Here is a 72,089-nt window from a genome sequence, read left to right as displayed (position 1 = left end):
TGAACAACAGGCTCCTAGAGGACATAGGCTCATTTTTGTCTTATGGTAACTCTCTCTTAGACAGAATAACATAGAAAGGCAAATTCATAACACAATGTATACCAGATTCACTACAGCCTCAGACTAGTGTCATAAATCCATTTTCCCACTAATCGAAACCTTGCAGAGGAGACAATCAGTAATTTTTACCATTCACTCAACTGGCTTGCACACAGAGAGAGAGTGGGAGGGAGAGAGAGGTCAAAAGCCCAGCTGGTAAGAAATTATTATCCTTTTGCTGGCTTGCCAGATTTCTGGGTTCCCTTTCTCTGCAGCTTCCAGAAGAGCAAAGCTGCTTTTGATAACTCTGTGTACTGCACCATAGCTGTGGGATCCAAACCACGTTACAAAAAATGGTTCTTTTTCTTTTTTATGGAACCATAGGCAAAAACATTCCAATTTTGCAAGATGCAGCCCAACAGCCTGCCTGAGAGAACTGAGTTATCATTTCCCATCCCTGCCAGAGTGACATACACGTGACAAAACACAGACACAAATCACCCTGCTCAGTGCCCAAGTATCAACGTAGCAAGGCTCGAACTTGTCCTTGTTGGTCCTTGGCGTCTTTGATCTATTCAAGGTTTGGAGGGATGACCTCCAACCAGGAGTTTAAATGGGTGGTTTGTGGGCAAAGTGGAAAAGCTGAAGGTCACTCTGAGCTAGCTTCTGCTAACGGTTCCTTCAGGGCTCACCAAATGTGACTGATCAGACAAGCAGGAGAGCCTGCTGGATGTCCATCAGCAATTTCTTCAGAGATCTCCTTTGTACGTATAAGCTCACACACAACAAAGTAAAAACAAGCAAAAGGCCTTCCAAACCAAGATCCCAGACCAGATTCCAATCCAGAAGAGTGTTCTTCCAAACGGGCCCCTTTTTCCACTCTAGGTGGGGAGAAATCTCCCGAAACTTAGATTCTTGCTGCAGTCCATGGAGAGGTGAACAGTCCCCATGATGGGTTTACAGTCCACCAGAGAGGCCAACAGATCAGAAAAAGGAAGGTGGCATTGATTGTGCCTAGTATATTCACCAGACTGGTTTAAAGACATTTTCCAGGAACTTTCTTTCCACTGAAATGAGGCCTAGGAACCATGGGTTGACAGTGCCTCATCGGTATGGACAGAGACAGAGGTGACTCATCAGCTCGTCAAAAGTAATCGACTGCCAGAGTTCACTTCCAGGTCTGTTATTCTGTGCTGGCTGACAAAGTGTTGGCAGGTACCCACAAGGGGTGACTCCAGATGAGCCCTCAAATTAATCTCTAAAATATTTCTCACTGTCCACTGCAGAGACAAAACCAATCTACCTGGACTCTGGTATTGCATTAAAAAAATGTAATTCACACTAGGCTAGTTATGTGAAAGATAGCATAATATTGTTCAAATCAATCTCACCAAAGGTTTGGAGGGTTGTTCAATAATAGTTTGGTGGGCAGATGACTAGGGAATTAGTGGGGAATGTTGATTGGTTGGAAATGAGATCATAGAGGTATGGAAAATAGTCCTCGTGCACTGAGTCAGCCTCTGGGTGGGGGTCCTAGGGCCAGCTGGGTCATGGGTGGTGGTTCTGGGTAGAGTCAGTCGGTGATCAGAAATGTGAAAGTCTGAAAGTCATCTCAAAAGGCCAATCTTAGTTTCTACAGTAGTGGTGTTTATCTACAGGATTAGCTGGGGAAGTTGCAAACCTTTTGACCTTCAGAAGAATGACTGGTTATCATTTAAGCATGTATCTTAGCAGAATTCAGGCCCCTCTTATAATTCTACCTTGTAGCCTTTCATTCGTTTTACAAAGGTAGTTTAGTTTTGAGAAGGGTTACTATAATTTTGCTTTGAAGTTAAACTGTAAACTAAGTTCCTCCCATTGTTAGGTTGGCCCAAACCCAGGAATAAGTGAAAATAGCCAGCCTGAGGCTAGAAGTGAGACAGAGTCAGTCATGTTAACTTTCTCTCACTGTCATAACCTTTGCAAAGGTGGTTTTACTTTTTCTTCATTTTTCTTGGGCATTGCTATCTGAATTTCCAAGTTATGGAAATTTAAGTAACTATTATTTTTTTAAAGAAAAATATTATGTCTAAATGCAGCCTGTCATATTCACGTACTTAATTCAGACAGGAAGTATCTGGCCCAAATCTTTTGCATGTAATTGGTGGGTTGAATAAAATGTCTTCCTTGGTGTAATTTTTCTTTAACAGCAGGTAGCTGGGTTTTGGATTCTGTCCCATGTCTAGTTTTTACTTCTAGGCTGAAATTTTTTGAGCACGAAACTACCTTCCATTAGGTAAAATTATAGTTATTATGTAGCATTAGAAGAAAAAAATCCAAGTATGTTCAGCAAAAATTTACATCAATTGCTAATAGTTCTTGTATCCTTAAAAAATATACATATACCACCACTTTCCATTTTAGGATTTTTATTTCTAGTATGAAAACCCAAATACCAGATTAATTCAAAGAACTGTAGCCCCAAAAGGACCTAGCTTCTCTCAGTGAGGAGGAACAAATTCTGATTAGTTTTGATTACATTACAAGTACCACATTGTTTTCCTGAGACATACTAAAGGACACATTTTATAGGTAGTGAGACACTTAACTTCACCCTTAACCAGCTGCTGGGCATGACTAATTCTGATGGAATTTAGCCGTCTTTGGAAATTAACAGAACTGGCTGAAATTAAAGACATTTTCTATTTTATTTTTTTTTTCTGATCTAAAGCTTTTTTTTTTTTTTTTTTTTAATTATACTTTAAGTTCTAGGGTACATGTGCACAACATGTAGGTTTGTTACATATGTATACATGTGCCATGTTGGTGTGCTGCACCCATTAACTCCTCATTTACATTAGGTATATGTTCTAATGCTATCCCTCCCCGCTCCCCCTACAACAGGCCCCAGTGTGTGATGTTTCCTACCCTGTGTCCAAGTATTCTCATTGTTCAATTCCCACCTATGAGTGAGAACATGCAGTGTTTGGTTTTCTGTACTTGCGATAGTTTGCTCAGAATGATGGTTTCCAGCTGCATCCATGTCCCTACAAAGGACATGAACTCATCCTTTTTCATGGCTGCATAGTATTCCATGGTGTATATGTGCCACATTTTCTTAATCCAGTCTGTCATTGATGGACATTTGGGTTGGTTTCAAGTCTTTGCTACTGTGAATAGTGCCTCAATAAATGTACGTGTGCATGTGTCTTTATAGCAGCATGATTTATAATCCTTTGGGTATATACCCAGTAATGGGATGGCTGGGTCAAATGGTATTTCTAGTTCTAGATCCTTGAGGAATCGCCACACTGTCTTCCACAATGGTTGAACTAGTTTACAGTCCCAGCAACAGTGTAAAAGCTTTCCTATTTTTCCACATCCTCTCCAGTACCTGTTGTTTCCTGACTTTTTAATGATCGCCATTCTAACTGGTGTGAGACGGTATCTCATTATGGTTTTGATTTGCATTTCTTTGATGGCCAGTGATGATGAGCATTTTTTCATGTGTCTGTTGGCTGCATAAATATCTTCTTTTGAGAAGTGTCTGTTCAGATCCTTCATCCACTTTTTGATGGGGTCGTTTGATTTTTTTCTTGTAAATTTGTTTAAGTTCTTGGTAGATTCTGGATATTGGCCCTTTGTCAGATGGGTAGATTGTCAAAATTTTCTCCCATTCTATAGATTTCCCATTCACTCTGATGGTAGTTTCTTTTGCTGTGCTGAAGCTCTTTAGTTTAATTAGACCCCATTTGTCAATTTTGTCTTTTGTTGCCATTGCTTTTGGTGTTTTAGTTATGAAGTCCTTGCTCATGCCTATGTCCTGAATGGTATTGCCTAGGTTTTCTTCTAGGGTTTTTATGGTTTTAGGTCTAGCATTGAAGTCTTTAATCCATCTTGAATTAATTTTTGTATAAGGTGTAAGGAAGGGATCCAGTTTCAGCTTTCTACACATGGCTAGCCAGTTTTCCTAGCACCATTTTTTAAATAGGGAATCCCTTCCCTCTTGCTTGTTTTTGTCAGGTTTGTCAAAGATTACATGGTTGTAGATGTGTGGTATTGTTTCTGAGGGTTCTGTTCTGTTCCATTGGTCTATATCTCTGTTTTGGTATCAGTACCATGCTGTTTTGGTTACTGTAGCCTTGTAGTATAGTTTGAAGTCAGGTAGCATGATGCCTCCAGCTTTGTTGTTTTGGCTTAGGATTGTCTTGGCAATGCGGACTCTTTTTTGGTTCCATGTTAACTTTAAAGTAGTTTTTTTCAATTCTGTGGAGAAAGTCATTCGTAGCTTGATGGGAATGGCATTGAATCTATAACTTACCTTGGGCAGTATGGCCATTTTCACAGTATTGATTCTTCCTATCCATGAGTATGGAATGTTCTTCCATTTGTTTGTGTCCTCTTTTATTTCATCGAGCAGTGGTTTGTAGTTCTCCTTGAAGACTTCCTTCACATCCCTTGTAAGTTGGATTGCTAGGTATTTTATTCTCTTTGAAGCAATTGTGAATGGGAGTTCACTCATGATTTGGCTCTCTATCTGTTATTGGTGTGTAGCAATGCTTGTGATTTTTGCACATTGATTTTGTATCCTGAGACTTTGCTGCAGTTGCTTATCAACTTAAGGAGATTTTGGACTGAGACAATGGGGTTTTCTAAATGTAAGATCATGTCATCTGCAAACAGGGACAATTTGACTTCCTCTTTTCCTAATTGAATACCCTTTATTTCTTTCTTCTGCCTGATTGCCCTGGCCAGAACTTCCAATACTATGTTGAATACGAGTGGTGAGAGAGGGCATCCCTGCCTTGTGCCAGTTTTCAAAGGGAATGCTTCCAGTTTTTGCCCATTCAGTATGATATTGGCTATGGGTTTGTCATAAATAGCTCTTATTATTTTGAGATATGTCCCATCAATACTTAGTTTATTGACAGTTTTTAGCACGAAGGGCTGTTGATCATGGTGGACAAGTTTTTTGATATGCTGCTGGATTTGGTTTGCCAGTATTTTATTGAGGATTTTTGCATCGATGTTCATCAGGGATATTGGTCTAAAATTCACTTTTTTTGTTGTGTCTCTGCCCGGCTTTGGTATCAGGATGATGCTGGCCTCATATAATAAGTTAGGGAGGATTCCCTCTTTTTCTGTTGATTGGACTAGTTTTGGAAGGAATGGTACCAGCTCTTCTTTGTATGTCTGGTACTTTATTCATTTTGGCCAACCCTAAGTTCTTTATTCTGCCCTGCTCTGTCTTTCCTGAAAAAACTCCAATACAGGCTCTGCCCTAGGTTTCTCCCTCACTCTTACTTCTTGTCTTGAGAAAAGCCAGATGCTTCTCCTGTGGCCCTGCATAGCACAGTATGCCCCCTCTTTAGGGAGATATAAGTAGTAAAAATATTTTATAATGATTAGCCTTCCCATGGTATCAATCAGTCACCTTTATAAATGAAGATCTAGGCACAAAACATTTGGACAAGAAAGAAAAATAGAAGGAAGGATGTTATAGGAATAGAGAACAATTAGTTCCGCTACCTCATGCAACCGATAGGACATCCGATGACATAAAATCTAATTCCAAGAAGGCTACATTCAGACACTCCAAGTTCCAGTCTCATGGATTTGAGGAAGTGTATTACTTTACAATTTTTCCCCTCAGATAAATTCCAGAACAAAGATATCATGCTTATGTATTTGACATCTTGATCGTGTGGTCATTATTTTGTCAGCTGAATCGTCTTGTAAAATTTCATAACTTATTCTTGGTAGACTATTGTATTAGTCCGTTTTCATGCTGCTGATGAAGACATATCCAAGAGTGCGTAATTTACAAAAGAAAGAGGTTTAATTGAACTCATAGTTGTTCCACGTGGCTGGGGAGGCCTCACAATCATGGCAGAAGGCAAGGGAGGAGCAAGTCACATCTTACATGGATGGCAGCAGGCAAAGAGAGTTTGTGCAGGGGAGCTCCTCTTTTTAAAACAATCAGATCTTGTTAGGCTCATTCACTATCATGAGAACAGCACAGGAAAGACCTGCCCCCATAATTCAATCACCTCCCACCAGGTTCCTCCCATGACATGTGGGAATTGTGGGAGTTACAATTCAAGATGAGATTTGATTGGCAACACAGCCAAACCATATCATCTATCTTTCTTCAGCCCATATGTGTCCGTATCTTCTTCTCCTAATGTAGCCTGTTTGAACATAATATGAAGAACTCTGTAAGTGAAAAGCATGGTATAAGATGCATTATATAAATATATAGTAATACTAAAATACTAATACTCTTTTTACTAAGGTATACATTGACCTGAAATTTGTCCTTTGATGTTCTCTTTTACATACTGGTACCGAGACTGGAAACATTTTTCAAAATCATTTGGTAAGTATAAGGAAAAAAAGGGTCTTCTTCCTAAAAGATTTGAATCAAGAAGGATCTTCGGCCGGGTGCAGTGGTTCATGCCTATAATCCTAGCACTTTGGGAGGCCGAGGTGGGTGGATCACAAGGTCAGGAGATCGAGACCATCCTGGCTAACACGGTGACACCCCGTCTCTACTAAAAATACAAAAAATTAGCCGGGCGTGGTGGTGGGTGCCTGTGGTCCCAGCTACTCGGGAGGCTGAGGCAGGAGAATGGCATGAACCCAGGAGGCAGGGCTTGCAGTGAGCCGAGATGGTGCCACTGTACTGCAGCCTGGGCGACAGAGCGAGACTCTGTCTAAAAAAAAAAAAAATGAAGGATCTTCACCCACTTTTCTTGTTTCTTGGCTAAACACATCAAACCCAGAGCTGCACAGGTTCCTGGTGACTAAACTTCTACTTTGTGCTAATTGCTGTGCCTGGATGGTGTCTCAGTAGTGACAGTGGGAAGGCTGGCCTGTGGGGTGCCAGGGGTGCTGAAATGCCTTGCTGTAGTATATAGACATTCCTGTCTTCAAAGGATAGCTGTTGGAGAGAACAGTGTCTGAAAGCGTTAAGAGAATATGCTAAGAGAAAATGCTCATTTAAGAATTAGTTATCCTGATAAAACGTTACCGAGGCACGGGGAAATAGCAGATTGCTGACTTGAGGCTTGTTACAAGAATCTGCTGTAGAGATGCAGAAGATCACGGCCCCCGACTAATGAATATTGTAGCAGGGAAATGGCATGACAGGTTCCTTCTTGTTCCAATTGAGCCTGCTTCTGCAAGAACAAAAGGTCAGTTGTGCTAAAGATATTGAGAGAAGCTTAGTTTGGACATGCCTTTCAGTGCACCAGAGTTCGATGGCTGCTGTGGAATTGATTTCTTACACCAAGGCCAGATGGTTGAAGAAAAAAAAAAAGTTAGAATATGACACTCTATGCACCAAGGAAAATTTAGAACAAAATCACTCTCAAGAGAAGATGTGAATCTTCAATGGGCCACAGAGGTAGCCTTTTATTTAAGAATAAAATTGGCTCAGTGAAATGCCAATCAACCTATTGCATCAAACAGAGCTTTTTAATAATAAATAAATCATTATTGAAGTCAAGGATTTTTGAAAATAATAAAATGAAGCATTCTTCATATCCAGCTGCTTTTTGGCATTCTGAACAGAAATTTTTCCTTTTTTTTGAGTGTTGCGTGTGGATATATATGTAATTGTATACATTTTTAAAATAGCATTGCTTCATTAAGAAAATTTCAAAAACCCAAATAAACAAAATAAAAGAAAATACAGTTTACCCCTGCATCTCAAAACAGACACTATCCTTTCCCCATGCAGCACTCTTTTATTTTTCTCTTATGTTAATTCATATAGATTTTCTTTAGTTCCTCTCTTTCATGTTGGTGAGGGGAAGGAAATAGATTTTTTAATGTATATGCTATTTAAAATAGTTCATATTTTTCTGATGCTTATAGAACTCTAGGAAACTAATCTCCCTGTGTTCATGTCCTAAATTTAAAAGATTGTCTTATAGAAGTTACATTGTACCACCACTGTGTGTTTACATATACAGAAGTATATGTGTTTACAGCAGGTCCTCAAATAACATTGTTTCATTCAAGGTCATTTTGTTAGGCCTTTAGGGGGAAAAATCAGCTTTAATTTTTCCCCTGATCAAGGGGGAAAAAAGTTGCTTCCTGGTTGGGCCACTGTCCAGGTAGAGTTGATAAGTTCTCCCCATGTTCAGGTGGGTTTTCTCTGGGCACTCAGATTTCCTCCCACATCCCCAAGAGGTGCATTTCAGGTTAACTGGCATGACTAAATAGTCCCAGGGTGAGTGTGGGTGCCCCTTTCAACGGAATGGCAGTCTGTCCATGGAGGTCTGCCTGGAGCCCTAGGCTGCAAGGGATAGGATCTGACCATCCATGATCCTGAACTGAAATAAGCGGATAAATAATTATCTTACTAATCATTAGTCTTTCTTAAATGTATGTATAGTTCACATTCATTTTAATGTTTAATATTAGGAGTATTTTGATCTTTATGTACAAGTTTGGTGATGTTTTCCTGACCAGAAATGTGCTGTAAGAGTGTAAGTCTTATTTCTATCAATTAAACTGTAGGAAAATTAGTTTCGTTATACATTCTTTTGATAAAAGTCACAATTTTCAAGAACCTGTGGATGATACTAAGACTTATTCTATGTATGTGTGTGTATGTGTGTGTGTGTGCGCGTGCTCATATGCAGAATTTTAGTGCTCAACTGGGCCATTACAAATTGTTTATTGTTTAGTCGTAAACTCACAATTACAGAAAGAAAAGCCTACGTATGTTAAATAATTTTACATTAATGTTTCTAGTAAGTAAGGCTAGATATTCCTTTTCACTTGCTTCTTCATTTACCTTTCACAATCAGCTGAGAGCACGTACCTAAAATCAATATGTATTTCAGTACATGTGTAATGTAATGTTCCATTGTGTTAAATGTATTTTTAGAATATGGCAAGTGCCATGCTGAGGTAGAGATATTATAAAATTCACTTTGGGCTCAACATACATCATTATCTGCAAAATGTGTGATACCAGCAATATCACAAAGGGAAAAAGGTACAGACTGAGGCAACATTGCTTTATAGAATGTCATATACAGTATTTAGACATATAGTTTATAGATTTTTCAGATTGACTTCTTTCACTTAGCGGTGTTGACTTATGTTTCCTCTATGTCTTTTCCAATCAGCCATTTCTTTCTATCACTGACTTATATTTCTTTGCATGCATATACCATAATTTGTTTATCTGTTAACACACTGGAGGCCATCTTCCTTATGTCAAATTTTAGCAATCATTCATAGAACTCCTATAAACACCCATATACAAGTTTTGTATGGACACATATTTTCAACTCATTTGAAAGGAGTACAATTGCTGAATCTCGTGATAAAAGTATATTTAGTTTTGCAAGACACTGCCAAATCATCTTCCAAAGTGGTCATACCATTTACATTTCCATCAACAATGAATGAGAGATCCTGTTGCTTCATGTCCTCCCTAGAATTTGATTTTGTGTTTTGGATTTTAGGCATTTTAATAGGTGTATGGTGGTATCTCATTTTTACTTGCAGTTCCCTAATAAAGCATGAGGTTTTCATTAGGGAGCTGTAAATAAAAGTTGGAGTTTTATTTGCATCTTTCATATGCGCGTCTGTTATCTATTTATCTTCTTTGATGAATTGTCTGTTTACAACTTTTGCCTATTTGTTAATTGGGTGTTTTTCTTATTGTTGATATTTCTGAGGGGCTTGGGGGCTAGAACTAAGTATTTCCCTTGCTCCAGATTGGTTATTCTTTGGTGCAACTCAAAACCATAAGGGTCTGGCAAAATAGTTTCTTTTGCAGGCTGGGTTTTGTTAAAGAGAACAGAATACTCAGAAGCATTTAAAAACTATTACTTTTCTTTTCCACCTGATAAATATGAGGGGATTTTTTTTCATCCTGCACACCAAGAACCTAGTAGGGTTCCTGGAGGTAAAACTCAAGAAAGTTTGGGGTTCCCTTTAGACTAGGCGCCTGGAGTTTTTAACTCTAAAGCTTGTTCGCACTAAGCCTCCAGTCTTTCACTTACTATGATTTAAGTTTTTCTACCCCAGTACTTGCCTCAGTGGCAGGTTGATGCAATTGGGCTTCTATAATGAGCAATGATTCACTGCATTTAGCCATTTCTACAATTTTCACGGTCCACACTTTTGTTTGGGACTTCAGTTCTCCCATGGACCCAAGAAAAGTTGTGGATTTTCAGTTTCTTCTGATTTTTTCTTGTTCTGTCCATGGAAGTGATAACTTACAAGCCCCTTACATCTTGAAATGGTAACCAAAACTTTACCATTTTACTTTTAATTTTTCTCCTGTCTTTTTTTTTTAATTTTATTTTATTTATTTATTTTTTTGAGACGGAGTCTTGCTCTGTTGCCCAGGCTGGAGTGCAGCGGTGCTATCTCCACTCACTGCAAGCTCTGCCCCATGGGTTCACACCGTTCTTCTGCCTCAGCCTCTCGACTAGCTGGGACTACAGGGGCCCGCCACCTCGCCCGGCTACTTTTTTGTAATTTTAGTAGAGACGGGGTTTCACTGTGTTCGCCAGGATGGTCTTGATCTCCTGACCTCGTGATCCGCCTGCCTCAGCCTCCCAAAGTGCTGGGATTACGGGTGTGAGCCACTGCGCCAAGCCTCAATTTTTCTCCTTTCTTATACATAGTTTGTGACTTTTAGAAATTTTTCTGTCTGAAAATATTTTTTTGTTGAAGCATTCATGTATTTATATTTAACATATTGACTTATTTTGGTTTAAGTCTATTATTTAAATTTTTATTTTCTCTTAGTTCAATCTTTCTTTTTTCTTCTAATCTTATTTTAATGAAATTTATATTTTAATTATTCAGTGTTTCTACTAGTTCCTAAATATGCATACTTTTATTCTAGTATTACTTGTGTTTTCTTTAAATGGCATTGAGTATTTTTGACTCTGTAGGGTCTAGTATAAATTAGTAGGTTTACCATTGACCAGAAAATGTAAGTATTTTGGATATTTAAGCTCCATTTAAAAGTTAATTTTCTGTTAATATTGCCATGTATTCTATTTCTACACATATTTTAAATTTCAAAGGATATTATAATTTTGTGTAAAATAGATAATGTATTTTTAAATTAGCAGCATATTTAACCCTTTGAGATGGCCTTTCTTTCTCTTCATTTCTGATTTTTTGTCTGGGATTTTCTTCTGCTTTAATGCTTGAAAAACATTTTTTTCTCACAATTTCTTTACCGTAAGTCTGCTTTGTTCCAATTCTCTAAGCTTTTGTTTGTCAAAATGTCTTTATTTTACTTTTATTTTTGAGGGATACTTTTACTGGTTCTGGAAATCAAACTTGCAGTTATTTTCCTTCAGCATTCCAAAGATACTATTTTTTTAAGGTCCGGTCTCCATCACTGTTGCTGAGATACTGCCTTTAAAACTTAAAATTGTTCTTTTTTTTTTGATAATGTATATTTTTCTTTTATCTGGTTTTAAAAATTTCTCTTGCTTTTGGCTTTTAGTACAGTTATATCCCTAGGGTTTTTATATTGTTGTTGTTGTTGTTAGGAGTTGATTTTGGTTATGGTTTTTTCTTTTCCTGCTTGGAGTTCCTAGAATACATTAAAACTACAGGTTGGTGGTATTTACCAATTTTGGAATATTCCAAGGAATTAGCTGCTGAAATACTGCATCTTCATCAATCTCTTTCCCTCTCTTTTGAGTTTCTAATTACATTTAGTTACTACCTGTAGCCATTATCTTTTTGTCTCTGACATTATTTTCTATGTGTTCTTTCACTTTCTGCTCTTTGTGATTCAATCTGGATGTTTTCTTTTGGCAGATTTTTAGATTCACTATTTTCTTTCTTTCCATTTTAATCTGCTATGTCTACTCTGTTGATAAATCTACAAACTTAAATTTTATTTTTCAGTTTTAAAATTTCTATTAATATTTAAATACATATTCCAATTTCTGTTCAAATTTTTCACCTTGTCATCTATTTCCTTAAAAGTATTTGTCACTTTTATATTAAGATCTGATCATTAAAGTGATCTAGGTCCCTGTTTTGGCTTATTCCCTACATTTCTTTACTCATTTGTATTTGATCCATGCAGAGTAGGAAGTTAAAAGAATAAAAAGGAATGTACCTCATAGAGGTTGAGAAGCTCAGCAAAGATTTTAGCAGTTACCTAGTGCTGGGAGAAATATAAATGGAATTCAGAGCCCATTATGGGTTGAGTCCTGATAAATTCCACAGACACTCAGGTGTGACGTTGAACTGTGCAAGTCAAAGTTAAGGGCAAGCATGGCTGGGCTAGATCTTTTAAACACTGGCTTTGAATTAGCTGGATATTCAATTCTAATAAGCATGTGAATATATCACCTTCCATTAAAAAAATCTTACAGAACCTCTTCGGTTTTTCATACATGATATTTGATAATATTTTAAGGTGAAGCAAAAGAGATTAAGAGGGGATGAAAAAAAAAAAAAAAAGCAACAGGTGAACAGGTGATCTAGATGCTCTGAAAATCTTCTCGATAAGCCAGTATGTGACTATGGCCAGAAGGCTCAGGTCATGTTTGTTCATGCAGGACTCCCTCTTTTACAAGAATATTTTTAAGAAACATGATTGATATACATAGTAAAGAGTTAGCAAACACTTGATAATTAGAAAATGAAATGCTTTCACTTCAAGGCAATAAAAGTCTTCAAAATGTTTACAAAATTATTTCTCAATTCTATTTGCTGTTGCAGAATATTTTGGTTTTATTTTCAATGCCCCTCATACTGATCTTGAGCCTCAAATGAGTGGAACAGTGACATATTAGTGATTTGTAGGCATTTCTTTGGACCAGACAAGCATATAGATTCTATACTAACAGGAAAGCAGATAAACTAGTTTTGCCAATAGATGAAGGACTCTACAGAGAAAGATTTAATCTGCGAATACTTTTTGGTTTATTTCCTGAATTGATAAAAATGAGTAAGAAAATATTCTTTTCTCTTGAACCTGAGAATAAAAACATGCCCAAACATGTATTCTCAGTCACATACCTTGGAAATGTGATTCCAATGTAGATTTTTTGCCTTGGTTCCAGTAACTTACGTACAATAATATCCTGCTTTGAAATAATCCTTTATTAAATAGGAATATGAAAATGAACTTCCTTTCGCTGTCTTTGCTTGCTACTCTATGTGCAGATTGAAGGCAGAAGAAACAAAATCTTGCCACATCATTTTTGTGAACTATTATTCCATTATGAGCAGAGGGATTCAGATCCTGTTAGAATAAATTCACCCAGAATTTTTTTTAAGCAAAGGAAATTAAAAGTATACTACTAGAAAATATGTTTATAATATATATCAAAAGTCTTATGTTTATGCTTTTTAGCTTAACAGTATTACAGTTAGGAAATAATCTCAAATGTGAACAATTTGAAGAAAAAGATGTTTTCTGCGGTCGTGTTTAGAATTGTTAAAATCTAAATCCACCTAAGTCATCAACAAGAAACTAATTATAATTCAGCCACGTGATGTCTTTTCATACAGTACAGTATCTGTATTAAGGAGGAATTCCTTTAAAAATGAAAGCCTATGTTTTAATTTTCATTGAACAAAGCAAAATAAATGATGATGTAATTTGTATAGTACATCAAAATTATCAAAATGATTTAATATTCAGTGATTGATGATAATATCACCAGTTGTTTCTTTAGTGTCTTTGTGCAAGAAATGTCATGTAGCTTTAGGAAAAAAAAGAGAAATCTAGTTGTAATTTGGAACCAAGAAGTAAATATTTCCAGAGAGATTTAAAATGGCTTCTACTTTTACAGTGGAGAACAGGTAGCTGTTAGATTTATGCATCATTACAATAAACATAGTTTTGGGTTGGAGACAGACCCTAAGTATCAGAGTCCTTAGGTATAGCTAGACCATTAACCCAAAGCCAGTGAACAGCCATGGATTAATGCAAATGTTCCAACATAGATTAAGTCTTCTAGGATAAAATTAAGTGAACTCTGGTCATGAGAACCATATCATTTTATACAAAAACCAGTAACAGATGTCCTCAGTTTGGACAGTAGTGCAGAGCCGCAAACATATCCATGCACATAGAAAGTGAAAAGTGGGGCAGGGCATGGTGGTTCACACCTGTAATCTCAGCATTTTGGGAAGCCGAGGCGGGCAGATCACGAGGTCAGGAATTCAAGACCAGCCTGACCAACATGGTAAAACCCCGTCTCTACTAAAAATCCAAAAATTAGCTGGGCATGGTGGTGTGCGCCTGTAATCCCAGCTAATCAGGAGGCTGAGGCAGGAGAATTGCTTGAACCTGGGAGGCGGAGGTTACAGTGAGCCAAGATTGCGCCATTGCACTATAGCCTGGGCAACAGAGCAAGACTCTGTATCAAAAAAAAAAAAAAAAAAAAAAAAAAACAAAAGTGAAAAGTGGTTTTAAAAGTCAGTTGGAAAAGTTGTGATTGTCTGTGATCTTCATAAAAATTGTCAAAATGATGAAAACTCTCTTGTTTTTGATCACCGATATATCTGGGAAATAAAAGGAAAGTAGTAAATTGAGATTTATTTTGTATACTCTAATTAAAACACTAGGGACTTATGCATTAAAATATTTTATTTCATGCTAAAAAATAAACTGCTCAGGTATAGTCTGAACTGTGCTTATTCTCTTCTTGTTGTATAATTTACCATACAGGGTATCTTTTCTAGTATTAATAAATTATGATAAACCTTTCTATATTTTAATCACTTCCCAACACTTTATTCTTCATACTTTATATGTTGTAAAATGCCTCTGAACTATACTTTTAAAGGAGCTATTCTTTTACACTGAAGTTTTTGTGAGTATCATTTCCTCTGGGTTAGTTTCATCTTTTTTTTTTTTTTTTTTGTCATAGCCACATTCCTCAGGTATGTGAGTAAATTTACCTTCACTAAGTTTCTCTGACTGCATACCCAGAATCTCTTAAACTGTGGCAGTGGCAGTGTTCCCACGGTCAGCTATTTATTCTACAACTCCATTTTATGTTCAGTGCAAACAAAGTACGGTAAACACTTCTGTCACCTTGTATACATATTGTTATTTCCTCCAGGGTGCTCATCACTTTGCTGTTGCCATTTTCAAATATTCTAATCAAATCCAGTTTCACTTTTGGTGTTACCACTTTTTGTTTCTTTTCTGCACATTCATTCTTGTTACCTAATTCTTTCTTTGGATTATCAAATTTTGTAAAATGTTACCATGGGTTCATCACTGGAAGATAAGGAGGTAATACAAGTACATAGCTTCTCTTTTATGCATGACCTGAAAAATAGATGTGCAGTGTCCAGTCACTGCCAAATGTGGAAAGAAGGAATGTGATTGATCAGTGGATCAGGATGCACATTTGCCATTCATGTAGTGTGATCTGTGGACTCAAGAGTTAACAGTGAAGTTTGTACTTTATGCAATTGCTCACAGTTAATAGACTGTGGTAACTGACATTTGAACTGTGTTGTTGAGGGACTGGTGTGTTATTTTAATAAGGCATTGCAACTGAAATATCCCTGTTGAAAACATATAAAGCAAGGACTGCTTTTGATTAGTTCTGAATGGTAGGATTTGGCTGATTATCATTTTCATGTTTATACATTAATGCATGTGCATATTTTTCAAATTAGGTACTGACTACTCACTTAAGAAGAAAGAAGTACATTATAAAACAAAATCCTTAAATCAACAACCAATTCCTGCTGTTATTTTTCTAATAACCTTGGATGGAGTTATTAGAAATAAGATGGTATAATCTTACTATTAGAATAGTAAAAGATCTCTTCTAGAAAAAGTCACCTGTAACTCAAAAATATGCACATTGGAATCTGTTCCATGTTATCCAAATCACTTAATTGGGTTGCTTTACTTTTCTGTAAAATTATAGTAATGTTACTTACTGTTTTATGGTTGGTATGAGGATGCAATGAAATAACAAATGGATAGTTACGGCACAGTACCTAGTTCATAGTGGGTATTTGATATATACCATTAGACATCCTAATAGTCTCTACAACAGAAATATCAAGAGACTTTGAATGACGTGCAGGATGAAAGTACAGGAAATCTCAGAGTCCACTTCCCCTCATAAAAAGTTCAACTAAGAACTATCCACAGACCAGAACATCCTTGAGAAATGTCAAGAGAAATTTGTCAATGTCTCATCTCCCCATTTTGTTGTGTAGTGGCCTCTACAAGGCAAAACTTAAAGGTCTTCTCTCACTAGACCATGTGTGAAATCACTGTATAATAAAAAGCCTTGGCTCTTATACAAAAATCCCTTTGGCAAGTCTTCTGACGGCCTGGAAAATTCAATAAAAAGGTCTTCCAAGGTATGTTAGTTTAGTCATCAAAAACAATCTAATGGAGCTCCAAAGCACCAGACAGAAATTAATCTGTGCGTGTATAACAGCAACGTAAAAAGGAGGCAGTACATTGCAGCCACTAGGCAGGCAAGCAATTCTGGAAGGATTTCACATGATGATAATACTCACAGAGATTTCTCCTTTACTTTCTGTGCTTAAAAGCTAATAAATGCCTCCGGTTAAATGTTACAATTACCACATTCTTTGACACATTCTGACACCTTTATGAACTGGGTATCTATTTACTTTATTGAGTAGTAGAAGTAACCTTATATATACTCTGTGTGGTTTAAAATGGGAAACAGTGCCAATAAGACTGTCTCTTCTTTGCTTCTCTATGAGTCCAAGATTAATGGGAGAATATAGTCATGAATCAGATACATTCTGAGAAATGCATCATTAGGCAATTTTGTCATTGTACAAACATCATAGAGTGTACTCACACAGACCTAGATACCATAGCCTACTACATACCTAGGCTATATGGTATAGCATGTTGCTCCTAGGTTACAAACATGTATAGCATGCTACTACTGTACTGCATACTGTAGGCAATCATAATACAATGACACATTTATGTATCTAAACGTACAACAAAAATACGGTACGGAAGATTTAAAATGGTACAGCTGTATAGGGCATTTACAATGAATGAAGCTTGCCTGACTGCAAGTTTCTCTGGGTGAATTAGTGAGTGAGTGAATGTGAAGACCTGGACATTATTATACAGTACTGTAGACTTTATAAATACTTTACACTTAAGCTACACTAAGTGCACTAAATGTATTTTTATATTTATTTATTTATTTATTTTTTGAGACGGAGTCTCACTCACTCGCCCAGGCTGGAGTGCAATAGTGCAATCTCGGCTCACTGCAATCTCCTCTTCCTGGGTTCAAGCGATTCTCCTGCCTCAGCCTCCTGAGTAGTTGAGACTGCAGATGCCTGCCACCATACCTAGCTAATTGTATTTTTAGTAGAGATGGGATTTCATCATGTTGGCCAGGCTGGCCTCGAACTCCTCACCTCAGGTGATCCACCCTCTGCTACCTCCCAAAGTGTTGGGATTACAGGCGTGAGCCACTGTGCCCAGCCCAATAAGTGTATTTTTAAAAATCTCTTTCTTCAATAATAAATTACCTGTACCTTACACTGTAACTTCAAACTTTGTAAACTTTTAATTTTTTTTTAACTTTGACTATTTGTAAGAATACTTAGCACATGCTGCTGTATAAAAATATTTTTCTTTATATTCTTGTTCTATAAACTTTTTTCTATTTTAAAAAGTTTTAATGTATTTTATTATACTTTTTAAACTTTCTGAAAAACTAATACACAAACATACACATGAGCTTAGGTCTACACAGGTCAGCATCATCTGTATCACTGTCTTCCACTTCCACCTCGTGTCTCACTGGAAGGTCTTCAGGGGCAATAACAGGCATGGAGCTGTCATCTCTTGTGATAACAATGCCTTCTTCAGAAATAGTTTCTGAAGGACCTGCCTGAAGCTGTTCTACAGTTAACATTTTTTCTAATAAGTAGAAGAGATAGACTCTGAAACAATAATAAAACATGTAGTATTGTAAACACATAAGCCAGTAACAGTTGTTCATTATCATTATCAAGTATTATGTACTCTATGCAAATGTGTTAGACTTTTATATGACTGGCAGTGCAGTAGGTTTATTTACCATAGCATTCACCACAAACACCTCAGTAATGCATTGTGCTATGACATCACTTGGCGATAGGAATTTTCCAGCTCCATTAAAATCTTTTGGGAACACCACTATATATGTGGTCCTTAGTCGACCAAAACATTATTGTGTGGCACGTGACTGTACTGTTAGATAAATAATACCCTAACATAAGGTCAGTATGAAAAATTCCTATGTTAACAAGAAGCAAGAATTTAAGAAAGATCTCTAGATTTCCTTTCTAAGAGTGAGAGAAGACAGAACAGAGGGAAGGTAGAATTAATTAAAATTAGATTTAAAAAGTTATTGGGAGAGAAAAGCAGAAAAAAACTAAGAGAATTGAATAGGTAAAGATTTTGAGGACATCAAGATGTAATGTTTGCTCCAGGACTTACATGTGGTTGGAATTGCAATGATACAGTGGACACAGGATATAACTGTTGTGAACCTAAAAAGAAATACTACTTTAGTCTCTAAACATTAAATATTTATGCATTAGTGTCAGATGTATTCAAGTGTCAGCACCAAATACATCACTAATAGTATAATGATTTCAAATGTTATACCAATATATATTCCAGAAATTCTACAATGGATGATTATAATTATTACATATACGTATGCTATGATTGATAATTAGAGTGTTATCAAGTTAATATGAATTTGCAATATTATTGCAACTAATAATAATTAGAGTGTTACCAAGTTAATATGAATTTGCAATATTATTTCAATGCCTAGCAAGTACTAGACACTCTTTAAAGCATTTTACAGGTATAATCTCATTTCATGCTTACAAAAACCTAAGAATTATGTATAATGGAAACCTTCATTTTACAGACAGAAAAGCTGAAACACTGAGCCATCAGAAAAAATACGCATGACTCACACAGTGGTAAAAATTAGAGTTTGGATTCAAATTCAAGGCATCATGAGTGTAAAACTTAAAGACAATGAAGCAAAGGAAAGGAGTAGAAACAAAATAAAATTATAACATATTACAAAGATCCCTGCTAGACATTAAGTATGATTATCTCTACTATTTAGGAGATCACTGTTTGTCTGGAGAAGCAACACAGATTCAAGAAAGACTCATAATACAAGAAAAATAGAACATGAATGTCAAGTTCAAAGGAGTCAGACATTGCTTTTAACGATGTGGCGAAAAAGAACTTGAGGAGGTCCAGTATGAGTAGAAAATTGGAGCATATGTACATTTATATTCCATTTCTTAGAAAATGGGAACAAAGTGTCAGAATAGAATAATGCTAAGATGTCAACTTTACCTATCTTTGGTTCTCTAATCACAGAGAAAACACTTTGAATCAGAAGAGCTGCAACAGTACCTGTCTTAACAATATCATTTACTTCATAGAGAACAATGAGACACTTGATAGGCACTCAGTTTTTTTGTTTGAAGGTGTAGATACCCTCAGTAAAAATTGACTTGTTCTTTCTGCAATATTATATTTGTCATTTTCTTAACTTTTGAAGATGTAAATCCTACCCAGAGGAGTTAACATGTGAACTACTACATATTAAACACCAAGTAGCAAATGTCACTCTTAGTATTTAATAATATTTGAAATCCTAAAATCCACCTAAAAGAGATTCCCTGATGAAGCAAATTGCAAGTTCCAATTTCACCTCTGACTTCTACCATGACCATGAAAAACTTTTCTTATCTACGAACAAGGAAAGTTAGACAAATTTTAGCTCCCGTTTTTGAAAGTCCAGATGCTTGAGTCTAGGTCCCAAATTGAATGCATATTTCCTGGCCTCTCACTTTAAAAGAACTCTTTAGTTGGGTTTTTTATTTAATGGTATGAACAATTCTGTACAACTTAGCATCCCTGCTGCGTCCATTGCAATTGCTTCCTATTTTCCTTCTGAAAGGAAGATTTAGCAAATTGGACTTTAGGCTTAATGTCCTTCAGAAGATATCCCCTCTATATTTTTTCTTGATAAACTATTTCAGAACTACTTAATACACCATGAACCAACAATGATTAGTATTCATTTTAGTGTTATACATTCCCTGAAAAATAAAATGGTTGCATGCATTTAGTTTGAAATGTTCTACTAGTTGCTTTAACAGCTTTTGAGTAGTTTCACAATGTAATTCCATTTAAGAGGACAGAAAATAATAGGCAATAGAGATAAACTGAAGTAGTAGCTCAGAGGAAATTAACACTTTAAGTGACAAAGTAACCTGGTGTAAACACATACTTAGTAATTATTCCCAAACTGGGGTGGCATCCAACTTTCTTCACTGGTTTTCTTAGCAAGACATTGTTAAGAGGCAACTTCTTGGTGATAAACTTTATATTGCAATGCCAGAGGATGAAGCTGCCCATTTCTTGTCTGGGTAAGAACAAGCTAGGGCAGGCAAGGCTTCTGAGCTCTCAGAAGCATTCAGGATTCAATTCACAAAGCCGCTTGCAGGTATTGCTCTGAATCTCTAACAGTAAATCCTTCATTTTACACTATTGCTAATTTATTTTTCTCTTGTTCTTTCCTTCTTTTGCTCTCTTTTAATATTACCTTTAGTAGTTATTTTAAAAATAGCCAATTGGAGGTGGAGCAAAATGGCTGAAAAGAAGGCTTCACTAATTACCCCACCCCCACAAAGACACCAATTTAACAACTATCTACACACTCCAAAAAAAAAAAAAAAAAAAAAAACTCATAAAAACAAAAAATCAAACGAGCATTCGTAGTACCTGGTTTTAACTGCATATTACTTTAAAAAAAAAAAAAAAAAAAAAAAAAAAAAAAAGCACTGAAGAAGTAGAACAAACAGTCCTGAATCACCAGTGCCACACCACCCCCACCCCCAACAACCCCAGCATGGTGTTGAGAGTGTTTTTGGGCAATGGGAAAGGGAGAGCACAGCAATTGTGAGGCATTGAATTTGGTGCCGTTCTGTTAGAGCAGAAAGAAAAACTGGAGGAAACTCAGCTGACGCCCACCCACAGAGGGAGCATTTAAACCAGCCATAGCCAGGGGGAATCACCGATCCCAGTGGTTAGAACTTGAGCTTGTACAATGCTCACCACCATGGGCTGAAGGGCTCTGGGTCTCTGAGTAAACTTGAAAAGCAGTCTAGACCATACAAACTGCAACTCTTGGTCAAGTCCTGGTGCTGAACTCGGTCTAGGACCAGTGAACTGTGGGGTCATACAGCCTACTGAGACACACACAAGGTGGCTAAGGAAAAATTGGCAACACCCCTCTTGTAAACTCAGGCTGGACAGTTCATGGCTCCAAAAGACAACTCCCCTTCTCTCCACTTGAGGAGAGGAGAGGGAAGACTGGGGAGAACTTTGTCTTGCATCTTGGATACCACCTCAGCCACAGCAAGATAGGCAGCATTCAGAGTTGTAAGGCCCTTATTCCAGACCCTAGCTGCTGAATGACATTTCTAGACACACCCTGGGCCAGAAGGGAACCCACTGCTTTGAAAGAAAGGACACAGTCCTGGCGGCATTCATCGTCTGCTAACCGAAGAGCCTTTGGACCCTGAATAACTAAGAGTAATACCCAGGTACTATGTGGAGGGCCTTGGGTGAGCCTCTGAGACTTGCTGGCTTTAGGGAAGACTCAGAACATTCCTAGCAGTGGTGTCTATGGAATGAAACTCCTTTTTCTTGAGAAAAGCAGAGGGAAGAGTAAAGGGAACTTTGTCTTGCTACTTAGGTACCAGCAAGGCCACAAGAGAGTACAGCACCAAGTGGAATCCCAGATTCCAGGACTTGACTCTTAGACAGCATTTCTGGACATACCCTGGGCCAGAGAGGAGCCTGCTGTCCTGAAAAGTGAGTCCCAGGCCATGCAACATTCACCACAAGCTGACTTGAAAGTCCTTGGGTCTTAAGGGAACGTGAGTGGTAGTCTGGGACTACTCCCCATAGCCTGTGGTGGCAGTGGCCATGGGGTGAGGATCCTCTGCCTTTGTAAAGAGGAGGGAAGAGTGGGAAGGACAAGTCTCAGCTCAGCCACAGTGCAATAGAACACCAGATATATTTCTAAGGTTTTTGACTCTAGTCTCTGATTCCCACACAACCCACAGCACCTCTGGACTCTTCCAGGGCCTGGGAGAACTCACCGTTCTGAAGGGAAGGACGCAAACCTTGTTGGCTTTGCCACCAGCTTACTGTAGAGCCTCAAGGCCTTGAGTGAACATAGGGAGCAGCCAGGGAGTGGTTACAGCAGGCCTTGGTTGACACCCAGTGCTGTGCTGGCTTCAGGTCTGACCTAGTGCAGTAATAGTGGTGGTGGCCACATGGGTACTTGTGTCACTTTACCCCCAGCTTTTGGTGACAGAGCAGAGAAAGAAGCTCCATTCGTTTGGGAGAAAGTAAGGAAAAGGAACGAGAGTCTCTGTCTGGTAATCCAAATAATTCTCTTGAATCTTGTCCAATATTATCAAGGCAGCAACTCAATGAGGCTGCAAGAACCCCAGTGTTACTGGGCTGGGGTGTCCCCTTAAGCAGATACAGCTTATATCACAATACCCAATTCCTTTATAATATCTGGAGAGATTTCCCAAGAAGAATGGGTACAAATAATCCCAGACAGTCAGACAGTAAAGACTCTAATAAATACCTAACTCTTCAATGCCCAGATACTGAAGAACATCTACAAGCATCAACACCATCCAGGAAAACATGACCCTATCAAATGAACTGAATAAGCCACCAATCCTGGAGAAACAGAAATATGTGACCTTTCAGACAAAGAATTTAAAATAGTTGTGTTGAAGAAATTCAATGAAGCTCAAGATAGCACAGAGAAGGAATTCGGAATTCTATCAGATAAATGTAACAAAGACATTAAAATAATTAAAAAGAATCAAGCAGAATTTCTGAAGCTGAAAAATGCAATTGGAATACTGAAGGATGGATCAGAGTCTTTTAATAGCAGAACTGATCAAGCAGGAGAAATCATTAGTGAGAGTGAAGAAGGCTATTTGAAAGTACACAGAGGAGATAAAATAAAAAGGAATAAAAAAACAATGAAGCATGCCTACAGAATCTAGAAAATAGCCTCAAAAGAGCAAATCTAAGACTTATTGGCTTTAAGGAGGAGGTAGAGAAAGAGATAGGAGGAGAAAGTTTATTCAAAGGGATAATCACGGAGAACTTTCCAAGTATAGAGAAAGATATTGATATCCAAGTACAGGAAGGTTATAGAACACCAAGCAGATTTAACCAAAGAAGACTATCTCAAGGCATTTAATAATCAAACTCCCAAAGATCAAGCATAAAGAAAGGATCCTAAAAGCAGCAAAGAGAAAAGAAATAAATAACATACTATTAAGCTCCAATATGTCTAGCAGCAGATTTTTCAGTGGAAATCTTACAGGTGAAAAGAGAGGGGTATGATGACATATTAAAGTGCTGAAGGAATAAAAAAACATAAACTTTTACCCTAGAATAGTATATCTGACAAAAATATCCTTCAAGCATAAATGAGAAATAAAGACCTTCCCAAAGAAAAGCTGAAGGATTTCATCAGCACCAGATCTGTTCTACAAGAAATGCTAAATAACTCCCAAGTAACTTACGTTTTAAGGTGGGTTGTGCTCAGCAATAGGTTATTGATACACCCTCCAATAAAGTTATTTCCAAACTTCGACCATAGTTCAATATATATGCCTGCCACTTGCAACCACATAGTCCTGACTTGAATATATTTACTTACCCAATTACTAGCTACATTACGTTGGGCAAGTGACTGTTAAGTTTTCTCACCTGTGACAAGGATAGCAATGTTGTTGTTTGGTGGGGAAGATGTGAGGATTGAAATGATGCATTTGAGGTCTCCGTGGAAAGAATAAATTTATAAAAATTATTATACTTGTTATTAATCTTTTATCGTATACTTAGAAGATGATAGGGAATCTGGTACAGAACAGATGCTTTATTGAATGAATTAATAGAAGTCATTGATTGATATATTTAGACTAAGGTTTGTTTTAGGAAGACACAAATATGATCTAAAAGAATTCACACACATACAGATATACAAAACTATGCGTATAGTGTAATCACATGTTCTTAAAAATATTTAAAATTAAACAATGCCTGTGGTTTTGCATACTTAGAATTTGCTTATCTGCTTTAAGTCTCTACTATAATCAGTTAATAAACATTATAGGACATCACATTTATTTTACATCATATAATAGAAATTGACTTGATATATTCTACTGAATTTAACTAATTATGTTTTGTCCTGCCATATTGAAACATTTAAAACGTTATTAATAGGAATGAAATAGACAAGTAGAAATGGAAGTGAGCACAGAATATCTTTTTGAACAGACTATTTAATGGGTCATATTTTTAGATTCAGAAAGTAATCTGTCCTTCTGATTTTAAGAACCTAGACACAATTACCCCTTATAATCCAAGTATGGAAAAAAAGATATTGATTTATTTTATCTGTTTTAATTGATACATCATAGATGTACAAAGTTTGAGGATACGTGTGATAATTTAATACACTCATGTAATTTGTAAAGATCAGGGCAGTATGCTTGGAGTATCTATCACCTTAAGTATGTTTTTTTCTTCATGCTACAAACAGTCAAATTATTCTTTTCCTGTTATTTTGAAATGTACAATAGATTATTGTAAACTATAGCCACCCTACTATCTATCAACCACTAGATCTTATTTCTGTTATCAAACTGCATTTTTGCACCCATTAATCAACATCTTTTCATTCTCTCTTCTCCCCTGTCATTCCCAGTCTCGGGTAACCACAAACCTCTTCTCTAATGTCATATGATCCACTTTTTAGGTTCCGTATGTAAGTGAGAACATGTGATATTTGTCCTTCTCTGCTTGGCTTATTTCACTTAAGAGAGTGACCTTTAGTTCCATCTATGTTGATTTTTTATGGCTGAAAACTATTCTGTGGTGTATATGTATAGGATTTTTCCTTTATCCAATTATCCATTGATGGATAGTTAGGTTGATTTTATATTTTGGATATTGTGAAAAGTGCTGCAATAAATGTGAGAGTGAAGATCTATCTTTAATATATTGATTTTCTTTTCTTGGGGTATATACTCATACTCAATAGTGGAATTATGAAGCCATATGGTAGATCTATTTTTAGTAATTTGAGGAACCTCCATACAGTTTTCTATAGTGGCTGTACTAATTTACATTCCCCTTTCTCCACATCCTCACCAGCATCTGTTATTTTCTATCTTTTTTTTTTTTATGAACACAATTTTTACCTGGGGTAGGATGATATCTTACTCTGATTTTGATTTGCATTTCCCTGGTGGTTAGTAGTGTTGAACTTTTTTTTATATACCAGTTGGCCATTTGTATGTCTTCTTTAGAAATTCATATCTGTGCTTTTTTTAATTGGATGTTTTGCTTTTTCTGTTACTGGGTTGTTTGAGCCCTTATATATTCTGGTTAATAATTCCTTGTCAGAGGCCAGGTGTCGTGTCTCACGCCTGTAATTCCAGCACTTTGGGAAGCCAAGGTAGGTGGATCACCTGAGGTCGGGGATTCGAAACCAACCTGACCAACATGGCAACATCCCGTTGTATTTTTGTATTTTTAATTTGTTGTTTGGTGGGGAAGATATGAGGATTGAAATAATGCATTTGAGGTCCCCATGGAAATAATAAATTTACAAAACTTTTTATAAATTTATTTATAACACAACTAAAAATACAAAAATTAGCCAGGCGTGGTGGTGGGTGCCTGTAATCCCAGCTACTAGGAAGGCTGAGACATGAAAATAGCTTGAACCTGGGAGGCAGAGGTTGCAGTGAGCCGAGATTGCGCCAGTGCACCCCAGCCTGGGTGACAGAGGGAGATTCCATCTCAGAAAAAAAAAAAAAAAAAGAAAGGAAAAGGAAAAGAAAAAAGTAATAATAATTCCTTGTCAGAGGGACGATTTCACAAAACTTTTTTAAACGAGAAGCTATTTTTACTAACTGAATTTCTATATTCTAATTGGTAGAGAGTTTGGGAAAATCCAAAATCATAGAGTTTAGTCAAATGTGACTGACTACGACATATGTCATATGCACATATCTTTTTATTTGGCTTTAGGTTTTAAATATATTAGAAAAATAAGACTAATATATTTTTAACAAATGAATTACTTGGCTAGAAAGCCAACCTGCATAATTAATGTAAAAGGTAAAAAAGCTTGAAACAAATTATTATTATTATTATCCATGGTATTAAAATTAAAGAGGAAAATAAGACAAGTGGTCAAAATATAAATTACTGGCTAGATAAAATAAGGTATATACATGTGTATGTTTTTAGTGCATATTAATAATATTATGTAAATGCAGAGGTAATAAAATAGGATATTATTTTAGAAGTTAAGGATACAAGCCAATGTATAATATAATGACAAATATAACATAAAACTCAACAGATATACAGATACATATTTACACAGGAAAAATATCTAAAAAAGCCACATCCTACAGTAAAAGCACAGATAAATTATTTAATCCCACTGTGTGGTTTCCCTCATCTATAAAAGGGAGATACTAGTTTCACTTACTTTGCAAAGTAAGTACAAGGATTAAAAATAATTTATCTGAAACACAAGGACCATAGTGAATAGTCAATTAATTAATTAATTATTATTATTGTTTCTATTGCTGGTAATTAGGTGGAGTAATTGTTGGTGATTTATTTCCTATCTTTTCATCAATTCTATACTAATTACTTTTACAGTGGAAAGCCTATATGTACAAAGAAGGAAAGTAGAACTGAAGCCTTGATAATTCCTCTTTTTGATGTCAAATCAGGTTTCCAAGACTAGGGATGCCATTCTTCATGTGCCAGGTGATCAATTACATCCTCAATTACACATCTGTACTTTTTCTTTCCTATAAGTAGAGCATAAATTTCTGACAGGGACCCAAACCTTATAAACTGCAGAAAGTAGTTGAGAAGAATATAGTCACACATCCTTAGTCCCCCATCAAATTGAATTTTTCAAAAGTAATGCCAGTTACTTCATCTACCAAATATACAGATACATAAATGTAAATATCACAGTATAAACTATCTAAACTATCCATGTAATCAGTGCTTCACGGACAGGAAGGAGACTCAGGGACAGATTTGCCAGGTGAAGCAAATTAACTTTCACCTCCCTGCTAAATTTTTTCTTCTGTTGTACTGTTGAAGTTAATCACAATTGTTATTTGAAGTGTATTTGGTGGATGAGAAGTTTTCATTCCAATCATCTGTCATTAAAAGGTATGCCATCCCCACCAGTGAAAAATCCACAAGTAACCTTAGAGGTCACATAGAGGTCACACAGCAAGTCACATAGAGGGTGACTTTTCCAAAAGATTTTTTTCCTATATTTTTCTAAGTTCTTCTATTTTCTGGTCTAAGGTTTCTAAAAATGCCTAATGTCAGATAAATTCAAAAGCTTTTACTCAGAAACACTATATTGTTAAGAAATTTATGAATACCCACATTTTTATATAGTTCCTATGACTTTTTTCATTGCACAATTAGTTTCCTTACACACTGTGTGTTGAAATCAGCTTTCAGGTTTGTTCTGATAGATACTTTTTTAAAAAGTAGAATAGGAGAAAGGTATCATTAAATGTTACTTCTCAATTTAAGTGGTATTTCCACAAAGACGCTTTTTCTGATCTAAGAGAATGAGCTTTTGTCTTCCTGTTACGCTGTATCAAGCCAATTTACGTTTTTTCTTCTCCTTTTTTTTCTCTGTCATTTAATTGACCATGTTGCCTCTTATCGCTGGCTCTTTTCTCCTCCCACTTTTTGGAAGATTTTCCCCCCTCTCTCTTCAATAAATTAATTTCGATAATTCTTAAGATCTGAGTTTCATTACTGCTTCCCCAGGCAAATCTTCCCTGAACTCCATGACTATGGAAAATTTTTTTTTTTAAGGACAGGCACACGAACATGTACATTTATCTCATCCACGGCACTTTTCCAGTTGAATTTTACACTGGTATATAAACATTTGAATATTATCTTTATCACTATTAGGCTATTAATGTCACAAAGGCAAAAAGTGAAGTCTGTATTTGCTAACAATTTTATCCCTATTGGCAAGGACAGTGCTGAGAACATCAAAGTCACTCAGTGAATAGTATTGAGTGAGCAAATAAAGATTTTTAGCATTAAATAAAACCATATACGTAGAAGATCTGGTACATATTAAGTTATATTTTGTAATTAGAATAACTTCTTTTGGAGGTAATTTGGATTTTATAAAATATAAAATGATAGTTTATCAAAATCAATCACTATGGGTAGCTAGTGTAAATTACTTTTTAAGGTATTACAAGAAATAAGAGTTGACATCAAAGATAGAAGAGGCATTGATCCTTTTGAAGGAACAAGGAAGAAGTGTGAGCAGTGCATGCAGACTGGCTGCTGCATTGACAGAACATGTGACCTTCTGAGTGGGACCTGCTGGAAAACACTATATTTTCATCTTAAATAGTTCTAGAAGATTATTTTTAAAACAACCACACATATATTATGGTTTAGCATCCACAAAACCATGGATAGTAACATGGATAGCTCTCCATAGAGAGAAATATTATGTGGCGCAGCAGAAATGCTTTGGGGCGAGATTGATGTGTTTTTAAAGTTGAGCTCTGTCACTTTCTAACTCTTTGTTAGTCTCCTCCCATGTAAAAGGGAGGCCATGATACCAGTAATCAAGGATTCCTTACAATATTAAATTAATATGTTTCTCAAATGTTCTGAGCCATATAGTCACATAGATAATGATCCTTCTCTCCAAAAATCAAACGTACAATCAATCGAAGGTAGACATACAAATGTCAGTTAACTAGTTGTCCCAAAAAGGAGGAATAGCGGCAACATTACGTGTTAAAAAATTTAACATCTACAAGGTATATTCATGTGAATCACCTAATATCCTCATAAACAATCTGAGAAGTTGATGCAAGAGAGGAAACTGAGCTCAGCATGATTAACTGCATTGGTCCAAATTCACAGTCTTCTTTTCAAAAGAAAGAGGTGAAGCCATAACCTGTGAGGCATATTCAAATTCTGTTGACATAAATATTTTAGTAGATAAACCTATGCTCTACAGAAATGAAATCACTTTAAAACTCTGGCAAAGGAACACACAGCACTTTTTTATATTTCTGTTTTTTGTTTTTTTTTTTTAATTTTCTAGCAAATCAATGTACTAATTGTTTAACAAAATAAAAGCATATGAAAGGAAAATTCAACATCAAAGCTATGCAAGGAAGCCATCATCTTGGTAAAACCACCAGTATTTCAAGCAAAGACTTTATCTTGTTGAAGGCATGAAAACATCCAAGTTGAGCAAGTGCCAGAACAAGTTCATGTGATGTAATGAAATTGTTTGCTTTTTATGACAAAATGATGAATATTCCAAACTGACCTGAAAAAATTCTAGCCATATGATCTTACCCTTATAGTTAAGGTCAAAGAAAAAAAATAATACTGGTTACTATTTTTCTCTTTTTTCATCAATATGAATTTTAGATGAGAATTACCAAGATAGTATTCACATACAAGGTGACGTGCACAGGGTCAGTGCTCGATGAAATAGCTATTATGCTGCATGTAAAGTGTCTCAAAGACAATGCCTGGCTCACTTTGAGCACTCACATTGCTAACTCCCTAAATGAGAGAATTGAGAGCTTATTTTGCTTTTACTAAATTACGACCTACCTCCTACCATCTACAATGGACCAAGGCACCCCAAATGAATGAAGACGGGTAGCATAATTACTAATTAAATCGCTGTAGCAATTTACTTATTTTTTAGCAAGAAATAAACATTTACATAGCAAAAATCTTAACCCGGAAAAAAAGAAAAGAACTTTGTATCTAGAATGAATAACTGGGATGGAATACTAATGCATAGAAAACAACCTAATTGTGATGTGACCAAACTAGAAATACAGCATATTCACTGAATTCCATTGAAAGTAGAATTGTCTAAGTAATCACTCAGTCTCAACAAGATTTGCCTAATAACAGGAGAGTTACTTTGTTCATTTCTTCCACAAATATTTTTTATATTTCCAATTATTTCCAAAGCTCTAGATATAAATGAGGGAGAGAGCTCAACCTAAAAAATAAAAGACCAGGACATTACTATCTTGTGGCATCTGTACCAGAATGGCTATGTCAGAATTCCATAAAGGGGACAACTCATAAATGTCATAGAGAAAATACAAAATCTGATATGCTAGTCCCTGAGCAAAGGAAGACTAAAATTTGTTTATACAACAAACTTTATATAACGTTTATAATCTTAAACTTGGACTTTCTTGATGATTCAATTCTGTTACCATAGCAATTTTCATGTATTTCCTTAGATATTGATGTGTTCTTTGCATGGTCTATCATTGTTAAACAATTGCAATCTGTACATGCATGTAAGAATAATTTGGATTTAATCTACAATAATTTATATTTTATGATCTAATTTTCAAAGCACCTTTCAAATATCAAACACTTTTATGCTCATTGACTTTATGTTCATTGATAGTAAAATCCCTGAAATCATGTAACATGTAAACCACAGATATAGTAATCTGATTTCACAGATGAGGAAACTGAGACTTAGTTTAAGCTATAAAATATGTTGATGCTCTTACAGAAAATTAATGCAAAAGCTGAAAAGGAGCCATATTAGTCAGTGTTCTCCAGGGAGATAGAAACAATGGGAACCAAAGTTTCTCCAGAGAAACAGAACCTATATACATATGTGTGTGTGTGTGTGTGTGTGTGTGTGTATGTTTCTGTGGAGAGAGAGAGAGAGAAAGAGGGGTGGGAGATAGAGATAGAGAGAGAGAGAGAGAGAGATTTCTTGTGAGGAATTGATTTATGAGACTGTGGAGGCTGGGGAGTTCAAGAACTGCAGTAGGCAAGCTGGTAACCAAAGAGGTAAGACTGACATAAGTTCCACTCTGAGGCTAAGTGCAAAGTCAGAAGACTGATGTTCCAGCTGAAAGACAACTAAGGGAAGAAATAATTAATACTTGCCTAGCCTCCTTTTCCATTTGGGCCTTCAATAGATTGGATGAGGTTCACTTACATAAGGGAGGGCAATCTGCTTTATTCAGTCTACTGGTTTAAATGTTAATATTATCCAGAAACATTCTCTGAGACATCCAGGAATAATGTTTAACCACATATACAAGCACCTCATGATGCAGTCAAGGTAATATATAAAATTAACTATCACAAGAACCTAGATATCTAGGTATTCAATGGAAAATGTAGGGTAATCAATCAATAGTTTTTAATTACTATGTATACATTATATAGTTCCAAATAAAAGAAAAGCTTATGGATGACTTCATATTTGCAAATTTATTTCTAGAAGGAAAGGTTCTTTTAGTTTAGCTGAGTCACAGGAAATTCAAATCATTGAATCTTCACCACCAGTCTTTGCCTGAGAGTCATTTCCACTGAGGTGTACAGCTGAAGACTAGTCATTTAACCCGGCCATATGTCTTCTGGTTCCATGCATTTGACCATATGGGAAAAGCACAGATGACTGGATAATCAGCCAAAAATCTTGGAAGAGTTTCATTAAAAACTGAGCTCTAACAGTCAACATTACAGATTTGCTGCCTATTTAAATCTTTGTGATAATGCACATTTGTATAATTTGCTCCCAATGTTTATTCATCGAGCATTTAGTCAACAATCTTTATCGAATATTTTGTTGGTGAATTTATAGTGGAGGGTGATGCTAGTGTTAGAGGACACAATATTATCTGTGCCTCCTGGGAAAGTTAAGTGTATTAAGATGTTTTCCTTTAATAAAACACAATTGGCTGAATAGAGATATTGTCTGCCTGCTACCTGATAAGATTCCCTAAGGAAAACTCAGTTTACTCACTTCGGTGTTGTTTCTGGTGCTAATTAGATACAAACTAGAAGTTGGATATTCTTGGTACATTCTAAATTTGGACAGACGCTTTCTGACAGGCCACTCATAACTAATACTGCATGAGCTCCAGTTTTATATGAAGGGCATTGTATTATATTATTTTGAGTAATATATTTTCCACATCCCCACATAGCCCTAATAAAAATCAAATCAGAGTGTTCAGCAGAGGTGAAATTAGAGAAATTTAAAGGGACTATTTTTAAATAGATATTTTTGTGGTTGGAAAAGTAATGCCTATTAATTAGAGAGCATTAGAAAACCTAGAAATAGAAATAAAATACAAAGAGTGGACCACCTAAATATAACCATTAACAGCCATAGTAATTAAAATATGCTTTTAGTTTCTATACATGACATATAAGATAGCTAACATTTATGAACTGCTCTTCTGCTACAATTTCTGTTCACAACAATTTACATGCATTATCTCATTTCATCTTTTGGATTAGCTATTTTTAGTATTTCTACCTCATAAGTAATAAAAACAAAGCAGAAAGGGATAAAATAATTTTCTCTAGTTAGTCATATCTAGTTAAGTAAATAAACTTTGTTGCAGGTGAATTCAAAATGTGTGCCCTTAATTACTATATTCTAATGAATATTTATACTCATAGACATACAAATTCATCCATGTTCATAGTTGGGTATTTTTGTAGAAAGCAAGAGCACTGAGTAAATTCTGTTTGTAATATGCTTTGTACAAAATCATATTATAAAAACATTTTGTTATTTATGTGTTATGTATGTTTTCAGAGTCTTAAATTGTTTTAAATGATCAACTAGAGCCTTTTATAACACACATGGTACTTGGATTTTTATTTTTAATATTTTACTATGATTTTTATGAAGTATATTGCCTCGAAAAATATTTCTATTCTTTTCACTCTTTTAGAAAGTGAATAATTCTTGGGAATACCTACTAAACCATGGTAAGTCCTAACGAATTAGAACAGAAAAGACCTTGTGGGGAATGTGAGGATTCATGATATTCCAGATAAAGGTTAACTCTTCAGGGATAGTGTTGTCCACATACTGAGTGCATTTGCTCCTGTTTTGAGCATTGACACATCTAAAAAGAAATAGTATAATTTATCTTTTTTTCACATGACACTGGGAGAGAAATGATAGAAGGTTCAAATAACCTCTTTAGTCCATGCTGTTTTCTTTTTAGTTGCCATATAATAATTATACATGTTTATGGGATACACAGTGATATTTTAATATATGTAATGATCAAATTAGGTTAATTAGCATGTCCATCACCTCAAACATCTATTATTTCTTTGTACTGGGAACATTCAAAATCTTCTAGCCTTTTGAAAATATACAATAAATTGTTAACTATATTCACTCTACAGTACAATAGAACAATAGAACTTATTTCTCCTATTTAGCTGTAATTTTGTATCTTTTATCCAACCTCTCTCTTTATCCCCCTCCTCTCTAATCTTCCCAGCCTCAGAAAAACAATTCTACTCTCTACTTCTATGAATTCAATTTATTTCAGCTCCCACATATGGGTGAGAACATGTGGTGTTTATCTTTCTGTGTCTTTTTTTACTTAACATAATGCCCTCCAGGCTCATCTATGTTTCTGTGAATGATAGTAAGGCAGGAGATCAGCAGGACTTACTTTCTAGTCACAACTCTGCTAACCAAAATAGGATCTTGTGCAGACAGGATAAAGTGAAGATACCACAGGAACCAGCAGATGGCGATGAAAGCAATCCTCAACTGCCCTCACTACTCATTAGCATAAGATACTCCCACCAGCGCCATGGCAGTTTACAAATGCCATGGCAAAAACCCAGAAGTTACTACCATTTTTCATGGAAATAACCTAGAAGTTACTGCCCTTTTTCTAGAAAGTTCTAAACAACCAACCCACAATTTGCATTGCTCATCCCTCAGTTTGCATGTACTTGAAAGTGGGTTTACATGAGTATAAATACAGTTGCCAACAGCCCATATGTTGTTGACTCTAGACGCACTGCTTGGGAGTTACCCCTGCTCCACATGGAGCAGCTCTGGTTCAATTAAAGATTCCTGTTCGATAACACTGGCTTGCCCTTGAATTTTACCTTGGGGGAAGCTAAGAACCTACACAGGCTAAGCCCCAATTTTCGGGCTTACATGTCCTGCATCATTTGGTGACCATGAGGGGACAAAAAAAGCAAGTGACGGACAGTGACTCATGCCATTGTGAGACACAGCAGAGGTGGCAGTGATTGGGTGGTAAGACGGCAAGTCAGTGCTGATCAGCAGAGAGATGTTGAGACTGCAGTGATTGGTCACCAGTGGAGACATGGTGAGGTGGCAGTTGATAGGATGGCAAGACAGTGAAAGACAGCATTTGGTGAGAAACAGTGAGATGGTGATCAATGCTATAGAGTTATAACACTAGCCAAAGGCTCCCTTAAGAGCCATCATCTTTCCTGGTAGGCCATGGAACTGAGCAGAGGAGCAAGTGGCCCTAATTCTACTGCCTGATATGGGACCCACTGCTCCATCCATTAGGATGAAGCTATAAAAGCAACAATACCTCAAACCTTTTTGAGTCAACTTTTAATATGACCTTTAGAGTTTAGAACAAAAGGGGCAGGGCAAAAGAGGTGAAAAAAAAAAAAAAAAAAAAAAAACCAAAAAGCACAACTGGCAACAGTTGTTTTAAGCCCCTGGCACCTGAGAATAATCCATCCTGAGAAAGTGTTGTGTGATTGGCCTCTAGGATAAACAGATAAGAATCCCCAATTTTCTGGCCCCTGGGTCAGAATCAGTGTGCCTACTATAAGACAAGGTACTATTGACAATAATAACGTCCTAACCATCTCTCTGGTGAGAAAGAAAAAATAATAAACTCCCCGTCAATACTAAGGTTAACCTTCTTCCACTAGCCCCAACATGCTGACTTGCTCTTGGGCTCTTGACCCAATGTTTGTGTAATGTGTGTTTTGTCTAGCATGCTGTCAAACTGACTTATAAATAAAAGAACCCTCATAAATTAAACAAATAGGATTAATCTGAACTTGTTAGTCTGAAGAAAATGTGTTTTCTAAAATTTAACATTTTTACCTAGGTAAATCACTAATGTTTGTAGGCTTTAGAGTGGTTAAAATGGCTTTAAATGGCAATTAGGTTTTTATTACTTTTTATTAAAAGTAAGAAACTTAAATACATGTGAATAGAATGGATGACTAAATAGTGAACTTGTTGTATCATTTAAAATCTTAGAATTACAAAATAGTTCTCATGTATAGAATGCCAATTTCTCATAGGCAGCTCAGAATTTCTTGCTTCCTAGGCTTATACAAATGTGCCAAGGAAATATATTTGTTTATTGGTGGGAAATAATTTTTGTCTAATTCAGAAGTTATTAAAAGGAAGGATCAAATTATGAGGGAAGCAGTGAGTAGAAAATAGAGCTGTGAAGAATGTTATACATAAAAAATGTATTTTTTTATGCTTTAAGTTCTGGGATACATGTGCAGAATGTGCAGGTTTGTTACATAGGTATACATGTATCACAGTAGTTTCCTGCATGCATGAACCCATCATCTACATTAGGTATTTCTCCTAATGCTCTCCCTTCCCTAACCCCACATCCCATGACAGGCCCTGGTGTGTGATGTTCCCCTCCCTGTGTCCATGTGTTCTCATTGTTCAACTCCCACTTATGAGTGAGAACATGAAGTGCTTGGTTTTCTGTTCCTGTGTTAGTTTGCTGAGAATAATGGTTTCCAGCTTCATCCATGTCACTGCAAAGGACATGAACTCATCCTTTTTTATGGCTACATAGTATTCCATGGCATATATGTCCCACATAAAATTTATTTTTTTAGCCAGGTGTGGTGGCTCACGCCTGTAATCCCAGCACTTTGGGAGGCTGAGGCAGGCAGATCATGAGGTCAGGAGATCGAGACCATCCTGGCTAACACAGTGAAACCCTGTCTCTACTAAAAAATATGAAAAATTGGCTAGGCATGGTGGTGGGCACCTGTAGTCCTAGCTACTCGGGACACTGAGGCAGGAGAATGGTGTGAACCTGGGAGGCAGAGCTTGCAGTGAGCTGAAATCACACCGCTGCACTCCAGCCTGGGCGACAGAGCAAGACTCTGTTGCAAAAAAAAAAAAAAATATATATATATATATATATATATATATATATATATATATATATTTTTTTTTTTTGCAAGGAAATATATAAGAAAGAGTAATTTTGTATAAAAAGAATATTGTGCAGTAAATTCTTGTCCTAGAGTAAAATAACTGGCTATTTAAGAAAGAAGTAGCATAGGACAAGTCAGAAAGTCAAAGCATGTTGTAGATCGTCAGTGTAAGGGACAGCAGGGTTTATGAAGGGGGATTTATGAAAGAAATTTTGTGTGTGATTAAGCTAGCTGTAATTAAAAGAAAATTTTTATAATAGACTTTATTAAAAAATGGTCTTCATGTTAAAACCAAACTTTCTTAAGGGATTAGTTCACCAAATTACAAGAAATACTGCTTTTAATGCTATAACCAGTTTCTCTTAGTACCTCTCATATTCGTGTCTCAAAGATTCAACTGTTGTTGTGTCTTGCTTTCAGCTCTTTCTCCCTTTAGAAAGGCCTGGAATAGGAACCAGGTCTGGTGGCTCATGCCTGTAATCCTAACACTTTGGGAGGTCAAGGCGGGCAGATCATGAGGTCAAGAGATTGAGACAATACTGGCCAACATGTTAAAACCCCGCCTCTACTAAAAATACAAAAATTAGCTCGCGTGGTGGCACATGCCTGTAGTCCCAGCTACTCAGGAGGCTGAGGCAGGAGAAGTACTTGAACCCAGGAGGCAGAGGTTGCAGTGAACCAAGGTTATACCACCACACTCCAGCCTGGCAACAGAGCAAGACTGTATCTCAAAAAAGAAAGACCTAGGGTAATGGTTGTCTCCTTTAGCTTCTTTGTCAGCTTTTATAACTTTTTCTCCTCCAGTTCTGAGTGTTATTTTGGCCTGATGATAAAATATTTAATCTTAGTGGTCTATAAAAGCAATCTTTCTCCAAGTACAATTTGATTCTATACTCTTGGGTTTTTTTTAAGTGTAACCTTATTTTGGGGTTTTAGTTTTTGATTCTTTTATTGCTTAAAAGGATTTTAAGTGTTAATCAGTGCCTGCTCACCTCCATTCCTGTCTGGCCTAGAATGTTTAATTGGCTATAAATCTTTTGACCCTGTGTCCCTTGGCCAAAGGAAGTCCCAAAGAAACCTGAAAAACTAACTTAGGCCATTACAGGAGACTTCACTATGCCACCTTTGATATTTATGCCAGGTTCATGATGCCTTTCAAAAGTATTGAAAACAAACTATTCCCCTTTTCCACAAAGGAAAAAAAATAGGTCCTTGTTCAACCAAAAGATTTAGTCATACTAAAATTTATAACAAATGTAAAAATAAAAGATGCTCTGATAATAAATTACAACCAAAATAAAAGTGCCTTTCATTATCAGATATTAGTAAGTACCCCCATTGCTGTTAAACTTCAGAAAGTCACTGCTTGAGTATACTTGTCTATGATTAAACCTGTTTCTTATGAGTCCCTGCAGACAGAAGAGGTGAACTCCATAACCTACATTTATAAACTCTAGAAAACTTAAGACTGTTTTTTTTCCATACCTATAAATAAATAACGTGGGCACAGGAACATTAATTTTTCTCTTGTTTTGTATTTTAATTTTCTTCTTCAGCCTCCTAGTAAAGTTTGTATCTTCTAGATTTCACATAAAGATGATGCTGGCACAAGGATTTCAATGCACCCCATTTTCTGAACTGGAAAATTAAGACATCCTTCTATTGAGCCCCTTGGATCAGGTATCCAAAGAAAGTTTATACCTCCAATGCAGGTCAGGGACTACACCCATAAAATCAGCAAGAAGCAGTTACAGAAGGTGGACATATGCCCTGCTGCAGCCCCATTAATATTAAAGAGGAGTATTTAATCGCTGAGGTGGGGAATAACATAGGAGACCAGCAGAACTTATTTTCTGGTCACAACCCTGCTGACCAAAACAGGATCTGGGCCAGATAGGATAAAGTAAAGAAACTAGCAGGAAGCAGCAAATGGAAATGAAAGTGATCCCTAGCTGTCCTCATTGCTCATCAGCATAAGACATTCCCACCAGTGCTATGACAGTTTACGAATGCCATGGCAATGAATGGGAAGTTATCACCCTTTTCCATGGCAATGACCTGGAAGTTATGGCCTCTTTTCCAGAAAAATCCAAATAATCCACCCCTTAATTTGCATGTCATTGAACCTGGGTTTATGTGACTAGAAATATAGTTGCCAAGAACCCATACCTTGCTGACTCCAGACATACTGCCTCTTAGCCCTGCTCCACATGGAACAACTTTGGTACAATAAAAGATTGCTTTTTAACAACCCCAGCTTGCCCTTGAATTTTTTCCTGAGAGAATCTTAGAACTCTCACAGGCTAAGCCCCAATTTGGGGGCTTGCATGTCCTGCATCAACAGGATTTCATATTTTAAAGACTGAATAGTGTTCCATTGTGTGTATATACCACATTTTTTGTTATCTGTTCATTTGTTGTTGGACACTTAGGTTGACTCTATATCTTGGGTACTGATATTTCTTTTCCAAAGGAAAGAAAATCAATATCTTGAAGAGATACCTGAACCTCTAAGTTTATTGCGGCACTATACACAATTGTCAATGTTTTTAAAATCAGTGCTCAGGAATCCAGAGGCAATCCTTGATTCCTACATGCTCTGGTAGGAATAACCCAGTCAACCAAATAACTGTCTTCAAAGGTGAAAAAAAGATCATATATAAAAGAGAGAGAGAAACATAGTGGAAGGGTTCAGAGAAGAAAATGAGTCCTTCAGGTGAGCTGAATAGGAGACCTCAAGAGGAGGTGACATTTAAACCTAGAATGAGAAGAAACCCTTTAGCAGAGCTGTACTGTGTAATACTAGTGGCAAAGAAGCTTTTTCATTATTACAAATGTTTGCACTTGTGGGGATAAGAAAATATTTTATCACTAGACATGGGCAAGCACAGTACATCTATAGACACATGACAAGATGATGCTCAAGTTCATTTGTTGTTAGTAATATTTGGGAATACTACTATAAAGTGTGTTCTTCATTTTATAAAATACAACCTTGAATCATACACATCCTTAACAAATTTTAATAATTTATCACAGCGTCTGCATGCATTGTCTAGCAAATTAACATAGCTGTATGCACAGAAATATAATTTAAGTAATGATTGGAAAAGCCAAATGAAAACCTGACAGCCTCAAATCCCATTTAATTTATTTAATCAAAGAAACTATTACATGTGATCAATTGATGAAACTGACAGAGTTAGATATTTTCAAAACACCATAATTTGGCCAGTGGTTTAGGGAGTAATGAGAAAACCTAATTTGTGCTTTCCAATTTAGCAAATGATACAGCAATATTGAGAGGACCATTAGCATATACTGCAGATGAAATTGTGGACTGAGCAGTTATATAACTATCTAGATGCATTTTATTTACTAAGAGCAGTGGGCCTCGTTGACTTCAGTTCTAAGATTGATTTAGGTATATATTATCAATAAGCTGAAATAGAGTTGGAATAATTATCTGAACTGTAGAATCTTACTCTTTACTCTTTGGATTTAGCAATCTTTCCTCCTCCTTCTCCTGTCCACAAAATAAAGAGTCTAGGAGGTGGACTTGAATATGAAGATCTGTCTTTTTAGAGAAATTTTCTAAAAGTTTCTTGACATGAGAAGATTCAGTTTTTGCATCCCAGATCTATTTATTTGTCCAGAACACTAGGTTGAGGCTCTTTTCATATGTCTTAATTCCATTTATATCCCTAACTCATACCATCTCTGCAATTAGATAGATTTGGGAGGGGTTTCCTAGTGAATAAACATGAGCTTTCCACAAATATTACAAGTCAGGCATCAGAGCAACATCTGCATTTACAAACATCCTCGGCTAATCAGTTAGTGAATTTAATAAATTATCAGGCTCATGTATAAAGTAGTGTCCGTGCCTGATTTTCTCCAACTACCCAGCCAGTGCCTATTTTTATAAGTCAGATAAGAGAAGATAGAAATCTGCTCCTTCCACAAAACTGTAATAGAGCAGATATTGATAATAAAGTGTTTCTCATGAAATATAGGATTAATTCCACTTGAGAGAAAGTTGGAAGGACTGGATACAAATCTGAGTAGTTTGTTTCTTTATTTTTGCTATGATTTATTGAGTGAATATTATGTGCTACACAGCGCTACATGCTGGAGACACAAAAGTGAGCACATCTCATTGAGGACCTGGTCTTCTTGGAAGTTACAGACTAATAGGTGGACATACTTTACTATATACTCATCTAGATAAATATAGACTTATAATTTTTATAAATGTTTAAAGGAAATAAATGATGCTGTAAGAGTATATAATGAATTATTTGTCCTCATAAACAGTTTCCATGAAGTCTTCTTAGAGGAAATAACATTCCTGGTGAGAAGAACAAGTAGAGTATAAACTGATTTAGTGATGGTTGAGTACAACCATATTACAGAGAAGATACATCATATTCAATGACCCTGCTGGAAGTGAGGGAACAAGGGCAATTCAAAACATTAGAAGTCTGAGTCACAGGGAAACTCTATAGTTCGGGTCAGCATAGTGGGAGACATTGTTGGATGGGAGACTGGTGGAAAGAAAACATAGTGGCTATTTGCTATCTCCCATGTGTGGACATTGGAAAGTTCCTCTATAACAGTGGCTGCCTTTTTGTTGAGTCCTTGCTAAGTACTGGGAACATAATATTCATTCTCTGATTCCACCACACATTCTGTCTCACTGCTGTACCATTTCTTAATCTCTGTGAATTTCAGTTCTCTCAACTATCTTCAGAATGCCTGGTTATACCCAAATACCTAATATATACTCTAACGTATATCTAGTGTACTTATGGAGCAACTACAAGCCAGGCACTTTCATATACCATATCTCATTCCATCTATATGTCACTCTTCCTTAATGCAGGCATTATCGCTCCAATTTAGAGAAGCAAAACTAAGACTTTCTTAACGGTATAAGGCAGGTGGAGCTGTAAGCTATATATAACCATGAGCTTTCTATTGCATCACCTGCAAATTCAAAACAGCTCTAGGAATGTTTTTGAGGAGGTACTGTATAAATTACAATTCTCTAATCATGTGCACATAGCAATACATATAAAATAGTATATATACTAGATAAATTATTTAGTATATATTTAGTACATATGAAAATGTTATACTCGTACATTTATTTAGATATTTATATTTCACACATAAGAAATTTCAAAAGTTTTTTAGAAGAATTTCAACCACTTATTTCTTATTTGATCTTAAACAGCTAAGAGTTATGCGCCTGTATGTATTGCTTTCAAAGAGTTTTGAATTTAAATGTGTTGCCACGAAATCATATACACAGTGAGATATGTATATCATTATAACTGAGCACATTATAAACAAATCTAGTGTAATACACATGTATTAGTCTGTTCTCACACTGCCATGAAGAAATACCCAAGACTGGTTAATTTATAAAGGAAAAAGGTTTAATTGACTCACAGTTTCTGATAGCTGGGGAAACCTCAGGAAGCTTACAATCATGGTGGAAGTTGCCTCTTCACAAGGTGGCAGCAGAGAAAATAAATGCCAGCAGGAAAAATGCCAGATGTTTGTAAAACCAGCAGATCTTGTGAGAACTCACTCACTATCATGAGAACAGCATGGGGGAAACTGGCCCCATGATTTAATTACTTAAACCTGATCCTACCCTTGACACGTGGGGATTATGGGGATTACAATTCAAGATGAGATTTTGGGTGGAGACATGAGTAAACCATATCAATACACACCCCCCACATGGAGATGTGTAGTGTATCCTCCTTGCTAGGGAGGGCATGGGCTGCAGAGTCATATAAATCAATGCTGTATCCTTGGCTCTGCCACCAGTTATGTGACCCTGGGTGAGTCATTTCCCCAGTCCAAGACTCAGCGATTTGTTAAACTTGTAAATTTAAAAACAATTAGACTATTTTTAGGCTTATAAATAATATATCAGTTTCACCCTTAACAGTGTTTTCTTCTAACAGAGTCTTTTTGAAAAGTTAGCGAACAAGATTATTGTACAATATTGAGTTGGTCTATTATCAAGGTTACTTTTCTCCCAGTAGAAAACCCACGTACATAATCAAATCACATCTCTGGTTTATCAGAAAGCCTATCAACTGAAAAAAAGAAAAAAAAAAAAGAAAGCCTTTGTTAACTCTTAAATTAAAAAAGAAGCCATGAGCCTACTTTCCTCCAAGCCAAATTCTAGCTGAACATTTTTCTTTACAACATGGTTTATTGATTGAATGTACATTGCATCTTGTTTGGTACTTCTTTCTGTAACCAGCACAGACAGTGTTCTCCATGATATGTTAATACAGCAGATGCATAGGATTTTTATCTGATGCCCAAAGGAACTGAAGTCTGAAGGTCACCACATGCACGTTTGTTCCTAACATTTGTTTTGGTTTTGTAACTTTGTTTTAAATCCTTTCCTTATAAGTGGGTATCAGGAAATCTATATTCTAACTCTGGCCCTGCTTTTGTTGTTGTTGTGTTGTTGTTTGCCCCTAGGCAGTTGATTCCAGTTTTCATCAGTACCATACAGAGGTTGGATTACTTTGGGATGGTAGATTGATATTATTTGTATGGCATTGTAAAGGAAGCATAATATAGAGTAATAGAAAATAACTATGAAGCAAGGTACCTGAAAATAGATTAGTTATGTCCTCCATGAGAACAAGAAAGGGACACGAGAAGAGATACACTGTGCATATTTTACATCCTCTATTATTTGCTTTTAGGGGTCCTCCCAGCATAGGCATTTTATGATGAGGCTAATCTGTGAAGACAATTAGCACTTTGTTACATCTCCAAGGGCTTTTAGTGTAAATAATATATATTTTGAATAATATTTGTAACTTCATGTGTTCCCAGTGCATAAAAATCAGCTCTTTGAATCATGATTTTTCTTCTCTGTCTCTGTCTCTCCCTAAATTCATTTCACTTATTTCTAGAAAAACAAAATAAAGAATGCTTGTAAATCTGTGCTGAGAATATCAAGCTATTTAAGACATAAACAACAAGTGTGAGAAAGAGATGAATTAAAAATTTCACCCAGAATCTTGAGATTAATAAAAATATTAATAATCTACACATACACAAAAAATACATCAGCACCGTTCTCTCTTTTATTGATACTAGACATTGCTGATAACAACTCCATGAGGTGGCTATTATCCTTATTTTGCTGATAGATAAACTGTATACAGGAGGATTAAAATGACTTCTCACGGTCATATAACTAGTAAGAGGTAAATTTGACGCTAGTCTCCTTTTTAAATATCAGCTCAGGATTTCATAGCTTCTAGTTCACTTACTTTCAAATTAAGATAGCACTCTCTGATATGTAAAAATATCTCTATGTGAAACTTTTGAATATGTCTCCTTGGACAGCTTCCACTGGCATCATCAAAGTCCACATAAAACTTTTTAAAATAAATACATAAATAAGTTACATGCAGTGTCTTTGAAAACCCTAATATTCCATTTTATAAAAACCATGCCAAATAGGAGGATTGTAGGCCTGATAGTCATTCTGCAAATTCTCCAAGATTCCATGTATGTTCGTGAGACTAAATCCCACTTATGATAGGGTATTTTCTCTCTGAAAAATTCTATGCATATATGCAGAAATGCACTTCAACTCTCTCTCTCTCTCTCTCTCTGTGTGTGTGTGTGTGTGTGTGTGTGTGCACGTGTAAATTTACATAAGAATTTTGGGGCTTGGGGAATCTTTTTATGGAACCAGGACACCTTTTACCTTTAGATCCTTCATCTCCAATGATATTCCCTTTGAAAATAACACTAGTCTAAGTCCAATGTCTATCACAGGGCCTTCACGTAATGACGAAAACTAAGGACATCAGAGTTGAGAAAGAAGAGCAAACATCAAAGATACCATTTGAGGTGCTTGATATACATTCTGTGACAGTGCCTTTCTTTTTACCAGCTCTAGACTTCCCAATAAGATGAGCCAAGAACTTCTCTTTCATGGATTGGCTGGTTGCTGCTTGCAATGGAAAGTATCCTTAAGAGTAAAGATGCAAAGATATAGAACCTCAGTTTTCTGGGCCTTTAAGCAACCTTCAGCCTTCCAGTGGGATATTTGTGTGTACAAGCAGCAGCATCCCAATGAGATTCTGAATGGGAATCCTCAATTACTGGCTGGCAAAATACAATGAGAAGTTCTTAACAATGTGAATTATGGGAAATAGAGGATTATTACTCAGATTTATTACTCCAACCTTTACATTTTATAGTCACTTTGAAGTGACTCTTCTGGATCCTCCAGAGATTGATAGTGTATCAATAGTATGTGTATTATAATCATCATATTTTCAATAATTAGTATACTTCAATGTTTCATATGTGCCAGGTACTTTGTTCTAATGATGAATAGACACAAGATGTGTTCTGGAAATGTATGCACTCTGCTGAGAAAGACAAGGATTTCAACAGACTATGACGATAACCAGTGATATACCCTCTGGTAGAATAAATATAAGCATGGATTGTGGGAACACAAAGGCCAAAAACATTTCTATGCATATTAGACTTAGCCAGTTAAAGCTTAGGAAAGTGCAGAAACTGTTCTAAAAGAGAACAGCCAGTACAAAGATATGGAAGCATGAAGGAACATTAACATTTTCAAAGAAACAAGTACATTGGTATATTCGATGTAGATTTACAGGGAATTAGGGTTGGGAGGGGAGACTAGAGAGAGAGAGAAGTACATGAGAAGGAAGGGCCACAGTTAATACAAATAAAGCAACCGAAGTGTTTAAAAGAACAGCTTTCGCCCTTGGTACGATGTGGAGAATGGATTGGATGGTAATGAGCCTGGTATTGGTTAGGTGTTTTAGGAATCCTGATAAAAGATGGTAAGGACTGCAACCAAGTAAGAGCAGTGAGTCTTAGAGCACTCTTTATAATAACTTGTGATGACATCACATTTGCTATGTGCCTGCAAAAAGTTATTCCCATTTCTGAATCTCAGTTTGCCTACACAACCCATAGGATCACCTGGGCCAGATAGACCCCAAAGATTCTTCCTTTTCTAAATTGTGAGACTCTATGACCCATGTATCAGGTCTGTGAAGAATTTAAAGCATTTTGTAGGTTGGCTTTATCCTGAAAACTCAATTGAGTTCATCAATTCAGTTCCAATAATGCAAGTGACAGTTCTGCCGATCTACATTGAGGAACCTAAGTTTATTATGTCTCCATTAATTTCTATAAAGATGCTAAATGCACCATTTACCTTTTTTAGTGCAGCTGTGGTTTTCTACTCTTACTCCAAAGCCGCCTTCTCTGCACAAAGATCTATCTCTGTGTGTCTGTCTATCAACATTTGACATAATTCAAGTCCTTATTTTTATGGATAAAATGGTTGGTACCCTGCTAGGATCCCATGAAATTCATTTTAGCACATCTTTGGACCCAACATTCAGTTTTTCTCTGCTTTGCCCTTAACATCTTACACCTGCAAACTTCTGAGGCTGGCTCTTTGGGCACTGGAGCTTCCATACCCATGGGAAGACACAGAAACACTTGAGAACTTACCATCCCTCTTCCCCAAATTCCAGGCTGGCCCACACCCCATGACTGGTGGGGGAGTACAACAGCCCACCTCCTTTCTCTCAGAATGTGGTCAATACAGGTGTAATTGCTTCTTCAAAGCGCTACTGGGGATGATGGTGCATCTGGGGCTTCACCTGAAATCGCTTCTTTGTTTGGCTTCTCTCCCTCTTACACTGGCTCTCCTCACTCCTTTGCTATTAATAGTTCTTCCTAGAAGCATTTTCTTAATACGTTTCAGTTGTACCTGAATCCTTCATCCAGGCTCTGCTTCTGATAGATGCCAATTTAAGACACCTAAAGTGTTCAACGTTAGTCTTTTGTATGGCTTTTGTTAGGCAGTTGATCCTGGAGGCATGATTACAGTATTTGGAAGCATAAGGGACTAATTCTTAAATACTATTATCCTGTGCCTTAGAAATTGATGCTAAACAAGAAAGAGATTGTGAGTAGCAAATGATTCTGTTCAGAAAGACTCCACTAAAAATAGAAAACTAGCCAAGTGGAAGTCGGATAAAAGTGTCAGAGGTCACTGAGGACTCTGCAGAGAACATGAACACTGGTGGAAATAAACATTCTAGACCCTGTCTTATTTAAACAGGCCTCACTCCTGTCTGGATGGAACATCACTCAAGATGAGCTGCTTTTGTTCACATTCTGTGATTCTCAAATAGATGACTGAGAAATATGGAGAAAGGAAGTGACAGTCTGGGGAAAAAGTAATTGAGTGACCAGTTCTACCTGGTTCTAAGATAGTCTTTGTTCCAATTTTCCAACCTTGACACTGTTCTTGAAAAATCTCTTACTTCTCGCGAAGCCTTTCCCTGGTGGCATCACGTAAGATACCGTTCCCTACTTCTGGGTCCCAGAACTAGCCTTTAGCACCAGACCTTTCCATACCTATGTCTGGGAGAGTCCTATGAGGATGCTGTCAGCCACCAGAATGTACTACTAAACTATTACATCAAGCTTCATTTACATGTTCTCTTGGAAAAGAGGCTACTCAGCACATCTCTGTCCTAATACATCCCCATATATAAAATACAGACAAAAACAAAACATGACTTGTAGTCTCACTGCTAAACAGAATTTTCTGCACCGAGCTGTGGCTTGCCATTTTGTAGGTTTAGGCAAATCTATTCCACAAAAGAGAAAAACCTACATGTGTTAATTAGTGTATTTTAATCATCCCACAATGTAAATATGTATTTAAATATTACATTCTAACCTGTAAATATGTACAATAATTGTCAATTAAAAATAAAATAAAAATTTTAAAGGAATATCTTAAAAAAGGAAAAATCTGGAGTCCTTGCTATTCAGGCTATTTTATTAAGAAAATGGTTTATGATGGAGGTCTCTAATGATGCACTAATCACAGGTTGGCAGCCGAAGTAAATTGTAAATGCATGGTCAGCTTTATTTTTTTTAAGATTGAGCAAATTCATTGTGTCGTTTTATATAAATTAACTCATATCTCCACCAGCACTCCAAACAGGACACCTGCCCTCTGTCTTTGATGTGTTCAATTTGAAGATGCATTTTTGATCAAATATATACATTGGCCAGTTTGATATTATAAAATTTGGACTCTGCCACACAATTGCAACCCACAAGAACTCATTAAGCATACGGTTATTGTAATCCTAAAAGAAAAGTTACTCACTTTTGCAAATTCCTAAAGTTATTCATATATATTATCTGAATATTTCTGAGCCAATGCAGATGTAGCTATTCTTTACAAGGGCTCTTAAGATCGAAGAGCCACTGTTTCTAGGCTCAGAGGGTGGGCATGTTACAGTTTACATTAATTATTTAAGCATGACTTTTCTAAAATGCCTATTCTCATATCAAGATATCTTAACTATATAAATAAAGTAGCTTAAGGCTGGACTAGGGCATTAATCTTTATGCAATGTGAATTGTGGCAAGGAACTATGTCCACACAGGCTAGATAAGACCTATTAAGTAGCAGGCTTTCAAAAAAGGCAAAATACTTATTAGATGTCATATACACACTTTTCAGTAATATATGAGTTTACAAATAATGATGATGTAGATTTCAGAATGCTTTGCTCCTTATATAATATGTACAGTTAGAAACAGGGAATATGGAAAGAGTATAAGCATGAGAAAAAAATCAATTTGTAATCATTTAATGCACCACACTGGCCTATCCCAAAGTAATAGGCAGTTGAAAAGAGTGCAGGATATTCCATTTCTCTCACTGCTCAGTTATGAAAAAAAAATGTGGTTGCTTCCATTTTTCAGCATTATGCTAATGAAATGCAAATAGAAATGGTAGAAAGGAAAACTGGATGGCAAGATGAGACTTTCTGCTGGGTTCAACATTTTAGAAGAAAAGCCCACGGCACAAATCTCATTTTCTGTGTGAAGCAAGAAGGTTAAAATTTGTATTTAATCATGGATTGGACTTGCTACAGCTCTGAAAAGCCATCATAAAGCATTGCTAGCGTGGGCACATTTGTTGACCGGATAGTAGCATAAGATTCAATTTTCCACCCTTTGCAGTTCAACACAGATAAAAAGGGAGTGAAATGTATAAATTCTCTTCCCCAAAATGATATTTCTAGTTGATGATATTCAGCTGTATCAGAGTCTGCAAAATTTCTTGGCTTTCCAAAGGCAATGACTAAAAAAAATTGGAAAGTTGACAAGTTGGCAACCTTAAAATAGAGATAAATTTTTAAAAGAGTAATTAATAAAAGTAAATACAGAAAGAATGTATATGTCCAGGGTGTAAACTGTCCTGCTTTTCAGCTGCCCAGGTCCTTGATTCAGTAAGGACCTGGCCAATAAAAGCTCAATCCTTGTTGGCCCTGAGAAGTCCTGGTTTAGCAGAATGTTTTTTCTGAAATAGCATAAAATACCAATGATGCAAAGTGATTCTAACTTTTTAGGAAAATCCAAGTATACCAGCACCACATGCCACAATCAGGATCAACTGTAGGACCCTGACTGTGATGAGATCAGGAAAAGTGGAAAAGGTCCCGGAGAATTGTCAGTGATAGCAAACAGGTATGAAGGGTAAGCAGTGGGGAAGACGGTTAGTGAGGTCGCAAAAGGAGGGCTGAACCAGCTAACTGGCAGAAACACTGAGCCAGTTGAAATTAGCATAACTCAGCTGATGGAGAGATCCCAGATGTTAAGCCACACTGGAATTGAATTGCAGCGATTCTCCTTTATGGACTGACTAACTTTAAATTTACAGTCTCCCAGCATTGTAATTTCATCAATTTTAAAGCAGTTTCACAAATTTTTGAATGTGAGAATTAAAAGAAACAAATATTTACCATGTATCTGACTTGATTCTTGTCACATAGGATGTCATAAAGAAATATTTTCCTCCCATTTTACTAGAAAAGACAGCCTAAATTTTGCTTAAAAAGATTATCATGGATTTGTGTTTCCTCTGAAATATCAATCTGAAAATCAATTTGAAAATTTTTGAATTACAAAGTGTAATGTCTGTTCATTTACTGAGACTGTTGGGAATATTCAAACCATCTCTTGAATTTATCCACCAGCAAAAAGCCACAACTTTGGAGAATAATCAAATCAAGATAAAATATACTCAAGAATAGTCCTCAATTCAATTCCAAAAGTCAAATATAGGAGATTAAAGATGGAGACAGAGGGTATTCCTTATGATTGCCGAGATCTTAGCCAAGGGCCTGTGGCATGGCTGGTGTATGTGCATGATTTGAGAGTGTGTAAACTTATGAAGCTACAGTCCAGCGTCTATGAAACAGGAAGCGAAGACGACTATATCATGACTGCTGAAGGAACCCCCAAACCCATTATTCAATCACTTGTTTCTAATCTATTTTTATTTTTACCTCTGTTGTCTAGTTGAGCTTCTGATAGTATTGCCAGGCCTGCAACTTCATAGCAATAGAAAAGAAACAAAACAAAACAACAAAACAGTATTTAAACTTGGCTTTGTTTGACATAAGCACAGATACTGAGTTACTGAATCTGGAAACAGTCGTGATTTCCTTTTACTAGGAATTTTAATTTGGAAGACATAGAAATGAAAATGAAACTACAAAACCCCTGTTTGTGTGTTTCTTTGGTAGCTGTTTAGTGGGGCATTTTATTTAGTCGGTGTGGAATAACCTCAGGCTCCAGGGAACCAAACCCAAGTCAGCTTTCAACATGAGAAAACTCATTTTGATTCCCCCATTTGACAGAGGTGACAAACCTGTGCTGACCTTGGTGACAATTACAGGCAGGAGATGGGCACGGGGTGTAGAAACAGCAGGCATCAGTGAGTCGGCTCTCAGAGGTAATGAGCCAAAGATGAGACTCTCTTTCAATTCCTTTGGGAAATTGCTAAAAATAGAACCTTTGCTGACTGTAAGTATAAAGCTAAAAGAAGGATTTGGGAATATTGAGGCCATGAGATTCAGACATAAATTTAAGACCTGTAAAATGAAACAAATTTCCAAAGGTGAAAAGAGTGATTCTTGAAGAAAATTAAACTTGATTGAAAGTGACAACAAAATCCATGTGTCCATGGAGTGTCATAGCTGGAAGGTCCCTAAGGAAACGAATTCACTTCCTTGATTTTACGGAGGAGGAAAGCAGCCCCGGAGAGCTTAGTTAACTTTCTCAAACAGCTGAAAAAGTTTGAGGCAGAGGCAGGTCTAGAACCCTGCAATTTGGAGTAATAGTTTACAGTTGTATCCCACTATCATAAATTGCTTCCTGTGTAGGAGCTACATGTTGTTATTTTCTTAGATATGATAGAGGTTATCTAAAATATTTTAAAGTGATGCAGATTATTTCAAATGTTGGAAGCTGTATTCGCCTTCACTAACGTTCAGTCTTGTCCTTGATACATAGGAATCGTGACATTCACAGTGTTTGGTGTATGTGTGTGTTGAGTGTGTGGGGCTTCTAATAACTTTTTGGGGGGCCCCTATGGATGTGAAATGATTAAGTAAGTGAATTATCAGTTGGTATTCAATTTTAAATCTTGTTGACTAACCCATAGTTTTTAACTGAATTAAATGGGCTTTAACTCTAGGCATAAAAATCGAAAAACACATTCTTGCTTTATGAGCAAAGAAGAAAAGACACAAATTATAGGAATTTACCACATGACCATTTTCATCTTTGGCCCCAGAAAAGAATATTGCTTTCCCTTAGCATGACCATGGCCTTCAGACACATGTTACGTGAAATTCCACATGGGCCGCAGCTTCACTTTCCGGATCTCCATTTTTCTCATGCGAGGGAAATCCAAAGGTGTAGGGTTTGTCTTGGCATTGTCCTGGTGGAATGGAATGCCCCAGATGCAGAGTTTTTATTATACATTATGCTAATTGTGGCCAAGACATGTATTTGGTTATGTCAATATTTGTTTTAACCTTCTATAATAATAATAATAGTAATAATAATAGTAACATTTTTGGCTGGTCACATGTTAAGCATGAGCAAAGACTACACTTTCTCATAGTCTTGTCTCAGTAATTAAGTTCTTAAGAAGAAGGAAAAGGGAATGTTGTGGGATTTCTGATTCTTGGTTAGAGAATGAGTTTACCTCTATTTGCCATTATTCATTTTTTGTCTATTCTGTTTCTTGAAACTGATGTGATGGTTGGAGAGCGGGCAGTCATGTTGGATAATGAGATTGAGATCTGCCACCAGGGTCTTGAGGGATTCATGGAACCACATCAGGCATAAACTGCCTATAGTTGGCCTAGGTTGAAGTGGAGAGTACGATCTTGTCAACTTAACCCATTGCTTCAAGTTATATATCGCATGGAGATAAACCTTCTAATACATCACCCTTCATCAGAGAAATGATGATTTCTTATTGGTACTTCTCTCTGGGGCTTAAATGAAAGCTAATATCTGTCTAAAATCAATGAAAATAGAGTCTTATTATTATTGATTCAATAGCTTTGTTTAGAAATTTCAGCCTAATAAATCAGAACAATGTTTTGGCTGTACCTTGTTGATCAATTTAAAAAAAAAAAAGTTAGTTTACAGCTAGGTGCAGTGGCTTATGCTTATAATCCTAGCACTTTGGGAGGCCAAGGCAGGCAGATCACATGAGGTCAAGAGACCAGGCTTGCCCACATGGTGAAACCCCATCTCTACTAAAAATAAAAAAATCAGCTAAGCATGGTGATTCATCTCTGTAATCCCAGCTTTTGGGGAGGCTGAGGCATGAGAATTACTTGAACCCCAAAGGCAGAGGTTGCAGTGAGCCATGATGGCGCCATTGCACTCCATCCTGGGCAACAGGGTGAGACTCTGTCTCAAAAAAAAAAAAAAAGAAAAAGCTTTTATTCTTGTCACATCCTATAATGTTGTATACTGAACAATACACTCAGTTTTCAAAGGGAAGGGAAATATTTGCCTATAGAGATCACTGGTTAAAATATTAACTACCTTATAATTTCAACTAAAATGTTAGATAATCATCTATAGAACATAATATAAACAAAAATGTCTCTACATTCAACCTCATCAATACACCATCATCTATTGGCTTCTTTATTGAATAATTATTGAGCACCCTGTTCTGTGCCAGGCACTGCACTCTGTGTCTTGGATATTTTGCTCTACTTCAATGCTCTTGAAAACCTAGGAGATAAACTTAGTTTTGCCAACTTTTGATTTAGTTCATTTTTCAATGGACTTTAATTAAGGCTTCTCTTGATAACATTACCCTAATTTGCTTGCAGGAATTCTGTATGATCCAGGCTTTCTTTGCCATCCAATATGGCTTTCACGTGACATTGAAAGAGAGCAAGAAAGAGAGGAAAAATACAGGGAGAAAGAATGAATGCTGGCAACTGTGTGTGTGTGGTTGTGTGGAGGGCTGTGTCAGTGCATATGGTCAACCTTACCCTGCACTCCTAGATTCTAGAGAACAACATTTACACAGGTTTTTGAGTACTACAAGTGCTGACATCCACTGCCTTAGATTTGTCAGGCTGGTTACAGGGTTGCTTGGGCAGCTGGAGGGGTGCTCTTATTTTTCTGGCACTGTAACTGTACCTCCCAGCTGGGCTCAATGTGGTCAGTGACTTCCTCAAGCCCCCAAAGACTGTAAATTTGAATACTACAAAAAGACCAGGAAATTTTAAGACCTCTGTGCTATCTCAGTGGCAGCTGTGCATTCTTGTGACAGTCTTTGCATCTCCCCAAATAAATGTATGATTTTAAGACAGTACTAAGGTCTGGGCTGCCCAGTGTTTCTGTTGCCTGAGTTAACACTGATGGATTGGGTAGGCTCTCGGCATGGTCAAGAATCATTCTTTTTGCTCACCAGCCACAGGTACCTGTCAAACCAACTTCATTAATTTGAAATAATAGTGTCTTAAGAGCTGACTGTGTTGAAATAATAAAAGACCTGAATTATTAAATATCTTAAAATAGTTAAGTATAGATTTTGTTTTGGGAAGGCATGTTGCTTTATTCCCTTCAAAAATACTGTAACTCCAGTGAATTGCTAATACTTTGTAGTGAAAATCAACTTTGATATTTAGATGAGGACTGCAAGACTGTTTTACTAAGAGATAAGACTAACTATGTATATTTACGTGTAGCCGTAATGTGTTTCAACATTTAGTTTGCTTTCATGTAGTACGCGCCAGGTGGGGGCTTGTGAAAAGTGCCCTACTTAGATACAGAAATCAACTGCGTAGTGTTCCAGACCACAGGCAACAGGATGACAAAATTTAAATGAGTGGCATTTGAAGTTAGATTTGGATTCAAAAATCGATTCCTGTATTTAAAACATTTGTGTTTTGGATGATGTGTTATTTCTCTGTCTTTATATGAGCATCAGATATTTGTGGAAAGAAGCATTAAAGTCGGTTCCAAGCTCAGGGTATTTGTGTAGCCTTTGTTAGTTCTCTTCCAGTTCATAAGAGAGAGGAAAATATAACAATCTGGGAATTTGAAGAATGGCATGATCCCTTTTGGCAATCATAGAGAGAAAAGGTTATTACATGAAAGAGTATTGGACTAGACCTGGAAGCAGGGATATTCTGCTTGGATAAGTTAAAATATGAGTAATGTTTGGAAGGGTAAACTTTGGTTGACAAAGGGGAATCATTTGAGAAAAATATTGGAGACAGTAATGCATGATGGCTGTGTAGAATATATGCATTGTCAAATTTACTTGAAGCATAATTTAATTATCTGAAACTATTTTCCTCTGCAATTTCTCAGTCTTATTTAAAATCTTTGTTGCATTATTAAACCTATGTGTTCCATGATATTATTAGACTAGGTATTTCAAATAGCCAGAGCCTGAATTATCACACTTTTTGAATTAATGGAATCTACATGAACACTCAGTGAATACCGAGCACATGACAGCCTAAGAATAAACTTATCACCTTCACTGTCTTCAATGAGCGCTTGACATGCACAGCTCCAGAAAAATAATACAATGTCTCTGTCACAATGTCTTTTTTTTTTTTTTTTGAACTTGGTCTTCCTTTCTTTGATATAAAATATGCAGAGAATTGTTTATAAGATGAGATCACCTGGTTCTCTTTGAAGTGTTTACAACAAAGATTCCCCAGGCCGTTAAAGAAAGATTATAGAAACTATCAAAGCCTTGTTAATGACCATCAATAAAACTATGGCTTAGTTCATCTCATATTAATCTAAACAACATTTTGTGATCCAAGGTCAGCCTTTCATCTTGGTTAGGCAATCAGACCATGAATGAAAATTCATTTTAGCAGTTACTGAGTGGCATAGGTATTGGGATCAGAAAGATCTTGATTTGATTCTTAGTTGTACCATTAACTAGTTTTACACATACAAATATGTTTTTATACATATATATCAGTTCTAATTTTCATCTTTAAAATGGGATGATATCTTTCTCGTATAGTAGTATGTGATATTTTCAAGATATATTTTTTTAAAAATCTGTCACAGGGCCTAATAGTAAGATTTTAATAATTATTTTTATCTCAGTCGTGTACAGAACATGTAGTATGTGCATGTATACACTAGACCCAATCACTATCTTAATGGAAATTTATAGTGGAGGAAGGATTCATTTATTACTAATAAATTATGGTAGGGTAAAATTAATCTTTAATAAATTCATAAGTGTAGTTCTGAAAGAGTGCAGATGAAAGAATGATTAATTTGGGCTTGAGAAATTAGGGCAGGCATCCCAGCAGCATTGACATTTGAGTTTAGCCATGAAGGATGAATATTCTAATAATCTGAGAACGAAAGAAAGGGCATTTCAAATGAAGGAACTGCATGGAACTCAGGAACAGGAATAGCAGTCCTCATGAAAACTGGAATGGAGAAAAGAGATTAGTATTATGGTCTCTAAGAGACAATGACATTCCTTATATTTGCTTCCATCTGAGAATCTGCTGCAGCTACATTGCCATCTTTGCCTTCCTCCTCCTTCTCCAACTTACATTTCCCTTACCTCTCTCTCTCTTTTTTTTTTTTTTTTAATCATTTTGCGTTTCATAAAGTCCTGCCACAGCTGTGTTTCCAGAAGACCTGTGTATAGCAAAGGAATCACCAGTATACGTCACTAGAAGCATACATATATTTTGGGAGGAAGCACATATAAATAGAGCAATAGTAGCTTAGTAGCATGCATGCCACCTCTCCAAACTTTAATTAAAGCACATCATAATGCAGTCATAGATGTTTATACATTACAGGCAAAGTTCCAATGGAGAGTATCCCTGCACCCATGATTTTCTATATATTATAAACATAGGAGGTAGGGAATATTGATGTGTTTATATGATGATGGTAGCTCACCATTTGGGAAAACTACCTTGCTAAAAACAGGAAGCTTCTGTAGCTCGTTGACTGCCATTAGCTGGTTCCTCCATCTAGCTAACTCAGAAATGTTAAACTAACTGTCTTCTAAGCAGCAGTATTCAGATTTGTCTTTTATCCAGCCAGCTTCTAGCTCTAGTCCCAACCATTGATTGAGTCTCTGCTATCCAAGTGTAGACTTTCTTTCTTTTCTTTTCTATTTTTTTGCTTTGTTGTTTTGCTTTGTTTTGTTTTGTTTGTTTTGTTGATGGAGCTTCACTCTTTTTGCCCAGTCTGGAGTGCAGTGGTGTGGTCTTGGCTCAATGCAACCTATGCCTCGCAAGTTCAAGTAATTCTCCCGCCTCAGCTTCCCGATTGGTTGAGATTGGAGGCGCCTGCCACCACGCCTGGCTAATTTTGTATGTTTAGCAGAGATGGGGTTTCACCATGTTGGCCAGGCTTGTCTTGAATTTCTGACCTCAGGTGATCTGCCCGCCTCGGCCTCCCAATGTGCTGGGATTACAGGCATGAGCCACTGCCCCCATTTTCAGTGAGAAGCCTCGATTGTCCTCACCTGGGTCAGGTGAACACTCACCACTCATGGTGTGGGCCTGGGCACTGCAATTAACTTGACTGGAATAGAAACCCTGATATGACAAGAAATGCGAACCAATGTATCACTCAAGACTTTCCAGAACAATGGGGAAATGATATCCAAAAGGTATGAAGGAAGAGGTAGCACTGCAAGTTTTAGAGGAATTATTACTCGGTAGCATAACTCAGAAGCATAAAGATATAGTCTAGGAACTAACAGTGAGGGTCACCAAATGCCTGGCAAAATGGGGCAAATATTATTAATTATGCATGGTATTGTACTCCTGAAAACTCTTGAGTCTTTAGAGCCTTTCTCAAGCCAACACTACATGCAACCAGAACAGATTGCTTCAAGTCAATTTCATTAGACAAAACTTATCTGGCATCCTAGAGTTCTACACTACAGTCATAGAGGAAGTGAATCTCTGTGGATGGTATAGATGTAAAAATTCTTTAGCTTCTGGGCCTGTCTCCAGGTTTCTATCTCCTTGGTGCTTATATTGGTTAAAGATTTTCTAGGATAAAAAAGTTAATGTTGCTATGACAAATGGGGATGTACACCTGCTTTGTATTCCTATCACTAGATTCTCATCCTAACTTGTAATAGCAGGGTACGTGATGAAGGATGAAGGGGAATATGAAAGGTCTGAACTAAAAATAATTTAAAAATTAAGTTGAAGGGGGAATACAAATTTAAAAAAAAAACTGAAGAAACTAGAATATGAATGTCTTATAAAATACCATATATATATAAAATGACATAATGAAACTAATTAAAAGCATTTGGGAATATTTGGCTTCATACATATGCTTTATAATCAGGTTTCTGAGCCATACTTGTTGGGGTTGACATAGGAGCTTATATAAGCAACATGGGCTCCCCATTTCTGGAATTACCCATTAGATAAGAACAGTAAAACACAAGACAAAAAACATGTGTTGATCCCATCTCCTTTATTTTCAAACCACAGATCATAAATAGAGATTTCACTTTCAGTAAACTAACTTGAGTACATGGAATCTATAGATGTGTTAAGTCACTAAATTAATGAGGGCTCACTAATTCGATATAGAATGTATATACACATTCACTATGTACTCATTTTCACTATTTACCTATATTTAAGTCAAATACAGGGTTTCTTCAACTTATTTTAAGTGCTTACTGAATAATTATAGTTAATCTTCGTAAATTAATCATAACTATAAATTAATAATTGATTACAACACTGCTCTTGATATATTTGACAAGAAAGAATTATTAATAAAGGTTTTATATTGCTTTTGCCATTGGGGATTTTTCTCTGTAGACTTTGATTGGCTACAAATTCAAATACTCAACATTTTCAGGCTGATACCCAGATATGTGATTCCAGACTGCTTGAATTTGGTAGATTTGGATAAACTTTCATAGTCTCGTTTAATAAACTTATGTAACACTTAATCTATCTAAAATTTCATTTTATAAATTTTTAAAAAATAAATAAATAGAAGTATTATGGGGAAAGATCATGTTATTCTAGACATTTAGATTCCATCTAGATTTAAAATTGTCCAAAAATAGGCACTTTATTTTTCTCTGTTTTTGCAAGGCATGGAAAAGCCTAGGAGAAATAATCCATATATATTCAAATTGCTATCGTAGTTATTTTTGTACCTGAACAATAAAAGAGTTGAAATTGGACTGTAATATTGATTGTTGTTGAATCCATTCGGAAAGCACTAAGTGTACTTGCAATTTAAATAGCACCATTTTATAGTGTTGATTTAATCCTTCATATAAATATGGTTTACTAGACTTCTAAGAAAAGGAGTATAAATGGATAACGACATACATGGAGTTTAACATTACATACTTCACACCCACAAATGAATTAGATCAAGGGAGCTTTGAAAAGCCCACTCAGAATTGCTCTCCAAGAATAGAATACAGAAGTAGTAATTGATAACTCTTCCTGGGGACCCTTCCTGAGAATTCACAATAAATCGTGATAATTGCAAACAGGAGATCAAGAACTGGTATTCTGTTTCTGATTATTAGAAGTCTCTCAGTTTCTCATACAGTAGAGACAAATTATAGCGTAAAAGCAAAAAGTGAAAGCCTGTTTTATTTTTGTTTATTTGTTTGTTTTCTCCCCACACCCATACTCTGATATACACTATACACTAAGCACCAACCACACTGCTTGGCACAAATTAAAAATATTTCATGAAAATCTTAATAGGCTAGTTTTCAAAAAGTGAAAAGCTATGGAAGGAGGAATAATACCTATTTATAGTGTTTTCTTTAAATTTTGGTTGATAAAATAGTCTTTTCACTTCTGCCTTCTAAGATGTTAACTACACACGTTTATGTTTTTTTCTTTGCCAGGAATTAATAAGTGGTAGATTTTTAGATGTGTGGGACTGCATTAGGGTTCTTCAGAGAAACAGAATTAGATAGACAGACAGACAGACAGATAGATAGATAGATAGATAGATAGATAGATAGATGATTGATAGATAATTATGAGATTTGCTCTAGTAATTATGGAGGCTGAGGAGTTCCCACAGTATGCCCTCTGCAAGCTGGAGGACCAGGTAAGCCTGTGGTGTGATTCAGTTTGAGTCAAAAGGTCTGGAAACCAGGGCAGGTGATGGTGTACTCTCAGTCTAAAGCTGAAAGCCTGAGAAACTGGAGGACCATATGTGTAAGTTCCAGAGTCCAAAGGCCAAAGAAACTGGAGTTCTAATGCCCAAAACCAGGAGCTCCAGAAAAGAGCAGCTTCACCTTTCCTCAGCCCTTTTGTTGTATTTAGGCCCTCAACAAATTAGATGACGCCTCCTCACACTGGGTAATGATGGGTCTTCCTTACAGAGTCTACTGAGTAATGCCTTGCCAGCTATATGGGTATCCCTTAACCCAATGAAGTTGACACATGAAATTAAACATTAAGCTGTTCAGTAATCCTATGGCTCAGGAATTGGTCAAAATAAGTCAAAAATGTCATTAGTAATACAAAGATAAATGCTTAATTACTGATTCATAAACTCTGTAACTTAAGTAGAAAGTTTCAAAAATGAACAAAAGGCTTACAATCTAAACAAATTACTAAATGAATTAAAGAAGTAATAATAAATCAAAACTATCAAGTTATAGTAAATGTATCCCTAATGATTATATACCCGTCTTTATTGAAACAACTGCATTATGTGAAGTTTAAACACAACATGAACACATGTACATGAATGCATGCCCCACTTTCATATTGAGTGGCGTTTACTACTATGCTCACCTACACCTTGCTAAACCAGCTGACATTGATGCTATTGTCCCTCTGAGAGCAGCATCTCATCTCTATCCTTATGTGCAGTAGAGTACCCTTCTAATGCAAGCTATAGTACATTTGTGTTTTTGTTGCTGTGGTTTTGTGTGCTACTAAATCCTCAGTGGCTCAAAGTGTTGGATACCTAGTAGGTAATCAATACATTTTATGGAATGAATGAAGATGACAAAATACTTCAAATCCTGTAAGTAACCATTGGTACGAATAAACTTCACATATTTTCTTGCTCTTAAAGCTGGACTCAAGTCCAAGAGACCAATTCAAGATAAGCTTATGTTTTCCTAATACATTGCTCTATAATATTATCTTACCTTCCGCAGTGACTTTTTCTCTGGTCATTATTTAGCAAATAGTAGTGCCGAATAGGGTCTATTTAGCACCTCCTGTGTGTTGTAAGATGTATTGGCATCTTCTTAAAAGAGTCAGGTGCCTCTTTTCAAGTTATATTCCAGCTATTCTTACCAGAAACCATTTATGAAAATGGAATATTGGGGACACAATTATTCTGCCACATCTGAACCAGAACTGACATTAAAGTCGGGTTTCCAGAAGCACTTTATAACTCTGGAAGTTGTTTTCCCAAATAACTTTTTTTTTACTTATCTTTGTTACATTTATTTGTGTCTTGTTGCTTGTTCCTAGAGGCTATTTTTTTTTTTTTTTTTTTTTTAGGAAAAAGTACATTGCTTTTATTAGCAATGTAGAAAACAAGAACTTCAGCATTATTGTTATACAAATTATTTAAATAGAATATATTTTACAGAAAAATATCGAGATTGTAAAATAGCTGTGGCTCTGTGGTTTCAACTTTGGTGACGAAAACTGAATAATCAATGTAAGTACCAGGAACTTTTTTTTTTTTTTTTATAAAGACGGGTCTCACTCTGTCACCCAGGCTGGAGTGCAGTGATATGATCTCAGCTCACTGCAATCTCCACCTCCCGGGTTCAAGAAATTGTCCTCTCTCAGCCTCCCGAGTAGTTAGGACTACAGGCGCACGCCACCATGCCTGGCTGATTTTTGTATTTTTATTAGAGACAGGGTTTCACCATATTGGCCAGGCTGGTCTTGAACTCCTGACCTCAAATAATCCACCCGCTGCAGCCTCCCAAAGTGCTGAGATTACAGGCATGAGCCACCACCCCCGGGCTGGCAGGAACTTTTTAGTAAGTAGGCTTGGACTCTTATCCCTGATAATTTTTAGCTTTGGAGCCTTGACCAAATTACTTACATTACCTTTTGAATCATAGTTTTCTCCTTTACTACATGCAATTAAAAAGGCCTGCAATTAAAGGTCACAGAGTTTTGTAGAAAATGTATGCAAACATGATTCTCAGAAAATGACCAATGCGTGACTTGGGCTATTGTGATTGTTTTAGAACCCCCTTTTCTGAAAAAAAGAAAACAATTTATCCCCATTCACATGCTAGCCACTTTGAATAATGTAAGTTGCATTCTATCAAATAATTGGTTCACACTTATAGATTTTTTCTTAAAAACTATTTTTATTAACACGTATGAAATGTACATGTTTTTGGAATGTATGTGGTAATTTGATATGTTCATGCAATCAAATCTGGGTAATTGGGATATTCATCACCCTATTTATTTTTATGTTTATGTTTATTTTTGCTGAGAACATTTGAATTATTATGTTCTAGCTTCTTTTTTTTTTTTTTTTAAGACGTAGTTTCACTCTTGTTGCCCAGGCTGGAGTGCAATAGCACAATCTTGGCTCACCGCAACCTCTGTCTCCCGGGTTCAAGCAATTCTCCTCACTCAGCCTCCTGAGTAGCTGGGATTACAGGCATGCGCCACCACGCCTGGCTAATTTTGTATTTTCAGTAGAAACGGGGTTTCTCCATGTTGGTCCGGCTGGTCTTGAACTCCCGACCTCAGGTGATCCGCCTGCCTCAGCTTCCCAAAGTGCTGGGGATTACAGGCATGAGCCACTGAGCTTGGTTTGTTCTAGCTATTTATAAATGTGCAATAAATTACTGTTAACTATAGTCACTCTAGTGATCTATGAAACAACAGGTCATATTTTTTCCATCTAAATGTATAGTTATACCCATTAACCAACCTCTCTATCCCTTCTCTCTACCTTTTCTGGTCCTCTGGTAACCACCAATCTACTATCTACCTTCATAAAATTCACTTTTTGAGTTCCCACATCAGGGAGAACATGAGTGAGAACGTGCGATATTTGTCTTTCTGTGTGCCTGGCTTACTTTTTAACACAATGACCTCCATTTCCACCCATGTTGTTGCAAATGACAGGATTTCATTAGTTTTTTACTTCTGAGTAATATTCCATTGTGTATTTACACCACATTTCTTCATCCATCCATTGATGGACACTTAGGTCGATCACATATTTAGGCTCTTATGAATAGCGCTGCAATAGACAAGGGAGTATAGTTATATCTTTGATATATTGATTTTTTTTCTCTTCGATATATACCCAGTAATGAAGTTGTTAGATTATATGGTAGTTCTATTTTTAGTTTTTTGAGAAACTCTGTACAATTTTCCATAAAGACTGCATGAATTTACATTCCCACCGACAATGTACAAGGGTTCCTCTTTCTACACATCCTCACTGGTGTGTGTTATTCCCTATCTTTTTGATAAAAGACATTTTAATTGGAGTGAGAGGATATCTTATTGTGGTTTTTAATTTGCATTTCATTGATTATTAGTGATGTTGAGCTTTTTTTGCATATACCTGTTGGCCATTTCTATGCCTTTTTCTTTTTTTTTTTTCTTTCAGATAGGGTCTTGCTCTGTCACCCAAGTTGGAGTACAGTGGCATGATTATAGCTTACTGCAATCTCAAATACTTGGACTCAAGCAGTCCTCTTGTCTGAGCCACTTGTGTAGCTAGGACCATTGGCACATGTCACAAAAAATTGGTTTTTAATTGTAATTTTTTTTTTTTTGGTAGAGATGGGGGTCTTACTATGTTACCCAGGCTGGTCTGGAACTCCTAGCCTCAAGCCACCCCATTCTCTTGCCTCAGCCTCCCCAACTGCTGGAATTATGAGGATGAGCCACCCCACCTTCCCTGTATGTCTTTTTTTGAGAAATGTTTGTTTAGATCTTTTGCCCTTTTTAAAAATGAATTATTTGGTTTTTTTTTGCTATTAACTTCTTCGATCTCCATAAATATTAGTCCCTTGTCAGATAGATAGTTTGCAAATATTTTCTCCCATTCTGAGTTGTGTCTTCATTTAGTTATTTCCTTTGCTATGCAGAAGCTTTTTAACTTTGTGTAATTCCATTTGTCTATTTTTGTTTTGTTACCTGTGCTTTTGAGGTCTTATACAAAAAAATCTTTACCCAGACCTGAAGAGCTTCTAGGAGCTTTGTAGTTTCAAGTCTTAGATTTAAGTTTTACACTCTTTTTACTTGATTTTCATATATGGTGAGAAATATGGGTCTAGCTCCATTTTCTGTGTATGGTTTTCCAGTTTACCCAGGCCCATTTTTTGAAAAGTTTGTCTCATTCCCATTGCATGCTCCTGGTGCCTTTGTATAAAATAAAATAAAATAAAATAAAATAAAATAAAATAAAATAAAATAAAATAAGCAGGCTGTAAATGTGTAGATTTATATCTGAATTCTCTATTCTGTTTCATTGGTGTATGAGTGTTTTTATGCCATGCTTATTTGATTACTATACATCTGTAGTATATTTTGATGTCAGAGAGTATGATGCCTCCAGTTTTGTTCTTTTTGCTCAGGAAGGCTTTGACTATATGGGAGTTTTTATGGATTGTTGTAAATTTTAGGATTTTTTTTCAACTTCTTTGAAGAATTAGTTGGCATTTTGATAGAACTTGCAGTGAATATATATATTGCTTTGGGTAGAATAATCATTTTAACAATAATAGTTCTTCTATGAGCTTGAAATATCTTTCTATTATTTATGTCTTCTTAAATTTATTTCATTAGTGTTTTATGTTTTACTTGTAAACATCTTTCACTTCTTTAGTTAAATTCCTAGGTGCTTTATATTTTTGTAGCTACTATAAATGTGATTGCTTTCTTGATTTCTTTTTCAAATTGTTTGCTTTTGACATATATAAATGCTACAAATTTTTGTATATTGATTTTTTATCCTGCAGCTTTACTGAATTTGTTTATAAGTTCTAGCAGTTTTTGGTGGAGTCTTTAGATTTTTCTAAATATAAGATCACATTATCTGTGAACAAGGCTACTTTGACTTCTTCCTTTCCAATTTGGATGTATTTTATTTCTTTCTCTTGCCTAATTGTTCTGGCCAGGATTTCCAGTACTATGTTTAGCAAAACTGGTGAAAATGGGTATCCTTGTCTTATTCCAGGTATTAGAGTGAAGGCTTTTGATTTTTCCCTATTTGGTATGATATTGGCTGTGAGTTAGTCATATATGGCCGTTCTTACTTTGAGGTATGATTTTTCTCTGCCCAGGTTGATGAAGGTTTTTTTCATAAAGGCATATTTAATTTTATCGAATGATTTGTTTAGAATCTTAAAATGATCACATAGGTTTTGCTCTTCATTCTGTTAGTGTGACGTACCATGCTTATTTGTTTGCATATGTTTAACCATCCTTGCAACCTTGGGATGAATCCCACTTGATCATGTTGAATGGTCTTTGTAACATTTTGATGAATTCAGTTTACCACTGTTTTGTTGATTATTGTTGAATCTATGTTCATTGGTGATATGAGCCTGTAGTTTGCTTTTTCTGTTGTATTATTGTCTCATTTTGGTATCAGAGTAATACTGGCCATGTAGAATGAGGTTAGAAGTATTTACTGCTCTTAATGTTTTTGAAGAGTTTGAGTAGAATTGGTGTTAGTTTTTCTTTAAATATTTGTTAGATAGGACTTGGCAGTGAAGTCATCAGATCTTGAGATTTTCTTTGGCATGATTTGTGGCTTTGATTTTATTACTTGTTATTGGTTTTCCAGGTTTCTTATCTGTTTATGTTATATTTTGGCTTTGATCTTACCACTTGTTATTAGTTTTTCAGGTTTCCTATTTGTTTATGGTATAAACTTGGTAAGTTGTATGTGTCCAGAAATTTGGGCATTTCTTCTAGGTTTATCACTTTGTTGGCATACAGATGTTCATAATAATCTCTAATGATTCTTTGTATTTCTGTGGTCACAGTTGCTATGTCCTATTTTGTTTCTGATTGTATTTACTGAGTTTTCTCTTAGGTAGTCTAGTTAATGGTTTGTGGATTTTCTTTACTTTTTCAAAAAACGTTTTATTTTGTTGATTTTCTGTGTTTTTCTTTAATCTCAACTTCATTTAGTTTTGTTCTGATCTTTAACATTTGTTTTTCTTATATTAATTTTGGGTTTGGTTTGTTCTTGCTTTTTCAGTTCTTGGAGATCCATCATTACACTGGTTATATGAAGTCTTCCAGCTTTTTTTCACATGTGTTTATTGTTATAAACGTCTCTGTTAGTACTGTTTTTGTTGTATTGCATAGATTTTGAAATGTTTCATTTGTATTTGTTTCAGAAAATAAATTTACTTTTACATTTCCTTCTTGACCCATTGGTCATTCAAGAGCATGTTGTTAAATTTCCATGTGTTTGTGTATTTTCCACAGTTCCTCTTATTATTGATTTCTAGTTTTATTCCATTGTGGTCAGAAAATATTATTGATATAATTTCTACTTTTTTTTGATGGCCTAAAATATGGTCTATTGTGGATAATGTCCCATGTATTGATGAAAAAAAAATGTATATTCTGTCGCAGATGGGTGAAATTTTCTATAAAGGTCATTTAGGTCTATTTGGCCTAGTGTGTATTTTGACTCTGATATTTTTTTGCAGACTTTTGTTTAGGCAATGTGTTCATTAATTAGAATGGGTGTTGAAATTCCCTACTACTATTATATTTCAGTCTATCTCTCCCTTTCCATCTATTAATGTTTGCTTTATATACTTGTGTGTGTAGATATTCACAGGTATTATATCCTCTTGCCGAACTAACCCCTTTATCATCACGTAGTGACCTTCTTTGTCTTTTTACAGTCTTTGATGAGTAGTCTATTTTATCTGATATAAATAAAGCTACTTGCTCTTTTTTGGTTTGCACTTGCATGGAATGCATTTTTTCCATCCCTTCATTTTCAGTCTATATCAGTCTTTATAGGTAAGATGAGTTTCTTTTAGGCAGCATATAGTTGGTTCTCATTTCTTAATTCAGTCAGCTCTTCTGTGTTTTTTAATTGGAGAATTGAATTCATTTGCATTCATTGATATTATTGATAACTAAGGACTTACTACTGCAACTTTGTTGCTTGCCTACTTTATTTTGTAACTCTTCCTTTCTTAATGCCATTCTTTGCAGTTAAGTGATTATATCTGATAGTATGTTTTTGAGGGAGGAGACCACCCCTCATATTGTCTTGTGACCAATTTTTGCCTCCAAAGAAAGAAGACTTAAAAACTAAAAGGCAGAAATGAAATCTACAGGCAGACAGCCCAGTGCCATACCCTGGGCCTGGTAGTTAAAGATCGACCCCTGACCTAATTGGTTATCTATAGATTACAGACATTGTATAGAAAAGCACTGTGAAAATCCCTGTCCTGTTCTGTTCCGTTCTAATTACCGGTGCATGCAGCCCCAGTCACGTACCCCCTGCTTGCTCAATCAATCACGACCCTCTCATGCAGATCCCCTTAGAGTTGTAAGCCCTTAAGAGGGACAGGAATTTCTCACTTGGGGAGCTCGGTTTTTGGAGATGTGAGTCTGCCAATGCTCCCAGCTGAATAAAGCATTTCCTTCTACAACTGGATGTCTGAGGGGTTCTGTCTGTGGTCGTTCTGCTACATTTTAACTTGTTGAATTTTTTTTAGTGTACCAATTATACATTTTTGCATTGTGGTTTCCATGAGGCTTACAAAAACCAACTAATAGATATAGCAAGTTATTTTAAAGAGTTGACAACTTGATCATGAAATAAGTGTAAAAACAAAGAGCAAACTCAAACCAAAAATCTCAATTTTAATTCCATACCAAACATTTTGACTTTTGGTTGTCTCTATTTACATTTTTTAATATTGGCTATCTTTTAAAAGATTGTTTTTAATAGATTTGTCTTTTAGGCTTAAATTAGTGTTATAATTGGATTGCACACCACAATTACAGTAATAGAGTATTCTGAGGTTGCTTTTGTACTTAATATTACCAGTGAGTTTTATACCTTCAAATGCTTTCTTTTTGCATATTATTGTTTATTTGTTTTTTTAAATTTTCATATTGAAGACTTTTTAAAGATTTTTTTATCAGATGGATCTGGTGGTGGTGAATTGTCACTGTTTTTGTTTGTCTAGAAAAGACTTTATACCTCCTTCATATTTGAAGGATAGTTTTGTTCTGTTCTCAGGTGGCAGTTTTTTCTTTCAGAACTTTAAAAATGTTTTACTCCCTCCTGGCCCATAGGATTTTCATTTAGAAGTCTGTTGGCAGAGGAATTAAGGCTCCTCTGTATGTTATTTGCAACTGTTCTTTTGTGCTTTTTGGATCCTAAATTTGTCTTTGACCTTTGAGAGTTTGATTATTATATATCTTGGAGTAGTCTTATTTGCATCAAATATGTTTGGCATTCTCTGATTTTCCTGTAACTGTATATCTATATCTTTCTCAGATTTGGGAATTTTTTGTTATTATTTCTTTAAGTTTTCCACCTCTTGCCCTTTTTCCACTCCCTATTGAACATCAATAGTTCTTAGATTTTTTTGAGATGATTTTCTGTATCTTGTAGGAGATTATCATTTCTTCTCATTCTTTTTTTTTTTCCCTCTAACAGTGTAATATCAAATAGTCTGTGTTTAAGCTCACTGATTCTTTCCTTTGCTTATTCCATTCTTCTGTTCAGAGCCTCCAATGAGTTTTTCAGTTTACCAAATTCATTTTTGATTTCTAAGATTTCTGTTTGATTTTTAAAAATTGTTTCAATTTATTTGTTAAATTACTTTGATAAATTTCTGAATTGCTATTCACTGTGTATTCTTAAATTCTTGGTCAGACAACACACATATTGCCATCTTGCTATGGTCAGTGACTGTTTTTTCTTTTTTTCTTGGGATGGGGTGGAGGGGAGGTTATGGTTCCTAGCTGGCTGTTATTTCTCATGATGTAGGTCTGTGTCTTTGCATTGAAGAACTAGTTATATATTCCAGTCCTCTCTGTCTGGTTTGATTTTTTCCCTTCAATAGATTAGAAGTGTATTTAGCTAACATTGAAGATGCACCTGGAAAGAAAAACACACAAATTACAGTAACACTTGTAATCTATGCTTTTTCCAAAGGGGATTTTGTGAACTTCAGTATTTAAATGGGAAAGAGCAAGCAGGAGGGGAAAAAAAATAGGAAGTGTAGGCAGTGAGTCAAATGGTTACATTCTCATGAAGCTCTAATTAGCATATGTAAATCTACATTTTACATGTGAAAAGAGAGAGTAGAGAAAAAATCAATTATGCACTGTTTCACACTTAGTGTATCTACATTTTATATAAGATAAAGTAAACATTTGAAAAGAAAATGTAAAGAAGTAGTAAAGGAGATGAGGCTATGACATGTGGTTGTAAAATTACAGCTGTCTGGGAACAAAAAGAAGACAGCTTTGATGACTCAGTTCCCAAGCTTAACTTTCCCTTTGGCATAGTGAGTTGCATGTCCCAAGATTCTATTTTTTTTTCTAATTTTCCCCCATTCTTCAAAATCTTTCAGAGAAAATATTGCAGAAGAAATATGTGTGTGTGTGTGTGTGTGTGTTTGTGTGTATACACATACACATATAGTCTTTATGCTTCTTCTCTTTTGGGATCCTGTTTTGGCTATTTTTTTTTTTTTTTAGTTGGCTAAAAGTTTTCTTTTTTTTTTTTGAGATGGAGTCTCGCTGCATCGCCCAGGTTGGAGTACAGTGGTGCGATCTTGGCTCACTGCATGCTCCACTTCCCAGGTTCATGTCATTCTCCTACCTCAGTCTCCTGAGTAGCTGGGACTACAGGCACCCGCCACCACGCCCGGCTAATTTTTTGTATTTTTAGTAAAGACAGGGTTTCACCGGGTTAGCCAGGATGGTCTCGATCTCCTGACCTCGTAATCCACCTGCCTCGGCCTTCCAAAGTGCTGGGATTACACCGACTCCGGCGGCTAAAACAATTTAAAACACTTATGTACTTGACACTGCTGTTTACTTCCTTTCTTAAAATCATTCTATTTATTTTTATTCCACCTTATTCCTCCTTTCTGCCATCTTCAGTTTCTTTTGCATTGCATTGCAACCGGCCTTGGGGGGATGTCCTTACAATCAGGTACACTGTGAAAGCATTTTATCTTGTAGCATTTTCCTCTTTGGAGGAACCCAAGATTTGATGTAAAAATAGGACCCTTGATTTTGGGGGGATCTGTGTTCTGGCTTCCAGCTGTACTTGCTTCTCACGTATTTAAATACTAGGCTCTAAAATCTACATGTTTCCTTCCCATATTCACCACAGGGCTCCATCAAGAAGCTGGTATTCTAATTAAGAAACAAGCTAAGTTTGAGAGCCAAAATAGAAATTTCTATCATTTAGCTGACTCCCCTCAAACACTTTTGTACAAAAAATTTACATGTTTATAAAGGTTTCCACTTGGAAGGGTGTCTGCCTGTGTATGTTAGAAACTCATAGCATTGTTTTAGATTTGTAAGTAATACCTTTGTTTAAGGTACTTTTCCTGGACATCTCAACTGAACTTTTACTTATACCAGTGTTTCTTCTTGGTTTGAGCAAATGACGGTACAATATTTAGGCCTAATATTTTGGTTCTGTGCTTTGAGACATAAATTTTCTACCTTGTATCACTTATGAGTTGTCCCTTTAGAAATTCAAATTCAGGCTTGCCTAGGTAGCAATTATTTGGGATGGAAAACAGAAAATCAAGAGATAGGGAGTCTAAAGTATAGGAGAGAAACTGGAAACTGGCAAATGAAGAATCTTATACATTTGTAAGATCTGCTTCTATTTGTCTCTATGTCTATCTATGTATTTATATGTGTCTCATGTATGTGATATTGCATACCAAAAGATATAAGAGCTGTAATTATTGGCTTAAAAATTAAAGGAAGCACTCAAACCAAATATTTTATCAAAAATATAAAAGCTAGCTCAAATGCCTTTTAGTTCACAGAATTTTAGTAATCTTTGGTTAATGAGACAGTTTTAGAATTATTGGTAAGATAAATTATAAAAGACTTCAAAATTTAATTTAGACATTTGGTCTGAATTAGCCAGGTCAGATTTTGACTGCTGGATGGTTTAAGGTTGTAAACTACTTCTGTGATATTTTTGATAATTGTTTAAGGTGTCTGTATTAGAGCCATTAAATTCTAGGCTGTAAAACAAATGGCCATGATAAGGCCTAGTGACATGTGGAGCTCCCCTGGGCCCAACTCTGCCTCCTGGCTATGTCTGGAAGGTTCAGGCCTTATCTGCAGCTCTGCCCTTTGTCCTAGACTCTGCATCTGATTCATAATTAAAATTGCTTACTTCCTAGTTTTTTCACTAAATATAAGTTAACATTAAAACAAATGTATGTAATTAAAACAACTATGTATAAGATACAAAATTATTCATGCAAAATACATCAGGAAAGTAGGACGTGTTTTTTGTTAAAAAAAGAAAAATAGTAAGGCAGCATGGGAATATGGTTTTTATTCAAGTATAGTAAATTTGCCTAGAGTTAAAAAAAAAAAACAAAAAACTATAGGAATAAAAAAATGATAGGTAAAATCATATGGATATAAAAAGTTGGGGAAAAAAGTAAGTTTATATATAGGCAAGATGATCTTGGAGTATAAGGAGAAGTTATAGCCACCTGCAATAAACCTTCACCTTCTGCTACCAAATCCCAAAATGAAACACCAAACCAGCTCCTTACCTGAAGATAGGGTCCAAGCTGAAAACTTCTCTTTACTATATCAGATGTTGGAAACTTGCCTTCCTTATTGGAAGTCATTAACAACTCTCAGGAAAAAAAGTTCCAGAGCACAGTAAACCTCACATCTGAACCAAAATTTTGGGGAGCTCCAGATCTCTGGAGGGAGAAGCTCCCAGACCACCGCAAATTGTCCAATTGATCAGAGTCATAAAGAGCTCTACCTGATACCAGAACCCCGATAGAAGAGTTGTTGCAGGCCCACTCAGAGTATCCCTTTGTAGTTACCAAAATGGAAACCAAAAAGTGACTGAGGGAGGTGTCTCAATTGATCAGAGGTTTATTTAGCCAAGGTTGAGGATGTGCCTGGGGAAAAATACACAAATCACCGGAGCATCTGTGAGCTCTGATTTTTTTTACTGCATTAGTTTTTATTTGGGTATGTTTGCTTTGAGATTTTTTATAATTTACATATTAAATATTTTATATTTTTTCCCACTAGGTCATTGCCTCCTTTTCGGCAATAGGTGGTGCCTATAAACCAGGTTTGCCTCGGCTACAGCAAATGATTAGAGCCCTGTGGTCCCAGAATGAGAAATGCCCTTAAGGGGACATTCAGTCAGTGTGGAAAGGCTGGCTAAGGATTCATGCTCAGGGAAATGTGAAAGTTACATCCCACGGCATGGTGCTACCAAATAACCACTCCGATTCGGTGTCTCCCCTTTTTCCCAGTTGCAAAGCAGAGTGAGGACAGTCAGTCCCGCCTCCTCTCTTTGTCTCTTGGTGTCCTCAAAACTATGTCTCCTTTCATGCATTTTTGATGCTTCCCGTGGTCTGAGGCCTGGGTAGGTGTCCTCCCAAAGAACTGAAAATGGGAAAGCTAGTTGAACACCTGAACCTGACGTTTTTCCAGTGTAGAAACTGAGTTGGGGGCATTTTTGCTTGCCTGGTACCAGACGTATTAGGGGAGGGGTATTGTGGATATGAACATTTAATTCTCTTACCATGTGGTCAAAGATGTTTTCACTTCTCTGTGGCTCCAGAAACTGACTCATCATATTAGAGTTCTGGGATGTTGCTGGTGATAATCTCAGATATATATATATATATTTGGTTTTCTGTGATGGAGTGAAACCTGCTTGTATCTGTATCATCATTTTGGAACCGGTGGTCCCTTATAGATTTCTAAGTAATTCTGCTTGTTTACCTCCCTAAAATTAAGTAAATAGGCTTATGTGTAATTGATAATTTCCACTTCATAGAGCAGTTGGTTGTTGAGCTAAGCAGACTGGCACATTACTTTCTGTGAAATAAACGAATTGTGTGAGAACTTTGGAGCAAGACTTTTCTGGTCTTTCAACTTCTTTAGTATCCATTACAAAGGTATTATGAGCTTTATTTGACCCACTTTAGTTGTTTTCTGTCAAGTGAAATAAGTTAAGCAAAGTGAATACTGCAACATTCCGCCTAAGAGAAGTTATGAATGTAACAAGCTAAATATCAAAAAGTCAAAACTTAATTTTAAGTTTCAAACCATTTTGGTACACTGTGTAAGTAAAGGCAGGTGATAACTACCACAATTTTCTACGTGGCTAATTTTAATAA

This window comes from Chlorocebus sabaeus, chromosome 5 (genome assembly GCF_047675955.1).
Source record: "Chlorocebus sabaeus isolate Y175 chromosome 5, mChlSab1.0.hap1, whole genome shotgun sequence".
In the NCBI taxonomy this organism is placed as follows: Eukaryota; Metazoa; Chordata; class Mammalia; order Primates; family Cercopithecidae; genus Chlorocebus; species Chlorocebus sabaeus.
The sequence above is the reverse complement of the archived record's forward strand: the minus strand, read 5'-3'. Positions refer to the sequence as shown.